General features: G+C 34.3%; 5 protein-coding genes across 8 annotated transcripts in view; 2 read left to right on the forward strand and 3 right to left on the reverse strand.

Moving 5' to 3' along the window:
* Nucleotides 1–1,338: 1,338 nt before the first annotated feature.
* Nucleotides 1,339–10,479, reverse strand: LOC134241096 (retinol dehydrogenase 7-like). 2 transcript variants are annotated; one of them, XR_009986590.1, is made up of 7 exons: nt 10,092–10,479; nt 5,838–5,964; nt 5,285–5,370; nt 4,763–4,945; nt 4,457–4,594; nt 2,711–4,072; nt 1,339–2,501 (listed from the first exon to the last, which is right to left on the reverse strand). XR_009986590.1 is itself a non-coding variant. In XM_062723185.1 (6 exons), exons 1-6 carry the CDS (start codon nt 10,456–10,458, stop codon nt 3,732–3,734), a joined length of 1,242 nt encoding a protein of 413 aa, XP_062579169.1. In that variant the 5' UTR covers nt 10,459–10,479; the 3' UTR covers nt 1,339–3,731. The 2 variants fall into 2 exon arrangements, 1 of the variants encoding a protein (XP_062579169.1); XM_062723185.1 differs by having other exon boundaries at nt 1,339–4,072.
* Nucleotides 10,480–10,536: 57 nt separating this feature from the next.
* LOC134241100 (ER membrane protein complex subunit 10-like) lies at nt 10,537–32,051 on the forward strand. Its single transcript, XM_062723188.1, has 7 exons — nt 10,537–10,684; nt 11,629–11,689; nt 11,984–12,099; nt 12,330–12,422; nt 13,804–13,979; nt 14,320–14,416; nt 31,130–32,051. Exons 1-7 carry the CDS (start codon nt 10,613–10,615, stop codon nt 31,226–31,228), a joined length of 714 nt encoding a protein of 237 aa, XP_062579172.1. The 5' UTR covers nt 10,537–10,612; the 3' UTR covers nt 31,229–32,051.
* LOC134241097 (probable G-protein coupled receptor B0563.6) lies at nt 23,231–24,738 on the reverse strand. The gene has a single exon (XM_062723186.1). It carries the CDS (start codon nt 24,685–24,687, stop codon nt 23,518–23,520), a length of 1,170 nt encoding a protein of 389 aa, XP_062579170.1. The 5' UTR covers nt 24,688–24,738; the 3' UTR covers nt 23,231–23,517.
* A 6,776-nt stretch (nt 32,052–38,827) lies between the features above and the next one.
* Nucleotides 38,828–48,951, reverse strand: LOC134241093 (zinc finger and BTB domain-containing protein 11-like). 3 transcript variants are annotated; one of them, XM_062723181.1, is made up of 5 exons: nt 48,816–48,949; nt 47,738–47,904; nt 46,384–47,393; nt 45,938–46,179; nt 38,828–39,265 (listed from the first exon to the last, which is right to left on the reverse strand). In XM_062723181.1, the coding sequence occupies exons 2-5, from the start codon at nt 47,864–47,866 to the stop codon at nt 38,949–38,951; spliced, it is 1,698 nt and encodes a 565-aa protein (XP_062579165.1). In that variant the 5' UTR covers nt 47,867–47,904; nt 48,816–48,949; the 3' UTR covers nt 38,828–38,948. The 3 variants fall into 3 exon arrangements, with proteins under 3 accessions (XP_062579165.1, XP_062579166.1, XP_062579164.1); XM_062723182.1 differs by lacking the exon at nt 38,828–39,265 and adding an exon at nt 42,505–43,038 and having other exon boundaries at nt 48,816–48,950; XM_062723180.1 differs by lacking the exon at nt 38,828–39,265 and adding an exon at nt 43,416–43,945 and having other exon boundaries at nt 48,816–48,951.
* Nucleotides 48,952–57,653: 8,702 nt separating this feature from the next.
* LOC134241094 (myotubularin-related protein 13-like) overlaps nt 57,654–72,089 on the forward strand; it is a 45,821-nt gene continuing 31,385 nt past the window's right edge. The window contains 2 exon segments of the mRNA XM_062723183.1: nt 57,654–57,807; nt 58,344–58,429. Of these exon segments, the coding sequence (XP_062579167.1) occupies nt 57,753–57,807; nt 58,344–58,429 (141 nt within the window). The 5' untranslated portion in view covers nt 57,654–57,752.

The following is a 72,089-nucleotide window of genomic DNA, read 5'->3' on the forward strand; positions in this document are numbered from 1 at the left end:
GACAATGGTTAGGTCACTTCTTACTACATGTATAGGGGATCATTGTTTCTTAAGAGAATAAAATGTTGGACATTTTCTTGTTGACAATTTCAACTGCTCTTTTTAAAAAGTTAATCTGGGATGCTTACTTTACTTGCTTCATAAGATTTGTCTTGAAGGTGAAGTAAAAATGACATTCAAAATATGTACAATTACATGTACTGATTCAAACAAATAACCAGAAGTCTCTGTTGAGACTGTAGCTCTACTGGTTTATACTTAAAACAAAGGCAGAGAAAAGTAGCAGTTGGGACTTGAGACTTTAAAATAGCAATAAATAGAAAAATGATCCTTGCCACTCATCAAAATAAAAACCGATGCACAGAATTTTGTATCTTAGTATAGTCTACTTGTGTGCCAAGTTATATTGAAATCGGACCAAAACTGTAGGAGACGTAGCATTTTGAAAGAATTCCACAGAAATTTCTATTTTTAGTAACCATGTCAACACCATTCATCGAAAGAAAAAACCGATGCACAGAATTATGTATCTTAGTGTAGTCTACTTGTGTGCCAAGTTATATTGAAATCGGACCAAAACTGTAGGAGGAGTAGCATTTTGAAAGAATTTCACAGAAATTTCTATTTTTAGTAACCATGTCAACACCGTTCATCGAAAGTAAACAGCCATGCACAGAATTATGTATCTTAGTGTAGTCTACTTGTGTGCCAAGTTATATTGAAATCGGACCAAAACTGTAGGAGGAGTAGCATTTTGAAAGAATTACACAGAAATTTCTATTTTTAGTAACCATGGCAACACCATTCATCGAAAGTAATCACCCATGCACAAAATTATGTATCTTAGTGTATTCTACTTGTTTGCCAAGTTATACTGAAATTGGACCAAAACTATAGGAGGAGTAGCATTTTGAAAGAATTTCACAGAAATTTCTATTTTTAGTTACCACGGAAACATCATTCATCGAAAGCAAAAACCGATGCACAAAATTATGTATCTTAGTGTAGTCTACTTGTTTGCCAAATTATACTGAAATCGGACCAAAACTGTAGGAGGAGTAGCATTTTGAATGTTTTTCATAGAAATTTCTATTTTTAGTAACCATGGCAACATCGTTCATCGAAATCAAAAACCTATGCACAGAATTATGTATCTTAGTGTAGTCTACTTGTGTGCTAAGTTATATTGAAATCGGACCAAAACTGTAGGAGGAGTAGCATTTTGAAAAATTGTTTACAGACAGACAGACAGACGGACGGACGCCGGACGCATTACTATTGCATAAGCTTTCCTGGTCTCTGACCAGTAGAGCTAAAAATTAAAACTTGAAATGCAGATTATTTTCATTCCTTTAATAGAAAGTAGTTGTTTCATGAAAGGAACCATAGCCATGAAAAATTCAACAACAAAGAGCACTTAGACATACACAATTCTATATGGTACATGTAACTTAAAAAAAATTAACTTGCATTGATATTAAAAGATAATTCAATGTATTAGTTAATTAAGTAATGTAACATTGCACTAAATATTTCTTAAACAAAACAATGCCAATTCAAAAATGTTAGACAGCTATAGCTAAGACTTGCATTGACACAGTAGTATTTATCATGATTATACACTGTCAATGTCTGGTACCTTGTTCATAGTCATAAAAAATAAAATGTTCAGAACACAGGCACTTGTTTCGGAAATAAAATTTTAACCCATAGTATAATAATAACACAAGTTATCATTTGAAAATAACTGAGTATTTACCAAAAGGCAATTTGAATAAATCTGTAAATGTCATTTGTGTTGGTTTATATATTAAATTATCATTATATTATGTTATTGTGTTATTATTATACTATGGATTAAAAATTTATTACCGAAACAAGTGCTCGTGGTTCAGAAATAAAATTTAATAATAATTAACATACAAAAAATATTTCAAACAACTGCTGCTATAAAATTATCAGTATTTACTACATTTTAAATTGGAAAGAATAATGATGTATATAAACAACAGAATAGAATGTGCTGTATCAATTAATGCTTGAAAAATACCATATGATGGAAAGTTGCAAAGCTTGGTTCTGAATATAACTTTCAGGACCATGCAGATAAGGAATCTGTATTTGAAACTATGTAAAGAGTTATAAAGATATATAAGCACAACAAATTTCACACGTTATCATAACAATTAAAAAGAACAAGAAAAAGAAGTTTTTGTTCAAAAGAATATTTGATCAAAATAGTTGTTCATAATAACATAAACATTAAGCATGTAGTGAAAAGCGAATAAAAGATTCAGATACAAGAAAGTTCTTTCAATTGAATAAGTCTATAATAAAGGTAATTAAAGATATGAAAGATAGCTAAATTTTGGTACTTGTTCAAGAATTTACAGACCATTTCAATATGCAATGCAAAGAAAAACATAAAAATGGGTTGCTTTATTACTAACAGTGAACTCTTTGTAGTGTTCTCTTAGTTTACATGTTTATTCAGATTATTACTTATTAAATCACTTTTTATTCGCGAGAACTTTATTTTCGCGTAATTACGCGAGACAGTGTGCTCGCGAAAAATAAGTTCTCGCATATAATTGTATTCCTTAAGATTATATAAAGCAATAACCACAATTTGTGAAAATTTTTGTCTCGCTTATCAAGAGTCAATGGCTTTCTCGCGAAAATAAGGTGTCGCGAAAATTTAGTGATCTACAGTATATGCAAGTAAATTTCGACAGATATAATCAATATTAACAATTGAAAAGTAGAGGAAAAACAATATCTAAGTCTTCTACATGGGTGATTATGCACATAAAATCCAAAGCATCTTAATGTTGCAACTCAGTCATGTCAATATTATCTAATTTTTTACAAAAATGAAATTTTCTGAAAAATTATACACGACAGACACAAATAATACTATTTTTTTGCATAAATAAATTCTGAGAATTTTAAGCAGCACATCTTTAAAAAAAATTCTTGTATTTACACATGCATGCTTGTAACCCATCATTTTTACCAGTCTTAACCATTAAATGTTGGCATACTTTTTTTGTTTTAAAAAAAAATCGCAGTTTGGGAAAAAAGTACTTACTGAATAGATGAAATAAAAAAAAATTATCCCACTACACAAAGTGAATTAATTTACAACAACAAAAAATCTACACCTGGGACTATATGTATATTTAATGGCATTATCTTCTATTAAAGTGCAGTTCTATACATACAAGAAGATGTAACACATGAAAAATTATATAATACTTTGTTTACATAAAAGTGTAGTTCAACAAAGAAGTAATTCTTAAGACTAAATTTTTGACAACTGTACAGGAAAATTTTGTATCCATTTTGATTGATCAGATGTTCCACTATATATGTAATGAAAATTCAATTATCCTCAACAGTGCCGTCATCCAGCAAAATTAACAACAGAATATTCCTGGTCAGTGAAAAATTAATGCTTTTTCACATTTTAGTCACAAAATAATACATTATTAGAAAAATGCTACATATGATTATGTAACTACTAATCAAGGCAAAAATAGAGTAATCTTCCTTTCAAGATTGCACAGTAACCTTTCATACAAGGAAAAGTATGATTCCTTAATAGGTAAATATTTCAATGTTGATGAAAGCTACTTCTGACACCAGTTGGTTGAAAATGGCCAATAAAATAAGAGTTAGTGACAGATTGGCATGAATGGCAGTGTTGACTCAGATAAAAGCTGGGATGGCTATTGTTCCAGGGCCACTGGGCGAATCGTCCTAGGCATCACACCAAGGGACGAGCACATGGAATCAGCCATCCACACAGGTAACAAAGGATACAGAGTCATCAGGAACTCGCCCCCAGTCCCACAGGGATACCTCGCCCTGGGCCGCTTAGATAACAGTGCACTCCTAACGGCTCTAGTTACAGGGGTCAGATCAGTTGGGAAACGATGGGAACTAAGTATGATACTGTTATAAATACTATCTAAGTACTGTCTACCATAGGTGTTTCGAATTTCATCATTTTCCAAGGTTTTCCATATTTCCTCCTTTTTACGAATAATGTTGTGCTCTTTCATGGAATCTGAAATATAAGTGAATTTGGAGGTGAGCAATGTCATTCAAGAAAGTATATTGTTTTGGTTTCTTAGTATGAACAAATATTCTTCTAAATGCCACTTAAAGCCCTGTGTCTAATGTAATTGGTACTGCATGAACAAACCAATATACACTGGAATAAATAATCAAACTGTTGTGACATATTTGCCAATCTGCAAATATTTCAATTTTTTATCAATCCAACCAATGGTGCATTTATGAATATATAAGTCCAAAGTAGTATCCAGTACATTGGACAAACCAAGACAGAGCAGTAATCATTTGTTGTAAAGATGAAGACAGCTGAACTCTATTCTCAACATTTTCCTCTAAAACTATGCTTTGTTCGATACAAGTTCTTCCACTGTACCTGTCATGAATCCTGTTGGCTCAATGATGGACACTTTGACTCCCCACTTCTTCATTTCCTGTCTTAATGTGTCAGAGAATGCCACTAAAGCATGTTTAGAAATGGCATAAGCTCCATTACCCTCCATGGTTATTCTTCCTAAACATGCAGTATTTTTTTTTAAATGAATTCATAAATTTAAAAATTTTAAGTTCATATACATCTGCATCTGATGGAATACCATACAAACATTTTTTTTAATTTTTTTTCAATAAAACAAAATGAAATTTGAAGTACATATACATTGTACATTGAATTTGTACATACCTAATAAACTTGATACATGAACTATTCTCCCCTTAGCCTGTCTTATTTGAGGAAGAAGTGACCTTGTCAGTGCAATGGCTCCAAGGACATTTGTCTCCAAGACTTTCCTGAGCAAGGTGTCTGATGTCATTTCTAACTCAGAAAAATACCACACACCAGCATTGTTGACCACACCCCAGAGTCCTAAGAAAAGGGTAAAGATTATGGTAAAATTCACTATTTGCATGGATGATGCTCGAAAGAAAACTATGCAAAGAAGGATAACTAAGAATTACATATTTGGCAAGTTATGGGAGGCCATCATATTCTTGTTTGATTTCAAAATTAAATCTATAGCTAAAACTATACTACGGTTTAAACAATATCATACTTCAGAAAAATTAAAATGAACGTGTGTGATATGTTCAGATTTATAATTACCAAAGGAATTTAGTTTTATTCCACCTATTATTAAGTCTCAATATATATGTATAATATACTAACTTTTTTTGTTTATAAATTAAAACACTATTATAGTAGTACCTTCTGAGCCCACTGTGTCATTTATAAAGCTAACAACACTTTCCATCTCTTTTTTGTTCGTGACATCAAGCTGGAGAATTTGAACACTGAAAAAGAAAAATGTTTAATATCAGTTTTAAGCAACAAATATCACTCGACATGATCAGACTGCATCACCAAGCAAACTGCTCATTAACTGTTTACTCTGTATCTTCATTTGCTTGATACAAACAATTCTTCCTCATTTATAGTCTCAAGTCTGTGTATTGTAAATTGGTAAAACATTTTCCCTGGCTATTTGTTATAAATATCATGAATGAGAAATCAGTCAGTGTTTTAAACAATTTCTGAGGGTTGTTTCGTTAATTAATTGCACAACTTAATATTCATCTTAAAGACATCTTTGGAATCACTGTATTTCATAAGAGTTAATTTTTTGTAAATTATGTGGCTTAATTTTCACCTATGACAAAATTCTAATTGAAGGATCCACAAAGTTGACCCCCCCCCCAGCCCATAAATAATAATTATTTCTCAGTTAGCTGAGAATTGAGTTTGCCACTCAGAAATTTACCTATCTGAACAGTTGTTTCTGAGTGAAATAGCACCAGGACCGTTGGCATCCAAACAAGCAGCATAAACCCTCATCCCAATACTGTCCAGTTTCCTAACCACAGCATGACCAAATCCAGAGTCACAACCTAAAAAATAAAAAAAAAAAAAAAAAATTAAAAAAAAAAAAAAAAAAATGTACTGCATGATCGAATCCAGAGTCACAATCTATAAAATAAAAAGACCCACAGGATCCAGTGTCACAACCTGATAAATAATTTTAAAAACCCCACAGGATGACCAAATCCAGAGTCACAACCTAAAAAATAAAAAAAAATTACAGGATAACCAAATCCAAAAATAACAAAAAAAACATGGGATGACCATATCCAGAGTCACAACCTAAAAAATAAAATTAAATGAAAAAAAAAAACACGGGATGACCAAATCCAGCATCACAATTAACCTAAAAAAAAAAAAAGAAAAAAAAAAAAAAGAACAGGATGACCAAATCCAGAGTCACAACCTATGAAAAACCCACACACACAGAATGACCAAATCCAGATTCACAACCTATATATGAAAAACCCACACACACAGAATGACCAAATCCAGATTCACAACATAAAAATTAAAAAATTAAAAGGTAAATCAATCACGGCAATCAAAATATACAAGAATCATTAATATGGTTGCCTGGATTATGGTAGACAGAATCATACTATACTGCTCAGGCAAAATATATTCTTTATATGAACCGTAAATGTGCAAATGTAGCCCATTCAACGTTCAAAGGGTCATTTGCATACACTAGTTGACATAATTATTTTGACTGAAAAACCCAGAAAAAGTCCTAATTTCAGTTCTAAAACCTTGGAAATACAAGGAAACATCAATGCTAATGTTTAACTGCATTGTTACATTTTATATCATAGTTTTTATCTAGAGAAAGACAATTTCAGGAAAGACAAAAGATACATGAGACTAGACAAACTCTGTCTCTGTCTGAATTTCATCATGCAATGATGTCATTGAGACTAATGACCATCATTCAATGTTTTAATGTTTTTCATTTACAGTTTGTGATACAACACAGGATGCAATATTTGTGAAAGTACAAGTATTTCCTTGCTACTACCAGAAGTATCTACTCAGATTTATAACATTGTATAAGATCTAGGAAGTACACACACGGAAATGAAATATGTGGTACAGATAATAAAATATGTTCAGTTTATCATGTTTATGTTAAACCTTCCTTTACCAACCCAACCTTGACATTAATAGGAAAACTATTGTATATGTACAATGATTCTCATCTGCTGAGCTCTAAAGAAACTGGTTTTATAGTACAGTGTACTGGCTTTATAAACCATGAAGTTGATATTAAAAATGAAGGCTATATCGAAAGTAGTCAACCCCACAAGCCTATCAACATGATCATCAAGACTTAAATTTTAGTACAAGCAAAGTTAAACAGTAAGATTGGCATTGAAAAATAATGGTCAGAATTCGCCATGATTTATAGTGAAAGGATATGGACTGCACGAGTGTTGGGTTAGAGAGTATTACAGGTATAAACCTATTATATCTAACTAATATGGATAAAACCACACTTTTATAATCATGATAAGGGTATGTCTTTTAACCACAATGAACCACAAGGAAGTGAAGGAACCACAATGAACCACAAGGAACCACAATGAACCACAAGGAACCACAATGAAACCACAAGGAACCACAAGGACATCTTAATTTAATTTTAATGAATCTATATATTGTTTATATGCATTTTTAGTCATCTGAGTCACACAGGTGACCTATTTCTATCTGTTATTGTCCGACGTTGTGCTTCCTGTCCGTCTGTTTCCTAATCAGCTCCTTTTCTTGAACAGCTTATGGATCCAGTTTCAACCAATATTGAGTATTTTCAATTATTTAACTGTTGATTCTATGAAGCTGAGGATCGGACTACCTTAATATTTAATAAGCATTTATGTATTCAGAAAATATAATCATATGTGGGGGGTCTGTCTATGATGTAAAAATTCAGATATGGCTAGATATAAATTTTTTAGGTGAAATTTGTCAAATTTTTCCTTGTCTCACCAAATATATTTACTATCGTTTATTTGTCAGAATATAGAATGATAGAATTAACAACGTTAGGTATTTTAGAACTGGCCTGAATCAATCACTCATGCACAAAATAGCTTGATCTGTGTGCATCCAGCATGGGAAATAAGGTATCTAACCTAAATAACAGTTACTACATCATAAGCGATCTTTGTTATTCAGAGTAAAAACCCATATACTCCAGGTACATCAAGTCTTTGAGCATTAAAAAATTATTCCTATTATGTTAGAAATTATTAATTGTATATTATAAATTTTTAATAATGCAGATAAAACAAAGGAAAAATATTCTGCACATATATGGCTAATTGGTCATTATCAACCAGATATACTCTAACATCTTCAACTAGCCATAATCACTTTTTAAATCATGCAATACTGGTTGCTTACTTTGAGTAGGTGTATGTTTGATAATTTTTTAATCATTTGCTAATTTTATCACACTTAGGATATCTTTGGGTGTCACTGGGTTCCTTGTGGGTGCTAATGTGTTTCTTTGTGGTATTGTGCAATGGGTAAGGGGTGTTAATGTAGATTGTTGAGTACATCTGGCTGTTAATCCCCTGTGGGTAAGAGATTTTGAAATCCAGAAGTTTTGCTCCCCTTTACCCTGCTAAAATTGGTTGAAATTGGATAAGCTGTTCAAGAAAAGGAGCTGAAATTGTTCTAAAGATTAGGAAACAGACGGACAAGAAGCACAACGTCGGACAATAACAGATAGAAATAGGTCACCTGTGTGACTCAGATAACTAAAAAATGCATATACCGTATAATCCCTATTAACCGCCCCTACCCCTATAAGCGTTTTAAGGTCTTTTTTTATTGTTTGTATATTTTAAATGCCCCCCTGTATGTGATTAAAATAAACTAGAATCCTTTCAAAAAAAATGAGGAAAGTGGAAATGAAATTTGTGTATCATCCAATTTCTTGGTGGAAAATGAACAATTTAGCATAATTTTGGTGGAGTATCTTCACTTAAAGTAAAGTTAAACTTTATCTTATTTGTTTCTTGTATTTATTTTTATTTTGAAACGATTAAAAATATGAAATTAAATATCATAAAGAGAACACCAAAATAACCGCCCCCTTTTTGCAATTTTCTAAGCGCCCGGGGCGGTAAATAGGGATTATACGGTAAACCATATATAGATTCATTAAAATTAAGATGTCCTTGTGGTTTCATTGTGGTTCCTTGTGGTTTCATTGTGGTTCCTTGTGGTTTCATTGTGGTTCCTTGTGGTTCATTGTGGTTCACTGTGGTTAAAAGACATACCCATCATGATAATATTATATTCAAACACTGAAATGCATGATAAAGAAATATTCTTATCTCTATTTTTGCACTACCTTCACTCTCATAAAAGGAAAGCGATGCAAAATGTGAAGAAAATTATCTCAGATAAACAAATTAAAGTATGGTTTTAAAGTTGGTAGCACAACTTTTAATTTCCAAAAGATAAATTGTTAGAATAAACTGACATGTGTGTTTCAGGATAAGCCCTCTGACATAACCATAGATAGAATGTTCTATCATTAAAATGATATTGTCCTAAGGACCTGGTTTAACGATAGAATTCATTCTATTTATTAGCGATAAGCTAAAGAATCACGGATGACAACTCGTACTCAGTCCATTTACTACGAACAATCCAGAGAGTTCCAAATGTAAACAAGGCTAGTTAATTTGTAGCGAGAAAAAATATTGATAAGATTAGTTGAATTTTTTCTTTAAATGAATTATTTTTGGGATAAAAGGCATATGCAATCTCTAAAAGGTTTGTTTTGATTGATTTGGTAGTTATTTTAGTGTTTTTTAGTGGAACCGCTTTTGTATTCTTCAAATTCATTTTGGAGCGGATATACTCCGATTTGCTACATTGCAAGTATAAGGGACAAATTCTAACTGTGATGAGGGCTTGTACCAAGACACAGATTATTCTAACTATCATGATCACAGTTAGATTATGTCCCATATATTTAGAACATCTGGTCCCCTTAGAAATTGGAAAGAATACAAATATACTGAGATACACTTTATATAACTCCTTAATTATTAATTAATCATATCAATCTTTCTAATGCATTTCAGGCCTATTTCCGATGTGTTTAGAGGACATGACTGGAGACACAGTGTATTACCTGTCACTAGCACTGCCTTGTTTCCCACTGGGAGGTGGCTCGCTGGCAGAACTGAATAAATCAACAAACAGCAACCAGCAAAAGTTATCACTCCTCCCGGTCCCTTAATCAAAAACTGACACAAAGGTTCTCCTAGGAATAATACAAGAAGACTCAACACTGATCTGAATCCCATCCTAAACTCATTTGTCAAAAATTTAGACAGCACTGCCATCGCGAAAATCACAGTTACAACTGAATATAACACAGAATAGAATATGACGTCATCGTCGTCGAGGTTTTCATAATGCTGTGGTTGACTTTTGAAAGACATAGCAGCTGACATTAGGGATAACATCGTCAAGAAGATAATAAATAAGAGAGTCATGCTGTTTATCCGCTCACTCTATGAACACTTGCTGCCATTTTTATACACAAGCCTACGATATTTCGTATCATGATCTGTGATTAGCTAAAAATATTGGCCACATTTCTTACACGCATTTCGATTGGTTCTAAATAAGGTCAAATTGAAAGTAAAGATGTCTGCGCCCATGGTACAGGCAAGAACTTCGGTTCTGCTGTTAGTTTTAATCGGATTATGCTGTGTGGGGGTAAGTATTTTGCTGACAAAGATGCAGATGCTGTTAAGAATAAAATCTGCTTCACTTTGCTCAAATTTAATAACCCAAGACACTATCATATTATAGAAATGGGCTTGTTCGTGTCTCCTTGAACAGTTTTATTTTGTTTGCATCTGTATTTCAGCATTGGTACAGGCTTGTATTTGGGTTTTAGAACCAAAAATCATTTCAATTTAGGTTGAAAATTATATACTTACAATATATACTAGTCATATTGTCCCTGTGCCTATGGCTACAAAACCATCCTTGATCTGCTCAATCTTCTTCTTCTTCTATCAACATGATTAATGTGCCTGGCACCAATGTTGGGCATTATCACACAATCAACTGGAGAAAGAGCTTTTTTTCATAATAATTAACATGAGACAAGATTTACTTGTCAGTATAATGGCTCTGTTACCAAAATAAAAAATGTGATGGACCAGACCAGGATTTGAATCAAAGCCCCGTTGGCTCAGACTGAAATGGTGGTTTACCAACTGAGCAGCTTTATCTGCCATTTCTTCACTTGACAGAATCAGATGGAGACTGCCGCATCGCTAGAAATGCTAACTTGATGGCGAGGCAGTAAAATTTCATTATATACTGTCTGCTACTTTCTTACTACATTCCATTTAGGCATTATGAAATGACTAGTGTTGTATGTATTGTTCATCATGTCACCTGATAGAGATGAATGATGGCAGAGAAATTTTTTTCCAACAAAGTCTATCTCATCGACAGAAAAATCTAAACTTTCAATGTACTGGTATATGTTACCCATTGTTATCATTGATCATCTTAAAATGTAAAACATATGTTATGTCTGTTTTGATGTATGTTCAGCAAAAATGGAGAAATATCAGAATCTGCAGTATTCATGGTATTATGATTAATTGTAAAAAAAAAATAAAATAAATTATTCTATTTTGTAGGCAGATGATGAGTTTGAAGGTGGATCAAGAACATTAATCCTTGAACATAGTTTTGATTTGGGTAGGGATTTAATTTTTACAATGTCTTGAACTCCATAAACATGATAAATATAAGTAAATAAAAATCCAAAAAAACATTTTCTTTATGTATTTCAACCTTGATATCTCAAGTACATGAATATCTTGAAGTTTTTTCCAGCTCCACCCAGTGTGAGATAATGAGGTTTGACTATATTAATTTGATTGATTAAAAAAAAAAAACACTACAAATGTAGTTACTTGTACCAAAGGTTTAATTTATGCAGAAGAACATGTGTAAGTACTTTCAGACATCTAATACATGTATACATTTCAGGTTTAAATCCTACATTTTCCAAGAAAGGAACTGTAATTTTGAAATCAGTGAAGGGAAACAAAGCCTTTTTCTCTCAGAATGCTCCATTAACTGGTAGTGAACTAGACAAGCTGAAGGTATTTCTGATCTATACATGTATCAGTAAATTTACGATTATAGTAACAGTATAAATGGCATCTGTAAAGCATTTTTTGTCCAAATATATGGAGGAGTTAGAATTTGTAATAAGACAGTCCTTGTTTTCTTTTCTAAAAGATAAAGCTATAGATGCAAGCAGTTTAGCACCTTAATTCTTCATTCTATAGGTCCTGGAATCTTTATAACATTACTAAATATTTTTTTTTAGAAATTAGCCAGGAACAATGACATTTACAGAGTGAGGCTGCAGACAGGATCAGGGTCATCTGGTGAAGAGTATGTCACTTCCTACGCACCAGCGGTTAGTTATACACTTATTCTATGTCATCATTCCATTTCTAGAGAATGCTTTAAATACACACAAATACATCTCTTGTCATGTTTTAGCTATTTTTCAAACTGATATTAGGATTTTCACCATGAAGGTCAAGTTCAAAAATACTATTTTGAATTCAAATTTTTGATGAGAGAGGATCAGCAAATTTTCAACATGCAGTGTTTTTTTTTTTCTCAAATTTGAGCTATGTTTAGGTTTTTTTTTTTTAACTCACCTGAGCTTTTTTGATCACATTTTGTCCATGTTCTGTTTGTCTGCTCCCTGTCTCTGTCTAGCAGGTCTAGCTGTGGATCCATTTGTAAACTTTCACATTTTCAACTTTTCCAGACCCACCCAGAAATTTCAACCAAAATTGGGAAAAAAGCATCCTTGGGTAAAGGGGAATTTAAATTGTTAAAATGAGAGGTTTAAATTTTTAAAATGAAAGGCCAAGCCCCCTTACAAGGGGAGATAATCAAGAAAAGACAAAAATAGGGTGGGGTCATTAAAAAATCTTCTAAAGAACCACTTGGCCAGAAAAACTTAAACTTATGTTGAAGCATCCTGGAGCATTGTTAATTCTAAATTGTTCAAATCATGACCCACAAGGGTTGGGTGGGACCACAATAGGGAATCAAAGTTAATTAAGTAAATTAATTTTGAAATATAAAGGAAGAATCTTCTTCTCCAGAACCACTGTACCAGAAAAGGTGAAACTTATGTGGAAGCATCCTGGGGTAATGTAGATTCAGAATTGCTTAAATCGTGACCGTGGATGGGTGGGATGGGGTCACTGTTAGGAATTCAATTTTTAACTTGAAATATAGGGAAAAAAATTCAAAATCTTCTTCTCCAGAACCACTGGGCCAGAAAAGGTGAAAATTATCTGGAAATATCTTGGGATAAGTAAAGCCAAAGCTATTCAGATGAGCGTTGTGGTCCAAGGGCCTCTTATTGAGAATTGTACTGGTAATATCCAAGTTGAAAATGAGTCATTTAGGTATTTCTCTTTAAAGTCATTTTTAAATACATCCGAAAAAATGATTTTTGAAAACTTTAAAAGGAATGTTAATTAGTAATTTTCTAAATTAGTATATCACGTCCTGAAAACAAAGCTTTTTAACAAACTGGGAAAAAAGTTTATTCCCAGCCATCTGTAAATGTAAATGAATTTTCTTGTACTACATGTAGATAATTAAGGCATTCAGCACATTAAAACATATTTGAATACATACATGAAAAATAATTACATATATGTCATGGATCAAATTTTTAAAGGCATTACAGTTTCTACATTCCATCAGGAAATCTTATGCATTTATATTTTGTCAACTTTACACTCTTTCACACTTTTGTCTGTGTACAGTGTGGAATCTTGGCCTCCAATTTGTCTGATCACATCTGGATTCACTTTGACCAATCCGGTGAGGTGATGGGTATCTCTGTGGAAACGCCCTTGACGCTGTGTAGTGGTGTTGACAGCTTCTCACTACAGGAGTGGAACACCAGTGTAGAGGTGTCTCACACACTGCTGGGGCCCACGTAAGTCAACCATTGTAGATTGTGTGCTTGGTAATAGCTCTCAGGTTATAAAGTATTAGCTCATTAAATATTGAAATATATTCAGAACCTATGCTATGTGCATTGATGATGTTTTCTGTCCAATTTTTTTCTTTAATACATCAGTCAAAGAAAAAAAATATATCATTCATTTCTTAAATATTATAAATTTTTTTCACTCATAATAAGCAAGGGCAGTGTGATCCAGGTGAGCTTTTAGGTCCATTGGCCTTTTGTCAAGGTTGCCAAATTGGTAGTCATACATGTTTTTGAAACATTTTTGTTAATACATTTTGATGACGGTATTAAATGTTTTTTACAGGCCTGATACGCAAAGTTACATAGAAAAATTAAAGCGAGAAGAACAAGAGAGAGCCAAAGGTCAACACGAAGACAAAAGGTCATTTTTAGCCAAATATGTAAGTAAATGATTCAGTGAATTTTTAATGTCTTTTTTATTTTTGCGTGAATCTGTTTAAATTGTGTTTTATTGTACAATTGTTGATTTACTTTATTTTGTTATTCTGGGTAGATATTGTACATAAATTGATATATTTAAGGAATAACTACCTTATTTTTTGATTTCATGATGTGATCAATCTATTGGCTTGCATGATAATTTGCATAAAAGCCAAAGGGGTTTATGCATAAAATTATCACAAAAGCCAATTTGATTGATCATCGTCATGAAATTGAGAAACCTGACAGTTATTCGTTATATTTACTTGCTTTTGATTCCGCCAATCCAGGTTCTCCAAGCCCTACTTCTGTCTAGCTATTTGTCCCGCCCTGCACGTGATTTTTTTAACCGCACCTATTGATGAACCAATACATTGATGGGGAAATAAAGTACATTAACTATTTGTAATTTTATCTCGGATAAAGTCATTGGAAATGTAAATATAAATATATAGATAGTTTTCCTATATGACATATTTTCCCAATCTCTCACCAGAGGGTGCACGCCGCAGGCTTCACTTACACCTCTGTTGTCCTCTAAAAAGTAGTTTGGGTTGTTACAACATTAAATGGCAAACAAAAATGTTTAAACATTGATTGTTTTGTATGTTATATATGCCAAAGATGTTACATGTTTAAAGCTCTTTGGTAGTAAATACATGTATCTTCTAACTTTGTCTCCTTGATTTCAAAATGAAAGTAGTGTTAAAAATCAAACAAGATAGTTCTGCATTTATTGAAGTTATTTTAATATATATCCAGCTTTAGAAAAAAACAAATTAAGTTTTACCGATTGATATTTTCCAATTGCTTTGTAAAAAATCACTAAGTTGGTGAAAATATATAATTTACTTTTGTTTTACAAGATTCTTGTAATTTAGACAATAACAGGTGTTGGAGCGGAGCATAGAATGCTCTCTGGTGAGAGATTAATATTTTCTCTGTGAGTTATTACCCATGGCTGCCATCTTGGAGGTCCAACTAGCAAATTTTCCTCTTTGAACAACAAATTTAAGGAAATGTACATAAAAAAATCTTTACAACATAAAAGTTATAAATGAAGGAGGCTCTAACAAAAAAAAAATTATTATGGTTGAATAATGCAAAAAGCATTTTTGTTTGAGTGACAACAATCTATACATTTTTGCACAAATGTTTTGTGGATTCACTCTTGAAAAAAAATGCTACTTGCATGTTTATATATGTTGTTTTTATACCCCCCGCAAACGAAGTTTGGGGGGGTATATAGGAATCACCTTGTCCGTCTGTCCGTCTGTCTGTTCCGTCCGTCCGATGTCTGTGCAATCGTGTCCGGTCCATATCTTTCTTACAGAGGGACATTATGAATCTACTACTCCACACTAAGATTGCTCATGACCTAAGGGTGTGTCATGATTGACCCAAGGTCATTTGGGGAAGTTCAAGGTCACTGGAAGAAAAATTTCATAATTCGTGTCCGGTCCATATCTTTCTTATTGATAAACTTGGTAGGTTCTCATTTCACACAAAGATTGCCCATGACCCAAGGGTATGTCATGACCTTGACCCAAGGTCATTTGGGAAAGTTCAAGGTCACTGGAAGAAAATTTTCGAAAATCATGTTTTATACATCTTTTATGGATAAACTTGGTAGGTTCTCATTTCACACAAAGATTGCCCATGACCCAAGGATGTGTCATGACCTTGACCCAAGGTCATTTTGGAAAGTTCAAGGTCACTGGAAGAAAATTTTCAAAATTCCTGTCCGGTATATATCTTTACATGGATAAACTTGGTAGGTTCTCAATTCACACAAAGATTCCATGACCCAAGGGTGTGTATGACCTTGACCCAAGGTCATTTGGGGAAGTTCAAGGTCACTTAATATATATATCAGCTTCGTAGAAAAAAACGGTCCATATCTTTACTTATGGATAAACTTTTAGATTCTCATTTCACACAAAGATTGCCCATGACCAAGGGTGTGTCATGACCTTGACCCAAGGTCATTTGGGGAAGTTCAAGGTCACTGGAAGAAAAATTTCATAATTCAAGTGAGAGATCCATATCTTTCTATGGATAAACTTGGTAGGTTCTCATTTCACTGAAAGATTGCCCATGACCAAAGGGTGTGTCATGACCTTGACCCAAGGTCATTTAGGGAAGTTCAAGGTCACTGGAATAAAAATTTCATAATTTGTGTTTGATACATATCTTTATTATGGAAAAACTTACTTCTGAAAAATCCAGCGGGGGGTATTTTGTCCCGTTTGGACAGTTCTAGTTATATATTGTTGTTTGACCAATGATTTTTGTTCAAAACATACACAAAACACTTGATAATTATTATTATAAGATATTATATCTTAAGTTTGAATCAGAATGATAAACTTTGATAAATGGCATTATATTTTCACTGCAAAATTTGAAACGGTTTAATTTTAACAAATATTTTACATAGTCTTATAGTGGAATTTCATGCCTTTAACCCCTTCCATGGCGAAGATTTTAAGCATTTTTAGACAAATTGATATTAAGATTTCAATGCATTTTTTCAGGTATTTCTTGTAATTTTTGTATATACCAATGTATATATATTCTAAAAGCAGGTATAGTGTAGTTTCTGAAAATGATTATAAGAATATAATTTCAGTTGCCATGGCAACGAAATACACAGTAATCATGCTGGAATTGTCATTTATTCAAGAATGCAGAGTTTCATTTGTTTTTTTTTTCTTAGGTAAATATATTTAAAAATATTTTATTGTTTTGTTGAAAATTATTAGCATGTTGTACATTTTTATAAAATCCAATTAAAAGTATTTTAGAGAAATGGGGTAGGGATGGGAGGTATTCGCCAGAATTTAGCATTTTTACATATTGCGTGTTACGACCGCATTGATTTCGATAATGGCAAAATCGCCCAAAAAGTGCACAAAGTTTAACTCAAGCCATCAAAATACTGGTATAACCAATAAAAAAATTTATGTATAGTATTTTATCATAATTATTTTCTCTTTCTAACGGTGCAAGAATTTTTCTGATATTTGCAGTATTAACGACGTTATGAATGTTTGTTCACACTATACTCGTTTTTCAAGTCAGATGCGTAGAAATGCGTATGTGCCATGGAAGGGGTTAATAATATAAATAGTAACAAAAACTACCCTCAGATATCTCCTTGATTGAATCTTTGGAATTGTGATTTTATCTATTAACTGAATGTTACGAAACATAATGCTCAAAATACCTTATTGGTATTTCTAAACCCTGGTCCCTGTTGAGCGATAATCCACAATTACCTTCTTGACCAACTGATTGAGATTGAACAATCTCATAATGGTATGATTTCACAGAGAAGCTATTCATAGACTGTAATTGAATAATATTCAAATTGTGATCTTGTTTCCTGATATCTATCTAGAGTTTGGAAAAAAATATTTTCAGATGAAAGAGGAAAACACAATAAATTATAAAGGATAGTTATCGTAGAATCTCGGAAATTAGGAGGCTGTAAATCTAACATGACAGGTTATAGTTGTTTTAGGGGGGCTATATTTCTACTGGTATGGGTCAAAATATTTTATTACACTTCATTGATTTTACTTTTAATTGTGTTATTTGTTCATCATAAGTTATTTGACAGAAATTGATATTAAACAATAGGCTTTTTTTGCAAGATAACTTTGGTTTGATTGAAACTCAAAGATGTCAGTGCATTGATCATTTATGACTATTTTAGGTCACCTAAAAGTATGTCCATATATCTTTCATATTTTATCTCAGAATCTGAGAGTACTTTAGTTTGAATTGTTAGCCTCTTGCAACAAGGTTAAACAGGCTTGTATAGGTGGGTTAGTTTGTCCTTGTGTGCATAATGGAAATGATGTAATTCGCACTGAATTTGATGTTGAATGCTGCATTGATTTAAAGATATGCTATTTTGTGAGGGGATGCTTTGCTTTGCAGTGCCCTTGTAATATTGGCACCTTGAGTGGTTTATATAGTGGTTATCATTTTATCATTTTGTCACATGTAAATCAAAAGGAGATCTAATGAAAGGAATACTTCCCTTTCCTCTCAAAGTCAATAAGTGTCCACTAATAAGTCCATTAATTTTTATTAAAATGAATATCTGTGTTCCATTTTCCATAGTTTATGCAGATTCTTCTACAGCAACTCTAGTGAACATGAAATAATGTCAACTAAGTCTACTGAATAATACGGCTGCTTTGAAAACCCAGCGGGTGGCATACAGTTTTTGGTCTGTCCATCTGTCTCTGTGCAAAAACTTTATCCTGTGTCTTGTGACAAGACTGTCTTTGATTACTAACATTTTTTATCTCCTGGCTTGACCTTGGAGTTTGATGTACTTTTGAAAAGCACATTACTGTTTCACAAACTCATTTAAAATTGTTCAGTGTTGTTAATGACATCTCACTGTATGTCAAAATTAAAAAAAAGGATTGTACAGATAACAACAAAGAAAATTGTAAATTAACAACATGCTCTAATGATAGATTTTACAGGTATGTGCAAATTGCAACAATTAAGCTCAACCCTACTAGTGTCCTTAAAATTTCCATTACGCAATAGTAACCTCTGATGCTTTGTTAACAGGCATTTTGCTATCTTAGGAACCATTTACTTCATGTAATTTATTCTCAATTATCTGCCATTACCCCCATGATTTCATTTACTTTAATGTTTTTTTTTTCTTTTTTATTTGTATTGAATGTTTCTGTCACTTGATGTTCTCAGTTTGTATTGAGAATTTTAAGATATAGATCTAGTCCATACTGATGACTGGGAAGGCATCAATGGAGTCATTATGAGACATGTGGGATGAGATGCTCAGCCTAATAAAAAAGTACAGTTTTACAATGTAATTTAAAGTTTTTTAAACAAGAAAATCAGAAAATGATGCCTGTCTGACTAAAGCCAATTTAAGCCCATGCAGGAGCTACATTGTAGCTACTATTTCACTTCATTGTTTTTTGTTGTTTTTTTTTTTTTGTTTTTTTTGTAAATAATTTTGACTGTAATAGCTAAATACACTTAAATTACTCTCATGGCTTTATGTTTGGAAATTTAAGTTTCAGTCATTAAATTTACCAATTATTTTTAGTTGCATGTAAGTATCAAATATTCTTGACAAAAATATTTAATAATCATAATCAAAATTTTAAAAATTATCACATTATTTTTTTAAACAAATTTGAGCATAAACATGTGATGTTCAGAACAGGCCATATGTACTCTTTTCAATCACTGTATTTATACTTTGAAACTTTTCCAATGCATCTAAAATTCTTGGTATACTCATTTACAGTGAAATTGGTAAATAAAATTTATTGAAGAGGATAAATTGTTCAAGGATTTCTGGTAATTGCAATGAAGTACATGTAAAGACTAAAAATAATTCCTTTTAAGGGGGAAAACGTGAAAGAAATTTAATTATGTCATATTTATGCTGAGTCCCACTGTAATGAAGCAAGGTTTTTGTCAATGAACAAAAGAAATGATCTATCTCTGTCTAGTTCTAGGAATGATGGATTAATAATGACTATATATAGAGCTTAAGTCTGCATCAGGGACTGCATCACAGGAAATTAATCCATTAAAGTCATCCCTCTGGTGGATTCAAACTGATTGTCCCTGCTAATTGTGGTTGTAATTTGAAGGGCTGAAAATTTTACTGTGATGTGACTGTGCATTCAAAGAGTTGGTTTAATGTCATTGACAGTAAATACACAGATAATGAGAATTTAAGATATTATTATAATGAGGTATTGACAAGGATTATACTGTAAATCACAATTTATACAAGAGAACTTTATGCGTAATTTCTGAAGTTTTTTTTTCTACACAGAGAAATTCAATACCAGCTAGCATACAAGGGAATAAATGCAATTGAATATATGAGATTTATAAATCAGTATTTTGCTAAGACTGTTTGTCACTTGATGCAGATTAAGTACTTTTATGGCTTACCTTGTGCATGCTGTTTTTCAAAGGTCCTTGGTCTTGATGTGAGCTTTTTGATTTTAATAAAATGATCAATTATCTAATGGAGTAAGGCTCAGACAGCATATAATGCTGGCACTCTAGAGGAATCACACTGTCCATCAACAATAATTCAAACAGTTTTCACCAGTACATTTTGATATTGGGTAACAGAGTTAAATGTACTAAAATATAAGAGAAAGACACCTATGAATTTTAGATCATATTACTTTTTCTATCTGTATCTTTGTCGGTATGTATCCATTGTGATATGATTATATCAAGCTATGTTTATCATAACTTTTTCAAATTTTATATTGACAAGGAAGAAACAACTTTCAATTTTATTGGGGAATCATGATATCTACCTAAGAGTTTAAATCTCTGTTCAAAGATTTTAATGACAGGTTGACGATGACAAGTGTAATATTTACTTAAAGATGATATTAGTTAAGGATTCATAATGTCTAGTTGAAGATCAAGGAATCACCATATTTTGTCTGGGATGCATATGGTCAATAATTGTCACGTCTGTTATGAGATTCATAATGTTGAGAATGTTTAATGCCTAGTCAAGGATTTTATACTGACGTATAAAGGATTCTTGAAATCTAGTCAAGTAATCATAGTGTATCATAAGGAATCAAAATAACCTTTCAGGGATTCATTATGTCTCGTAGAAGAATCGGAACACCTATTCAAGGAAACAAAGTGTTTAATAAATGACATATCTAGTCAAAAGTTCATTATATCTAGAAAAAGAACCATAATATTTAGTCAGGCATTCATTATGTCTAGTCAAGGAATCTTTATGTCCAGTAAAGGAATCATAAGATCTTGTAAAGGTATCATATGTAGTCAATGATTCATTATGTCTAGTCAAGGAATCAGAACACCTACTCCAGAAATCAAAAGGTTGTAAAAAGGATTCATAGTATTTAGTCAAACTAGGTTTCATAATGTATAGATAAGGAATCATCATATCTAGTCAATGATTCATTGTGTCTAGTCAAGAAATTGGAACATCTACTCAAGGAATTATATATTGTCTTAAAAAGTATCTTAGAAAGTATCTAGTCAAAGTTTCATTATGTATATCATCATGAATCATCATATCTAGTCATAGATTCACAATGTGTATTAAAAGCTTATGTCATGTCATATGTCTAATTTGTCATGCCAGCAATTCCTAATTTTTATTCAAGGATCACTTAATATGTCTAGTGCAGGATAAATAATGTCTATTCAGAGATTCGTTATATCTAGTAAAGGATTCATAATTCAAGGATTTAATTGTAATATCTACTCAAGAATTCAGGATCCTTAGTGTAATGACTAGGATTTGTAATCTCCAAACAAGGATTAATAATGTTTAGCTAAGGCAGATTTATAATGTCTATTATAGTATTTGTAATGCTTAATGGTGGACATAAACTTTTCTTTTCATGTAAACCTTTGTATATCACTGAATGAACAACTTTGTTTGCAAAATTGCACTATTATTCCATGTAAACTACAGTAAAACTTGTCTAATCCTATGTTATGTATACTGAAATCTTGTTGATTCTAATCAAAACTTTCTGCTCCTTTTAGTTAAATAAATCAGTCCTGTTAATTGTTGTCTGATCTGGACTTGTGTGTAATCCATTTCTTTTAAACTAGTGGTGTCTGGATTTGACAAGGTTTACTTTGTTCTTAGTTTGGTATAAAATGGTGGGGTTGTAAAATCAAATGCAAAGCTTAAACTTAGCTACAGAACTGTAGCTCTCTGCTTGAGAAAATTCGAACAGATAAAGCAGAGAGCTACAGGTCCATGCATTGTAAAATTCTTCGATTTACGCCACCGATTGTTTGTCGCTCACTTCAGGTATTATTTCTCATATTCTATATTTTTCCCAGCTTTATAAATGATATCCGATAATTAACCATACATTTAACTCCTATTCCTAAATGTTTATTTACCTTTCAATGGTTCAAGAAGGGCCATTTGAGGAAGTGGATGCAAAAATGGGAATCTTTTAAACTGATATTTCTAATCCTCAGAGGACTGTTTCGGACCGTTGAAAGGTAAATAAAGTATCAGTTATTAAAGTAAAATATATGATTAATGATTGGATACCACTCTAAGAGCGTAAAAAAAGCATAAACTACACGAAATAATTGCTGAAGAGAGACGAAAAAAATTGGATGTGTAAATCAAAGGTTTTACAATGAATGCATGGATCTGTAGCTCTCTGCTTTATCTGTCCAAATTTTCCAAGCAGAGAGCTACAGTTCTGCAGCTAGCTTAGATTTCAAATTCAATGATGAATGAATGCATTCTGGAATGAGATTCTTTTATTTCATCTTTGAAAAAACTGCAACTGGTTCAGAAACCATAAACTAGACATTCTTTAGGCCTATTTTAATATAATTATGTTTTTTATTAAAACTTTATTGAAAGAGCAGTATGATCAATGTCAACAGTTTGACTGCCATTGAGCAAGTGTCTCCTGCATAGTGAACAAGATTATGACAAAGCAGAGAGAGATCAGACAGAGATCAGAAAGAGATCAGACAAAGATCAGTTGACTGACTGTACTTGGTTTAAATATGATCAATGGAGAAACTCTGTAAATAATGCCATCAATTGACTAATAAATATAAAATTGTTTATAAAGTATAATTATGTAGATACATTGGGTTAAATGCTCTTCTCATTCAATAATACTGAAAAACAACAGACATAAACAAGGGATCTAAAAAATAATACCAATATAAACTTTATTCATCATTCAATAAATCAGCGGTGTACAATGTATATAATGTTATTTCCATTGTCAGATTGCAAGTGATTGAGATTGCTCTTGAGTTCAATATTCTTATAATACAGCATGTGGGAGGCAGTCATAAAAATAAAATTCTCATAAAATGAACAATCAATTTCTACCAAACGATAATAAAAATTAACTTAGTGTTATTTTTTCCCAAACGGCATAAACTATGCAGGAATCAACGATTTGCGGCTCTTTGTAACTTTGAAATCAGACTAAATGCAATTTCCTTGTAAATGACCAGCACATTTGAAATTTATATTTCAAGTTGATCCTTTCATGCTACTATGGAGAAGCCTACTTTCGCTTCTTTGTATACCACGTATAGATTCCTTAGAATTACATGGCACTTGGTAATGCATCTCTTTTTGCAGACAACAAAACATTTCTTTATATGTCTTGTGGAATTTTTTACTCATTACCATGTATATAAAAAAGTTAACTGAACAATTAACGGTCTCAAGAAAATATGCAACATAGCTGAAACATTGAAAGGCATACCGATATTTTCCGGTCATAGTATACCCGTCTGCATAATGGGACAAAATACTTTGCATTGCCCCTGGCAGCGTACATAGCACAAATAAAAGCGATATCGTCACCAGCATCAAGGTAATCCGAGTTTGTTCATTAGAATAAATTTTCGCGTCGAGAGTTCCCATGAGTTTACGAGTTGAACAGGTTTTTCGTGTGATTATGATAATCCTAGTGTTTAGAACTAATACTAGTATTATTGGAACAAATCTGTACACAATATTTAAAATAATTCCATACACTTCGAAGAAAACTTTATTTTTCCCGAGTTTTGAAAGCGTAAGATACATTCCTGTCAGAGTGGTTTGGGTTGTATTCTTGTGATCGTGAATGATTTTATATTTAAATGCATAGGGAAGAAAAACTATAGACGTCACCAAACAAATTGCAATCAGGCTCGCTAGTGTGCAGCGTGTGTTACAAATCAGTTTAGCACGTATTGGGAAACAAACGGCGATGAATCTTTCTATGGTTAAAAGAAGGATCAGACACGAGGAAATTCTGGCTGCCACTAAGCTGGCGTAAGCTCCAAACCATGGATACAACATCTGACTTCTTTCTTCACCGAGGGCTGGGTCTAGCTCACGCTGAATGTTGGTCCCAACGAAAAGTAGACTCTGGGCAAGAAATCCAAGATCAGCAAGAGCTAAAGCCGACAGACAAAAGTTGGTCGGGTTTCTCATTCGATTGTGATACAGTACTATAAGACTAAAGATGTTTCCTACAAATCCAAAAATTGAAAAAATAGGGATCAATCCAAACACAAAAATCCGCCAAACTATATCCAGTGCCTCATTCGTTATCACGTGCAAATCACTTCTGTTTTGAACAGTTTCGCATAAGGAGTCATCTGCAGAGAGAATTCCAAAAGCAATGTGAAGCCCCGAGGAATCATGCATCCTTTTAAATTTCCAACAAGTCAAATTTTGGGAATAAAGCAAATTTAATTCCTTGAAATCTTAAAAAAATAATAATACTTTAAATATATTTTATGATGATAGTCTTTGCAAGCAATTGTTACAAAACCTCTTCGGAGAATTCAGCAGCCACTGTATGCATAAAAATTGTGATTGTCTGCGTTGATTGATCATAAAAAGTCTACAAGACTAGGTAAGACTCCTACCTTTACTGCAAGATTAGCCATTATGTTGTGTTAGTCTTGCTTGTACCTCCACGGTTAATGATATTTACAGGAGAAGAAAGTCATAGGTCTGTCAAACCTATTGATTTTACGAAATAGATGTCTTCCTGCTGATTCTGGAACGTTTCCCTTGTTGTGGTATAATCGATTCAATGAGGGTACATCTAATATCGAATTCATGAAGAAGAAAAAAACTCTTAATACTGTTAAAAGTTTAATTATGCCCTTTTGATTAACCAACTTTACACATTATATTTTAAAAGCCTTGAATACAGAACGATGATAGCACTGAAATGAAGTAAATAAGAACAAAATAGTATTCTGTTTTAGAATTTAACATTTGAATTTTTTTTATTTTGAAGTAAATAAAATAAATACATCGAGTATTTTGTTGCAACTATAACTTGTTTTTCCGGAGATACGTGAAAGAAATAAGAATGTCGGGGAATTCTCGTCTCAATCCGAGTCAGCTGGTAGAATGCGTGAGCTGTTGTGTCCTTGAATAAATATGTCCCTGACGCTGACTGTGTACAGTTCTAATCGGATTCAAACATCGTCTTTCTTATATTAGTAGATACACCACATGAGTAGGTTACAGATATGCATGATATGCATATACATTTTATTTTACAGTTTGAGAAAGATTGTTGAGCGATCATAATTGCCCATACATCATCTTTTCAAATTAAGCATAAACCTTTAGGGAAGTGAATTAGGTGAGGATTTTTTATGCCCCAGGAATCGAAGATTCGTTGACTTATAGTTTTTTTTTCTAACTATCCGTTTGTTTTTCCGCAATTTTTTTTAACCCTGCCCAAAACTTTGATTCTTTAGAGATATAGCTTTCATAATTCACATGTGTATTTCTCTTGAAAATACTCAGTACTATGGATACCAACATATTTGTCCTTTTGACCTTGATTTTTAACCTTTTGCAAAATTTTATCACATTTAACGTTGGTCATAACGTTTGAACGATGGATGCTAGGGCTTTCAAACTTCAAACTTGCATTTCTTGTGCTTAAGCCTTCCCTTGAATTAAAGTATTTTTTATCCTTTGACTTTAAATTTGATATGTATGCCGTGTTAAACAGTATTTCTGCACAGCTGAAACCAAACAAAAATTTCTGAAGTATGATAAGTTTGTTAATCTGAGCATGGGAATTCTTAATTAGTATCTATTCTTCGTATTTTTCTCAAACACGTTTCAAAAAATTGAAAATTGGCTTTCCAGCAGTCATTTGAAATCGCATCCTAAACTTCCCTAACCCACGTGTTTGTAGTAAAAATAAACATGTAGTAGACCATCATGCTTTTCGGCTCATTCACGAGATTGGACCATTGTTTGCTTTGAGGATGAATATTTCAATAAGAGGCGGTTTAACATCCGACTCGGAGAGAAAATAATTTTTACCAAATAATATTTCATAACTTTTTGAAGTGATGGAGTGGGATTGTCTTATTTGCAGAAAGTATATAACTTATATAACTTGATGAGATACCACGTATATTTATTACTTTAAAAATAAAACACTAATACGGCATATATATCTTTGAGTTTGACCTATAAAAAATTAAAAATAATTTTGTCATAAAGTTTGAATGGTTGGTGCTAGGGCTTTCATATGTCACAGGCATATTCCATGCGACAATCCCTTTCCTTGTATTTTTTTTCGATCCAGATATGAAGAGAGATGTCTAGTTCCAACACATTGTCTTAGATAAAGGCCTTACGTTGCATCGTAATACAATATCGCAAGTTGCGCCTTGGTCTCAGGTCCTAAAATCTTCTAGATTGAAGAAATAGAGACCACTTCTAGTTGTTACGTATCGATAACTTCTATTTTCAATGAACATGTTGGCAATGCATTTATTTTTTTTTTCTATTCTAGCAAGAATTATATAATTTTATGTACATGTATTAGCAAGACTACCCTACCCCACACTCTTAATCAGATCAATTTCTTCAACTTCGTTTTAGGTCTTGTACGGGTGTACCTGAAATCAGTTTGTTAATTAGATCTATATGGGGTCATTCTTTTACCTGTTCGGCCACCACAGCTGTTGGTCAGGGTACGATATTATTATGGATTTATCACCCCTCTAGATGATTTCCTTCGAAAAGTGTTTTTTGTTAAATTACACAGGATGAACCTCCACCATTCAGTCAACTGAATAATGACTTAGAAAAGTTACATGCCATTCAGACAATTTTCAGTAGACTTTCAGTCACCTGCAGTTTCATCCTGTATTACGTAATTTGTAACTCTTAAATCCTCAAGTTTGTAATACTAGTAATAAAAAATACTTGCCATCGCCTAGGCTTTTCCAATTTATATTTCTTAATCAATCCTTCAACAGTTCTTGTAAGAAACACAATATGGCATGATAAACATGCATATAAAGTAATTTCCATCTGAAACGTGTATTTAAATATATTCTTCCATGCCTCAATAATAATCAACTGGAAATCTGCACTTTAATTAAGAAATAAATATATTTTACCATGTCAGCTTCCGTTTACATTGGGTATAATTACGACAAGAATACGATAACACTCGAAACGCAGAAAAAAATTGAACTAAGATTAATATGTTTTTGAGTGTTTGTTGGTTATTGTCAGTAAGTATCACGTGTTATGTCATCTAATTGTAGATGTAAGGAGGGTTTAGTCCTTTATTTTTCAACGTTATTTCTGTTTTGCTAGCAAACATTAATATCTTATTCTTAATTAATGGTTCTGATAACCTTCATTAAAATTTTACAGCGTAGAGCTAGTCGTAACTTTTTTTCTTTAAAGGGTCTTGGACACAGATTTGAGGTGAATGTTTTTTAAATTTTCGGTTAAATATCATGACTTATATGATTAAATTGCACTTAAAGCTGAAATATAATATTTAAAAAACTTATTTTTCTGGAGATTATTGAAACTACGAATTTCGGGACGCGTTTGATTGATACATCCATGCAATTTTACAAAGCAAACTTTATCCTTATTACTCAAGAAAAGAAGAAATTTTGTTGTGCATATTAATGAAATATATTTTAACTATGATCCGGAAAACTCAGAGTAGAAATGTGAAAAATCAACTCACCAGTGTTGTCAGTCCGTTGAACATAAACACAGTTTACTTTCATGGGTGTGTTCAATTTGCTGAACTCTGCACACTTCACCGAGCACAGACTGACAATACTGGGGAGCTGGTTTTGCTTTCTCACATTTCTACTCTACTAGTATATTTTCTGGATTATAGTCAAATATTTTTCATTAATACACAACTGAATTTCTACTTCTCTCAAGTATTAAGAATAAAGTTAACTTTGTGAAAGTGCAAAGATGTGTCAATCAAAGGCGTCCCGAAATTCTTGGTTTCAATAATTTCCAGATAAAATAAGTTTTTTAATGATATTTCCATGTGAAATGCTTTATAAACATATGTCATGATATGATACCAAAAGTTTAAAAAAAAAAATACTTCAAATCTGTGTCCAAGCACCTTTAATACTGATTAATCAGATTTATAAGTGATTTATAATCATTTCGACTTTAAATTTGAATCAGAATATGTTTAGTTTACATGTAACGTGTATCAATGGAGTCCATTTATGAAAAAAACAAACGTACAAAAACCCCATAAAAAATCTTGTTGTGTAATATCCTGTCTGTTTATTAATGAAAATATTTTATATCTAATTCCCTGGGTTGTAATATCCTGTCAACAATTCAAGGAAAAACTGCGTATATGCATATGCGACAAGGCTAGAAGACACCACAATACAGTCTTCTAGTACTATAAACATTTTGAAAATTGCATATACATTGCTAGTATTACGCATTTAAGAGGGCCAGACCTTGCTATCAAAAGTCAGATACTTTTTGTCAAGAATATATATTAAATATCTACAGACAAAGCTTAATTAATTACTCGTATCACTACAAAAAAATGGAATCAACATATACTCTTCTTTTGGCATTACGGTGAACGACCTTCGACATCCGACCTTTTTAGCTCACCTGAGCCGAAGGCTCAAGTGAGCTTTTCTGATCACATTTTGTCCAGCGTCCGTCTGTCCGTCTGTCTGTCTGTAAACTTTTCACATTTTCGACTTCTTCTCAAGAACCGCTGGGCCAATTTCAACCAAACTTGCCACAAAGTATCCTTTGGTGAAGGGGATTCAAGTTTGTTCAAATGAAGGGCCACGCCCTCATTCAAGGGGAGATCATTGGGAATTAATGAAAATTAGGTGGCATATTTTAAAAATCTTCTTCTCAAGAACCACTGTGCCAGGAAAGATGAAACTTATGGGGAAACATCCTCAGGTAGTGTAGATTCAAATTTGTTCAAATCATGACCCCCGGGGGTAGGACGGGGCCAAAATGGCCGACCAAAGTTTTACATAGAAATATATAGGAAAATTCTTTAAAAATCTTCTTCTCAAGAATGACAAAGCCATAATTCATAATACATGTATTTATATGGGAGCATGCTCAGGTAGTGTAGATTCAAGTTTGTTCAAATCACGACCCCCGGGGGTAGGGCGGGGCCAAAATGGCCGACCAAAGTTTTACATAGAAATATATAGGAAAATTCTTTAAAAATCTTCTTCTCAAGAATGACAAAGCCATAATTCATCATATTTATATGGGAGCATGTTCAGGTAGTGTAGATTCAAGTTTGTTCAAATCATGTCCCCCCGGGGTAGGGCGGGGCCAAAATGGCCGACCAAAGTTTTACATAGAAATATATAGGAAAATTCTTTAAACATCTTCTCAAGAATGACAAAGCCATAATTTATCATATTTATATGGAAGCATGCTCAGGTAGTGTAGATTCAAGTTTGTTCAAATCATGACCCTCGGGGGTAATGCGGGGCCAAAATGGCCGACCAAATTTTTACATAGAAATATATAGGAAAATTCTTTAAAAATCTTCTTCTCATGAATGACAAAGCCATAATTCATCATATATATATGGAAGCATGCTCAGGTAGTGTAGTTTCAAGTTTGTTCAAATCATGACCCCCCGGGGTAGGGCGGGGCCAAAATGGCCGACCAAAGTTTTACATAGGAATATATAGGAAAATTCTTTAAAAATCTTCCTCTCAAGAATGAGAAAGCCATAATTCATTATATTTATATGGAAGCATGCTCAGGTAGTGTAGATTAAAGTTTGTTCAAATCATGACCCCCGGGGGTAGAGCGGACCAAAATGGCCGACCAAAGTTTTACATAGAAATATATAGAAAAATTCTTTAAACATCTTTTTCTCAAGAATGACAAAGCCATAATTCATCATATTTATATGGAAGCATGCTCAAGTATTGTAGATTCAAATTTGTTCAAATCATGACCCCCAGGGGTAGGGCGGGGCCAAAATGGCCAACCAAAGTTTTTAAAGATATATTTAGGAAAATTCTTAAAAAATCATTTTCTAAAAAATAGCAAATCCATGATTGGTCATGGGACTACTTTTGGATTTAAACTTTACAATAAAAAGCCATTTTCTACTTTTTCCTACCCTTAGTGCTCAGGTGAGCGATGTGGCCCATGGGCCTCTTGTTTACAGTGTATACCGGTAATTGCATTTTAAACATAAAACACTTTTTCTAAGTATTTCCTCTGGACATTAAAATATTTCTTTGACAACAGTTTGTGTTTAAGATAATTGGATCGTCTTGCAGCCTTCAATGTCTTATTTATTTGAATGCGGACTGTATAATAAAACGATTAATGACTCTTTTGGTGGTCAGTATTGTTTGATATTCACCTGAAAAATATTATCCTATACCTTGCTTCGGTCAATATTAATATTTTTATGGTGAATATGAAACCATATTCACAACAGAGAGTCCGTAAACGTAAACAGTTAAGAATAGCATTGAACATACTAACCCAAAAATAAAACACTGTCAGTTTCGGCACAGTCAACCAAGGCTGACAATGATTTCCATAGGCTCAAAATTTTCAATGTTACCCTTAACTATATGCAATTACTGTAAATAGGCAAAATTTCGTCCCCGTTTTAAATTTCGCCTGTTTCGCAAATGGTCGAATTTAAAAAGGGGCGAATCCAAAGACAAAGGCATTATCACTTTCCGATTAAGGGGTCAGTTATGCGTTCAGTGTTGAAGCGTTCAGACGCCTAAATTCTGTTTGGAAGTCATGACTACATGTATTAATCATGTGTTTTACATTTCAGTGGATGTACATTGTCCCGATCGTCCTGGTGATGATGTTGTCAGGAGGTGGAGAACAAGGTCAGGGTGGGGGCGGCGGAGGAGGAGGGGGAGGAAGTTAGTGATCATGTGACACATACATCACGTGACGGTTAACCTTTTAACACCAATGTGAAAATTACCAACATGTTACTGGAATTTTGTTTGCAGTATTAGGGAACTGAAATATGGCAATTGTTAATTGAGGTCGAGTTAAATTATGACCAGTAGGTGATCGTTTTTACATTAGAGTTGTACTCTCTTTATAAGGGAAAAGAAAATCTATCCATTTGTTTCTTAATGATATTCAATGCCCCTTTATGATAAATATGAAATTTAAAAAAAATGTACATCTCATGATGGCTATGAACTTTCATAATGGCTGTAAACAAAAGCTTTATTTGATAAACAAATTAAACACTGATTATAATCAAGAATTAGATAAATATTGCATGTAAAGAACAATACAATGTATAATATTTGTAACATTAAACAGTATGTGCGTGTGTGTATGATGTACTTGTACATGTGGAGTAGGTGGCTTTGGTGATATCACACAAACTGAATGTAAATGAGAATAATAGATTTTGTGTTTAAAAGTGTTTTTTTCTGAAATGGAATCGAAATACTGACCACTGTGTCATCAAATACATGTAGTGCATTCTTTAAAAGAAAAACTGTTCAGTATTCCGATTTCATTTCATTTTGTTATAATGTGTATAACATGTTGTATTACAACATTTATTCACTTACGTATCCCTTTCCTGCAAAGTATTCAGAAATTTTTCACAAGATAAAAATTTAAAGTTTTTCGAAATTCATACGACCATTTTTAATTTTTTTTTACCAGGAAAATATTGTATCATTTTGTAATGGTGTTGTAAAGGAATAAACGTGTCTTTATTTTCTCCTGTTTGCCTTTTTATTAGATCAAGTGAGCCGAAGGTTTAACAGAGATTTTTCTAATCAAAATTTGTCCGTTGTCTGTCTTCATTGCTGTCACCTTCCTCGTAAACTTTTTACAATTTCGTCTTCTCCAAAACAACTGCGTCATTTCAACCGACCTTGCCAATTTTCGTAATTTTTGAATCACTTGCCTTGGTATATACGAAGTAAATAAAGATATTAAGCCTGTTTTTGGAAAATCTAAAGAATTTCACTTTCAGAAATCAATATTTGCAGCATATATTTTTCTGATAGACCCGAAAAAATGGATGGAGGTGTGAAAACGAAAAATATATTACACGAGATATATTTGTGAAACATCGATGCCCCTGTATTTATGCTTATGACGAAGGTAACAGTTCTCTTAAATGCAAGTCAAACTTCAAAGTCAAGAGATCAAAAATATCGGTGCCCAAAGGTAGTCTTGTCACAATGAAAACCCCTGTGAAAAAAGAAAAGGTTTCCTTCCTAAAAATCATGCTTATATTGTTCCAAAACAATCTTGAATAACTGTACAGTGACACATTTGACCAAAATATGTAATGTACATGTACAGTACTTGGCCATAAGTGAGTCATAATTTTATTTTTCCACTATATATTTTATTGAAAAACGCATTTTTCTAAAATATTATAGCAGTGTCATTTGTTGTTTCTTTTTAATGTCTAAAACACCATAAAATGCAGAATTTGATGTAGTTTCTTCACATTTTTTCAAAATAGTTTTATCTTTATGCATTAGTGTGAAATCACAGGTCAAGTGCAAACAAAAATTTTAAGACTTCGATTTGTTAAGAAATCATAGTAATTTGAGGTTAGAAAATTTTGTCTTGACAATATTTTATAATTTATTTTCAATGGTTTAAGTTTCATTTTGTTTATCATTTAAGATAAGAAAATTTGAATAATTCTGCATGTTTCAGTGGAAAAAATCATGAAAATTGAGCTAAAATTGACTTCACAACCAGTTTTTATAAAAATAGGGTTTTCAGTGAAATATATAGCATAAAAATGCAATTATGACTCACTTATGGCCAGGTACTGTATATCTTTTCTTACGCCCTATCTGGATAATGACTCTCAAACAAAGCAATAACAAATTATAACGATGTGTTTTATGCCCCGTCCTTCCGTTGGTCTGTCTGTTTATCTTTTTGTCCCCCGCTTTCGCGAAAGCGAGGGGACATTAAATCTCATTCGTCTGTCCGTCGGTCCGTCTGTCTGTCCGTCGGTCCGTCAGTCTGTCCGTCCGTCACAAAAACTTTAACCTTGCCCATAACTTTTGATTTAGTGGAGCTATGATTTTCATATTTCATATGTGTATTCCTTGTGATAAGACCTTTCTTTGGATACCACCAAATTTGACCTCTTGACCTTGACCTTGGAGTTTCAACTACTTTTACTAAAAAATTCCAAACTTTTACTTTGGCCATAACTTTTGAATGGTAGGTACTAGGACTTTCATATTTCACATATTTATTTTTTGTGACAAGACCTTTCAAGGAATACCAACAACTTTGACCTTTTGATCTTGACCTTGGAAATTTACGTACTTATGAAAAAACTATATCCTTGACCATAATTTTTGAACGGTAAGGGCTACGGCTTTTATACTTCACATATGTTATTCTTGTAAGATAACCTTTCATTGGATACCAAGAACTTTGACCTTTTGACCTTGACCTTGGAGTTTTAACTACTTTTTAAAAATAATAACCTTGGTCACAACTTTTGAACGGTAAATACAAGGACTTTTATATTTCACACAATTATTCTTTGAGGAAACACCTTTCATTGGATACCAAAAACGTTGACCTTTGGACCTTGACCTTGGAGATTTACGTACTTCTGAAAAAAAACTTTAACCTTGACCATAACTTTTAAACGGTAAGGGATAGGGCTTTCGTACTTCACGTATGTAATCCTTGTGAGATGACCTTTCATTGCATGCCAAGAACTTTGACCCTTTGACCTTGACCTTGGAGTTTTAAGTTCTTTGTAAAAATGTTAACCTTGGTCACAACTTTTGAACGGTAGAAACTAGGACTTTCATATTTTAAATATATGTATTCTTTTTGGCAAGACCTTTCATGGGATACCAAAAAATTTGACCTATTGACCTTGACCCTAAAAATGATATCTTGCCCACAAAGATACCGAAAGCGGGGGACCACAATTCTTTGAATTTGCTTGTTGTCCTTAATTATCGCCTATAGCTGTCAATTGGTTGAACCGATCATCGATGGTTCTCATCTTTAAGTTTATTCTTTGTGACAAGCATTTCTTTGGGTACTAGCATATTTGACTTTTTCACCAGAATTTACCCAAGTTTAACTTTGGTCGTAACTGTTGAACGATTGACCTTGACGTTTTACCCACCTTTAAACTTAAAACCACCTGTACTGTATTGAACAAACCTTTTGAACAGCTAGTACTAAGGCCTTCATATTTCAGAGATGTATTCTAGGTGACAAAGCTATCCTTTGATTACCATTATTTTACCCTTTGACATTGACCTTGTTTGACCAAATTTACAAAAAAAAAAAAAAAAAAAAAAAAACAGTCCTTTTCCATAGCTATTTAATGCTAAGTGCTTGGGCTTTCATACTTCGCAGGTATATTTGTTGAGATCAAGTCCTTTCTTCGGGGAACAAATTTTTCATCCCTTCACTTTTGAGTTTGCCTCTTGCATTTGAGAAACTTCAGCCTCCGCCAAAAGCTGTCATATACAGAGGCATTGGTGTTTCACAAACAAATCTTGTTTAAATACTAATGGCCCCGTATGTATGACAGCCTATGGCAAAAATCAAAGGTTCTCACATGCATGTTAGACTCCAAGATCGAGATCAAATTGTTGGTACACAAAGAAAGATCTTGTCACATAGAATATACATGTGAAATATGAAAGCCCTAGCATCGATAGATATCAATATATATGGCCAAGATAAAGGATTTTCAAAAGTAGGCCAAACTCCAAGATTTAGACCAAGGGGTCAAAATTAATGGCACCCAAAGGAAGATCTTGTCAAAGCTCATAAGGATTGTACAAGTCAAATGTAAAGTCTAAGCCCAAACCATTTAACATTTTTGAGACAGGAATTAATTTTTTTTTTTCAAACGTTTGAAAAAACTATATTGTCAGGGTCAAAATTGTTGGTACCATAGGAAAGCTCTTTTACCAATGAATAAACTTGTGAAATTTCTTAGCTATGTGCAAGTCCTAGCTATTTTCTTTCAAAAGTTGTAGCAAAGGTTTAAGTTCTTCAGATGTATGATGTCAGATTCATAAGGTCAATGTCAAAATTGATGGTACCAAGCAGAGGGCCGTGCCTCAAGGATTGTACATGTCAAGTATGAAATCCATGTGCCTTGCATTAGTTATAATACACTGTTTTCTAACGAGATAAAACTTGGTAAAATTTTCTAAATGTGGATTAAATTCCTAGCTTAAATTCGAGAGGAAAAAATTTTAATACCCCAGGAAATGTTTTGTCAAAAGGAATTCACATGAAAATGAAGAAAGTAAAAACCATTAAAGTTTCTGTGGACAAACATACAAAAAGACAAATCAGAGCAGAGCATTGACTAAATGTCCACGAATTTTCGATTATATCAAAAGATACTAACCTAACTACTTTATTCTTGAAGCTGCAGACTAAGTGGTTCTTGAAAACTAATATTCTGTAACATTGTTTCATTAGAATACCTTGAGGTCACAGAGACACAAGCTAAAACTACCAAAACACTACATACCTAGTCACCAAGACTCTGTTTTACTTTTGGTTACGGACACAAGATAATGTTACGGAGACACTATGTATGCCTTGTCACAAAGACAATAGGGAACTAGGTCCCTAACAAACGTTTCTGTTGTTTCCCGGACACAGTCCAAGTTTCTTCACCCCAACAATGAATACCGCATACCATCCCTCATAAATCCGTATATACTCACCGTCAACAGAAACGCAACACCCTAATTTTAGGGTGAAAATTATATACAGCTTATAATTATGTACCAAAAAAGTTAGGACATCTTTTACTTTGCCAAATCAGTTATTTAACCATTAACGGTTGAATGAATTTCTTTCCATTACCGGAAGTTGCTTTTTAGCCCTCTTAACAGAATTCAAAATTTTCCATTTTTAATAAAATTTTAACAATATTTTGGGTTTCCAAGGGTTTGAAACTGTTAATCCTAAGTATTGTTCTAAAAGGCCTGGAAAAAATCCTTATTTCTTTACCGGATGTGACCGGATGTCACAAATGATACACATGTGAAATAAAAAAACTTTAACCTTTAGGACCAGTTCAAGAGTTTTAGCAAATGTTAAAGCATATTAGAAGTTGGTCAAACTTCAACATCTATGGATCAAAATGGTTACCAGACGCTCTGGTCAAAAAGAATTTTCACGTAAAAATTGAAAGCCCTAGCACAAAGTGTTAGCAGTTATGGCCAAGGTCATTTTTTTCAAAGGAAGGTCGACGTCACATTCCAAAGTCACGACTGAAGGGTCAAAACAGCTGGTTCTATGAGGAAAGATCTTGTCAAAGCTAAAGGAATATACACCTGTATATTTAAAAGCACTGGCTCAAATCTTTCAAAAGTAATGGCCGAGAAAAAAAATTCAATTGGGTAAAATTCTACGGACAAAATTTCAAAGTTCAGAACAGTAGGAATGATCTTGTCACAAGTAACACGCCTATATTATATAAAAACTTATGACCAAGGTCATCTTTAAAAGATTGTTTGGTTGCCCTCTCCTGACCGACTCACTAAGACTGGCTCGCCTCAAAACTTATTTTACATTCTAGTACACGATATTTTTCTTATTCTATCACCAAATGTCGAAACTTTCTGTAAAAAAATATTGTCCCACCTACCTACTGACCCAATAATTTTACACAGAGTCGTGAGAGGGCAAGCAAATATTATTTTAAAGATGGGCCAAGGTTAAAGTTCATGAAAAGTAGGTCAAATCCAAGGTCAATGTAAAATAATATTTGTACCCAAGGAAAGGTCTTATCGCAAGGCAAAGCTGTTGGTTCCCAAGGAAAAGACTTATCACAAGGAATGAATATGTTATTATATGACCTCTGACATTTTAGAGGTAAATGTTTGTTCTGCTCCAACTTACAAGTCATTTAAGAATTTTTTAAAGATTATGCCCAAAAGTTTAAAGTTTGTTGAAATTTTGTAAAAGTGGGTCAAACTTCAAGATCAAGGTCATTTGTTCTTACCCAAATTCTTGTCACAAATTAAATCATGTGCAAGATGTAAGCCATAGTTTTCTAACCAATTAAAAATTGGCAAGGTTGAAGTTTTTTTTTGCAACAAGTAAGGTAAAAGATATAAGTACATGTAGACGCCCCCAAATCTTCTATAAATACCAGTGACATAAAAATCTCCCCCAGGAAAAAAATCCATTTACAGTAATTACGTGTGTGGTTTAAAGGTCACTTAAAAGATGACCTCGTTAACTTTCATATTTTGAAATCTATAGACTTAGGATACAGAGGCGTAGTCACAAACTTAAAAGTGGGGGGGCTCAACTCCAGAAATTCTTTGACAAGCAAAAAAAAAAAAAAAAAAAAAAAAAAGAAATTGTTGAAGGTTCCCCAAACTTAAAAGTGGGGGGGCTCAACTCCAGAAAATCTTTGACAAGCAAAAAAAAAAAAAAAAAAGAGAGAAATTGAAAGTTCTCCAAAGTCGAAAATCCTATTTCGTGGGGGGGGGGGGGGGGGGGGGTAATGAGCAACTTTTTCAAAGACAACTTACTTTCAATTCCAATTTTCTCCCACAATTCTTCGATATAACTATACTTTCCTATAGTAAAGTATAGAAAAATAGCTGTGATTTTGTTCTTCATTAAAAAGTGGGGGGGCACAGACATACTCTTGCCCCCCCAGATCTAAAAGTGGGGGGGCTAGTGCCCCCGCTGCCCCCCCTGTGACTACGCCTATGGGATATATAAAATCCTGTCAATTCATGGGTCTTAGAAGCTCAAGATATGTACTAACACTTAAAAGTAAGCCACTATGAGTCACTTTTGAATTTTGTAGTAATCTGTTTAAGATGTACAGCTTTGTTATAGTGTAACGTAGAATCATCAAACCTTTTTGGTTGACGCATCTTGGACATTTGGGTCCACAATGAAAAAAGTATAAAGTATGTGACTTTGACCTAATCTCTGAATTTTATGAATAAGCTTAAAAGTTAAAACCATAAGCTTTGTTGATTCAACTTTGGATCTAAGGATGTGTTGATGAAAAAAGGTCACCATGACCAACTTTCTGAATTGAATCAAGAATTATATGACTTGTGCTGTCTACAAAGTTAACATGAAAAGTTGACACATCTACTTTTTGAGTTATCTACTTTTTTGAATTTATTCATTATTTATGTTTTTCACGAGGCCAAAGATTATCCAACCTCATCAGTTGATGATTCATAGCACCTCAGGCAATGTTGACAATGACCTACTTTTTGAATTTTTCAGCTATTTATGTTCATATTGTTTTTACCTGCATACTCTTGAAACTGTGAATTCTAAATCAAATGTCAGCAAAACTCAATGCATCTTGAAAGCTCATAGACCAAGTTAATTTATCCCACTTTCTAAATTTGACAGCTCTTCATAATCAAAACAATTTAGATGAATGGCATATAATCATGAAACCTAATCAGTTCAAGCATATTGGTACATTAGTCTAGAGATGAATTTCAAAAAGACGATAAACTCCATGAAAAAAACAAAGTTTTATTTTAATCTCGTTTCTTTATAATTTGTCAGAAATTAAATTTTCTGTGTAAAGTTTAAACACACAAACTTTTTTCTGCTTTGTAAAACTTCGCATCAAGTCATGATGACTTTGTCTCTACAGTGCTGGATAAAGTTTTGTGGTATTTGAAAAAACAGTCACGCACGTGTGTTCTACAAAAAGGAATTTCACAGACTGAGCACTTGTAGTACGATTTCCTGTACTCGCCTGAGGCAAACTTCTTATTTTCTTGTTTACAGCAAACACACACATGACATTTGCCACGGTTGGAAATGAGTCTGTGTTCAGTACCTTCTGAGTCAGTATAGGCTGCAATGCATCTAGGGCTGTAAGTTCTAGTGATGCTCAAGTTACTTCCCTGGTCAGATGGCAAGTCTGAACCACTGTTTGCATTCTCTGAAAATAACAAATGGTTGTCTTCAATAAAATTTAACATACAACAAAATATCTTTGAATTCATATTAAGGGATACTTTTTGCTAAGGATAAATAACACAAAATTTTTCAGAAATCAGCAATATTTTTCTCATAGATTTATTTTGGATTGGCAATACATGTTTGCCAATTTGCAAGATTTTGTCAAAAGGTTAAAAAGTTGTTCAACTTTCCTCTCAAGAATATCTCACTCATATGGAGAACCACCATTTGCTGGTGGAGAGCTGCAAATTTTGTCCTAGCTACAGCCATTGAGCAGTAAGGGATCTTTTTCTAGCCAGCTCCTACTGCAACATGGGACCTCAATTTATAATTACATCTCATCCTGGTCTCCATGCCATACAGTGGGATTTGAATCCATAATGTAATGATAAAGTCCTTACTTTGCGACTCTAAAGCAGATGCTCTAACCACTGCACCACATTGGTGACAAATGAAAACTAGATAATGTTTAATTAAGCAGGTAAATAGCTCTCACCAATACATCTTGAAGTAAAAACAAGAGGCCCAGGGGCCACATCGCTCACCTGAGCAAATCAGCTAGGAAAAAGCACAAATAAGATCAGAACTGAAAAGTTCACTGAAGAGGGGAGGGTGGCTTGAACTTTAATACTACTCGAGATTGCCTTCATATTAATACAGCATATGACTTTGCTGTTCTTGATAAAAGATTTTTTAAAAACATTTTCTTCCTATATATAACTTCATAATAATTTGAATTTGATACCCCATTTTCCCTCCCTACCCTAAAGGGCCATGATTTAAATAAATTTAAATCTTCAATACATAAGGGTGCTTAAATTCAATATGACTTAACATAGCTTTTCTGTTCTTAAGATTTTTTCCTTTATTTTTCTATGTAAAACTTTGATCCACCATTGTGGCCCCATCCTACCCTTGGGGGTTATGATTTGAACAAATTTTTAAAATATTCTACACTACCCGAAAATGCTTCCATATAAATACTAGTATCACTAATCATGGCTTTGTTATTCTTGAGAAGATTTTTTTTTTTATATCCTTTAATGTAAAACTTGGATCCCCCATTGTGGACCACCCTATCCCTGGGGATTATGAGTTGAACAAACTAGAATCTTCACTACCTGAGGATGATTCCACATAAATATCACCTATCATGGCTTTGAAGTACTTGAGAAGACGAATTTAAAAGATTTCCCTATCTAGTCCTATGTAGATCTTTGATCAACCATTTTGCCCCCCCCCCCAGGGGTCATGATTTGAATAAACTTGAATCTACACTATATGAGGATGATTTCACATAAGTTTCATCTTTCCTGGCCCAGTGGTTCTTGAGAAGATTTTTAAAGATATTTTCTATATACTCCTATGTAAAACTTTGATCGGCCATTGTGGCCCCACCCTACCCCCGGGGGTCATGATTTGAATAAATTTGAATCTACACTACATGAGGATGATTTCACATGAGTTTCATTTTTCCTGGCCCAGTGGTTCTTGAGTAGATGATTTTCAAAGATTTTTCCTATATACTCCTATGTAAAACTTTGAACTGCCATTTTTGCCCAACCCTACCCCCAGGGGTCATGTTTTGAATAAATTTGAATCTACACTACCTGAGGATGCTTCCACATGAGTTTCATCTTTCCTGGCCCAGTGGTTCTTGGTAAGATTTTTAAAGATTTTTCCTATATACTCCTATGTAAAACTTTGATTTGCCATTCTGGCTCCAACCTACCCCCAGGGGTCATAATTTGAAGAAACCTAAATCTACACTACCTGAGGATGCTTCCACATGAGTTTCATCTTTCCTGGCCCAGTGGTTCTTGAGAAGAAGATTTTTAAAGATTCTCCCTACATACTCCTATGTAAAATTTTGATCAGCCATTGTGAACCCACCCTACCCCCGTGGGTCATGATTTGTACAAACTTGAATCTACACTACCTGAAGATGCTTCCACATGAGTTTTATCTTTTCTGGCCCAGTGGTTTTTGAGAAGAAGATTTTTTTAAAATGCCATTAATTTTTCACTAATTCATTATTATCTCCCCTTCGAAAAGGGCTTGGCCCCTCATTTGAACAAACTTGAATCCCCTTCACCCAAGGATACTTTGTGGCAAGTTTGGTTGGAATTGGCCCAGTGGTTCTTGAGAAGAAGATGAAAATGTGGAAAGTTGACAACAACGCCGACGCCAATGACAGACAACGGACAAATTTTGATCAGAAAAGCTCACTTGAGCCTTCGACTCAGGTGAGCTAAAAAAACATTCAAAGTTTCTTTGAAACTAAACTATATATGCAAATTGTGATTGAAAAATGGAAAGATGGGATACAGTTCTAACACTCCTGAGCTTCAGCCATAGTCATGGTGACTGTCATTGGTCAACTCTTACGAAACATCATAGAGCAGATATAACTGTCTTTTTGACTGTAACATCTAATTTGATATACAGTTGTATTATTATATTTATTACATTTCAAATGTCTTTGTTCAAGATAAAATTACAAATAGTTAATGTATTTTATTTCTAAATTAATGTACTGGATCAATAGGCACGGTTAAAAAACCATGTGCAGGGTGCCGCGGGACGAATAGAGACAAGAAGTGGGGCTTGTAGCATGTGGATTGGTGGAATCAATAGCATGTAAATATAAGGAATAACTGTCAGATTTTTCGATTTCATGACGATGATCAATCGATTGGCTTGCATGATAATTTTATGCATAAGCGCCATCGGCATTTATGCAAATTATCACTCAAGCCAATCGATTGATCACATCATGAAATCGAAAACTTAGACAGTTATTCCTTAAATCAACAAAATATTGATCCAATCTTTCCTTTTATCAATAAAAGCTCTTTATCTCTTACTCCAGACTGTTACTTAACTAATATACCATAGTATCCATTTTGAATAATCAAAATAACTGTTTTTCTTGCAAAACATTTATAGATACATGTATATACAAAAAACTTGACAAATTAAAACAGACAGTGGTCATTGCTATATCAGCATGAAATCAATTCCACTAAATAATTTTATTGTTTATCCAGATATCAGACAAGCTGTGCTCATTTGAAATGCTTAGCTTGTCCACTTACCGGCAATACACTGTACTTTAGTACAAATAATTCTTTACAAATTCATGTAATTCGTCTCAACCATAATCAAACATTTAATTCATTAACTGTAATTCTGAAAACAAGACTAGAAGACAAAATATTTCTCATGTAAAGCAAAAATGTACTATTGCACAATTTACTGATCAATACCAAAAACAAATCAGTGTGTTTCCATTATATTGCACAACTATTTGAAAGTACCTTGTCCCTGCAACCAATGCACTGGAGGAGTATACACCATGTATCATACCATGCAGATTGCATTAATACTGTAATATTGTATACAAAACAAATCAAAAGTACATGCAAAAAACATTACACACTTGGATTCTTCATCAGTAACTGGGACACTATGGTACATATTTCTGGTGGAATTTAAAGAAACAGTCCAACACTTGTGTTCTACACAACGGAACATCACAAAGGGAACACTTGTAATAAGACCTCCTAATTTCTCCAGAAGCAAACTTGTTATTCTCGGTTTTACAATGGGCACACTGCAGACACTTTGGGGCATGGGAGATAAGTCTGTGATTAACTCCCCTTTTGTCGGTGTATGTAGCTATGAACTTCTGAGTGGAGATTTCTGGGTTCTTCCCTCCAGGGTACAACATCCTAGGACTGGTCATCATCTCTGAAAAGGACACCCACAGTTACTTTTGAATGTTCACCTTCACAATTGCTTTAACATTTATTGAACGACTAAACCAACTTCAGAGTCCTAACAATATTTTAGCATTCATGTCATCACACATTACACATTACTTATTTTAATTACTAAGATTTGTTAAAGTGTGTATATGGAGCAGCATTTCCACCCTGAAGAAAAGCAAGGTTTTAAATGTGAATATCATCTTCATAGAAACATATAAGAATCTCGTACAAGATTGTATACATGTACATGCAATACTGTAGTTGGTTTACAAGCATAAATTTCCAGTCAATAAATATCATTCTAACACAAATTATCATAAAAATAATAATTCATGATATACCAGAACTCATTGCTAAGAATTCTACAATTCCTCCTTAAGGTTTTTATTTTTATCATTTTAGATTACAGACTTCCATATGCTTCTTCAGGACACTTTTATAACCGAAGGAACTGCCACATAGCTCACACTTAAATGCCCTCTGTCCTGTGTGCTTGATTTCATGAATTTTGAGAGCATACTTGCTGGCCATCTGTTTCCCACAGATCTTACACTTGGGGAATTCCTTTGACTTGCTTTTCTTGGGGTCAGGATGAAATCTTTCCATGTGGAGCTTTTGTCCATATCTCGTACTAAAATCTTTGTGGCATATTGGACATTTGATAAACTGAGTTCCCATGTCTTTCATTTGCATTGCCACTTGATCTGCAAACATGGATAAATGCAAAGCCATATCTCCTTGGCCAAAACCAGCTAGAGGAGGAGGGCTGTATAAACTCTCATTTGAGACAACGGGGTGCATTTTTTCACTCCTTGGATCGTGGGGGGATATTTCTCCACTGTGGCCACCCTCTGAAATCATGTCAGAATCCCTCCTACGCCTTTCATCTGAAGAAAACCAAACAGATGCCTCAGTTTTGGGGAGGTCTAAGCATGCCTTATTGGTCCTTGTTTCTTAGTTGATGCTCAAATAGTGAATTATTTCTCAAATGCAGCTGTATGCTAAAAACTATTTCATAAATTAATTCTTGCCTTTACAGAGAAAAGATATAATAAGTATACAACGAATATAATATAGAATGTATTCACAGAAAATGTCTTTATTGCAAATTCACACTACTGGTAATCATGCCAATTAAAAAGGTAATAAACTAATGCAGGGACAAGTATGTTACGTGAATTAAACACTAATTAAAACATGTTACCAATCAAATTTAATACTGAATTTGTCATAAACATGCATGTACAAGAAGTGTTTAAAATAGTGTCATGTACTTGAAAAATCAAGTGAACATTCACTCAGGATGATCTTATTAAGGGGAGATACAATTCACACCTATAAAAACTAGAACTGTCCAAACGGGACAAAATACCCCCCGCTGGGTTTTTTCAGAAGTAAGTTTTTCCATAATAAAGATATGTATTACACATGAATTATGAACTTTTTCTTCCAGTGACCTTGAACTTCCCCGAATGACCTTGGGTCAAGGTCATGACACATCCTTGGGTCATGGGCAATCTTTGTGTGAAATGAGAACCTACCAAATTTATCCATAAGAAAGATATGGACCGGACATGAATTATGAACTTTTTCTTCCAGTGACCTTGAACTTCCCCGAATGACCTTGGGTCAAGGTCATGACACACCCTTGGGTCATGGGCAATCTTTGTGTGAATTGAGAACCTACCAAGTTTATCCATAAGAAAGATACGGATCGGACACGAATTATGAACTTTTTCTTCCAGTGACCTTGAACTTCCCCAAATGACCTTGGGTCAAGGTCACGACACACCCTTAGGTCATGGGCAATCTTTGTGTGGAGTAGTAGATTCTAATGTCCCTCCATAAGAAAGATATGGACCGGACACGTTTGCACAGACAGACAGACAGACAGACGGACATACGGACAGACTGACAAGGTGATTCCTATATACTCCCCCAAACTTCGTTTGCGGGGGGTATAAACAGATAGTATAAAAATGTAACAGGAGAGCAGTGTTTTCCCTTTATTTCAAAGTAAAGGGTAAGAGATCAGTTGTAACAGGCTAGGGCATGAGGTTTATGAACAGAATCTCTGTGGACCTTGCAACAAATTTTTATTTCAAAGTGGCATTTTTGTAAATTGAAGTGGTCAATATGGCCGGTTGCTGGTTCTTAGGGAAAACACTGGGAAAGGAGAAAATGTAAAGCTGGACAGAGAATCATAATCAGGACTCTTGCTTCACTGGTCAGGTGCTCTATAAACTGGGCTATCCAGGGCCCAAACCATTACATTCCTCCCTCCTTATATTGTGTTTGACCTCAAAGACACAACCCAACAAATTTGCCCCTAGGTAGTCCGGGGTGATCAATAGCATACAAAGGGAGAAATTTATAAACAAAAGAGATGTCAACATTACACAAGTTTCCACACTTTCCATGCATGAACTGTCAGTCTTTGGCAATTATTTCATTCTTTTTAATAGTACGTCTTACATATAAGGCCACACCAATTTAATTTTTGCTCTTTGTACCCTTGCATTTGTATTTAAACAAAACAAAAATAACTTTAATTCAATTTTCTCGTACCATGGAAATTCTGTGCTAATTTTTTTTATATTTCTGCTCTATGTTGCATATTTAAATCTGCTTTCTCTACAAATCAATAAATAGATAAAAATGAATTGTTCACTATAATTTTCACTTGTTCTGCATAAAATTTTGCCTACAAACAATTAATAACATTATCATTTAATGGCTCCCCCGCTCATACTTTTTTCATCAGATGTCCAACAAAAAAGAAATTAAATTGGTGTGTTCTTTATGAAAAATTACATAGCAAACCAGTGCTGGACTTTGGTCACCAACTTGGAAGAGAATTTGAATTCTTTGAGACCTACCTGCTCTGTTTATCTGTCTTGGAGACATTTCTTCTAGAGGGGGGTTTTCATCTGTTGAGAAGTTACTTATGGACCAATCTACTGGAGTTATCTGCCCTTTATTCTGCTGAGAAGACTCTGGATTTCGGAGCTCGGTGTAGTGCTCTGGATAAAATGAATCTTCAGGTTCTGTTTTCACAATAGTGAAATCTTCTCCAGCACTTAGGTCAACCATTGTTCCACTAAAATCTGGGCATCGCTCACTATAAATACAGACTTAGTTTTAATAATAATTCAAATCTAGTCATGAATATGGACATTAAGATTTTCAAAATAAAATCTTCCAAAAAAAGGTTACCCATGTATAGGTAATTAATCGCTGTTATATATCTTTTAAAAACTGAGAAAAAGATCAGTTTTTGCAAATATTATCAACAATTCTCTTGCGATTATTACAAGTAGAATACCTTCTTTCTTTTTCTCCAAGTTTTCTCTGGGACTTTGTTTGGTTTTGTGTTCCAATCTTTTGTATTGGTGAAGCTAAATCTTGATTTGGTTGCTTGTCTTTCCCCACACCCCCAGTTATTAAAATGCAAGAATCAGAAGATCCCTGTGAGATAGAGTCACTAAACTGTAGTACTTCTGCATGTGTAACAGGGAAAGGATCACTTTGTAATCGTTCTTCTGGATTAGAATCAACAGTCTGTAAGGATCTTACTTCAGATATACAAGGGGTGGAGAATGGAGACACTTTAGACAGATCAACAAGACCTGTATCATTCAAGGTATCAGAGGTAGGATTGTTCACTGAGGTAGATATTTCTGTCTGGGACTTGGTAAAATCGATTGTTCCTTTATCTGTTGAAGTGCTGGACTGTGTTGTAAGAGACAGAGAAACAGTTTGTGGAGGAACTGTTTTTGACACTGTGTCCCTTGATGGGGGAACTTGGAATAACTCAATCCCCTCTTGTCTAGTACCATTTTGAAAATGAACACGTCCTTGCCAAGAGTCTTGTTGCTCTGTACAACTTTCATTACTGGTATTATCAAACGATTCATTTATTCTGGAGGTTGACTGATGGAATCTCTTGGATTGAAGCCTGCCTGAATTTTCAAATGTCTGTGAACGCTTTTGAGAACAATCCTGCACTTTCATCAACTTAGTGATTCGGACATGTTTAAATTCAGCCTGATCTGAAGGGCTATAGATAAAGGGACTGGAGGAGGACAAACACTTATTGAAGTCAGCACAGCAGTTGATGATGTTGTCCATGTGGAACATCCGAGCTAACTTCTCCACCTGCCGGCAGTTTTCCTCAGTTAACATCAGAAAGCCCTCGTAGAGATACTGTAGAAATGTGATGATGGACTCCCTACAGATGTCAGAGGTTACACGGATTTCTAAATGGGAACCTGAGGTGGAATTCTCCATAGATTGTAACATAGGACAAGAGGCCACTAAAACTACTCTGTGTGCCTGAAAGACAAGGATACCATAAAACTTTTATTATCACAAAAATAAAATATATTTTAAGAGTCTACAATTCATGAAAGTAAATTACTTTAAACTCAGAACATTATTATATAATGTGACTTCAATACTTTAACCAGCCTTGGAGATGGCTAGAATTTTGTCAACACAATCAACAGAGTAATCTGACATATCTGATGTTTTCTACATGTTCTAGCCTTACTAAAAATATCTGTATGTCTATTTGATCTAGTCAGTAGAAGATTTGCCATTTATTTGTACTTTGATAAGTTTCAATGCTGAAACTAACACAGAAAATGCATTAATAAGTAACACCCTTAGTGCCTTACCCTGACTAAGGTAGTGTCTGATTTAATGACAGCATCACAGAGAGTCTGTTTTTTCCACATGGCACACAGCTGTGATTGGAGGTTACTGGACTGTACATGGTTCATATAGATCTTGTGGTATGTGGTCATTGTTAATGTTCAGTACCACCAAAATTTAATATACCAATCTGAAAAAAAGAATGTCAACACATATTAACATGGTTCAACTCACTTGGAGTATAATCTTCCTTATAGTCCTAAAACAGTTTCATGAGCATAACTGTATCGGATGATTGGTAAGGTAATGGCAGCCTGAGGGCCATAAATTGGCCCAGGTAGCTCAGTCGGTAGAGCACCTGTCAAGGGATACAGGGGTCCTGGGTTCAATTCCCTGTTCATATATACATTTTTTCCTTTCCTCTTACATACCAACATGGAAGCTAGTTTCATGCCTTGTTATGTTTATAGTATAGTAGGTGTATCTTTTCTTAACAATTAACTTAAGATGGGGATTGTCAATGGTTATTTGCAAATAAGTAATTCCTGACAAGGTCCATGAACTGTGTCTTTGGCTCTTATCCATGCATGCATCACTGCATATATACAAGATGATGTACAGTTACTCAAGCATAGTAATACACGTTTGTTCAAAAGCAGTTTAAATCTTTGCTCTGGCTAATCCGAGATTCCTCTGACTCTTACCCTGCTTTTATATTTTGACTTGTGCAGGGAAGAAGTCATAATACAAAAGCAAGGGTTAGAGTCAAAGGAATCTCGGATTATGCTCTGGCCAGTCTGGGTTGCTTTTTTTAAACTCCCTGGTAGGCTGGTATGAATATAACTATAAGTAGTCACATACTTGCGATTTTTTGGGAGGGAGTTGCTATTCTACATAAAAACCAAGATTATGAATACTTCCAAACTACTACAAGTAGGCCTAGCCTCAAATTTTTGTATTTCTGACAAAAATCTAAAGCATTCATCAGCTGTACATAATCATAACAATAACATTTTTCTCTGCTATGAGCTTTACAAACCCAAAAATCATTTGATGTTTCAGCATATTCTTATAAATAGCAGACCAACCTTTAAGACTTACATTTTGTTAATAAGTAGGCAGGCTAGTTTTTCCAAACTAAGTTGGTTAGTTGGTAAGTTGATAAATATTTCCGAATTTCGGTTTTGATTAGCGCCATGAAAGTGTACGCGGTAAAACTGGTACTACTAAACAGAGAACTCTAGAGAACCGCAGAGAACCCTAAAGATTTTTAGTTATTCATTGTCTGAAATGTTTATATTTTGAATAACTGTTATATCATGCTAAAACAAAATTAAATTAAATATATATATATATATTGACAATTTTTTTTGCTTATTTTAACAGCTAACAGATTACTATAATCTCTAGTAAGAAATTAATTAATATGTTTTAGATCAGATTACATGGTTAAGAAGCATACATATCATTAAAATTTAATAAAAGTAATTGAAAAACATTGAAAAATTATTGTAAAATTTCGATAAAAATTATTATTTCGATAAACAATGTTTCTGAAATTCAATCTGGATCGGGCTAATTGTATTCGGCGCGTCGGCGCGCCAGCGCGTCCATCTCATCCCAATAGCACACAAGTATTTTCTCCTTGCATTAAAACACTCAAATGACAGCGATTTTATTTATAATTTAAGCATTATCGGTTATATTCAGGTCGACACCCCGAGCCCGATTGTATTTTTTTGGTTAGGTGGATCCAGAAAATTTTCTTTAGGAGGTGGTGGCTCAAATCGGAAGGGAAAAGGATTTGAGACATAGCTTTAGTAATTTTACTATGTCAATTTAAAAAAAATAGAATTTTCCAGGGATCCGGATCCCCTTTGATCCATGCATGTCTAACCACGATTTGTGCAAGTGTAATCCGAAATTTAGTGCATTTTTTTTTTAGTTGACCTATTCTCTATTTTCTCTCTCTCTACATACATATTATATATTAATAGTTATATCTCCAAACTTTAACTATAGCATTAAAAAACATTTAGTGCTTTTGTTGTTATAAATCAACTTTATGCATAACACATAGGCACCGGAATCGGGGGGTGGGGGGGGGGCTTATATAAATGGACATCATATATGTATTAAACATTGGGGTGTAGGTTCATTTAGTCCCCCTCCCCCAACTCTTATCAGGCAAGGCAGTGTAGTCCTAAAAGAAGGGTGAGTGGTAGTGTAAGTGGTAATTTTCATTGGCGTAGGAAGAAAGTTGAAATTGGGGGGGGGGGGGGGCAAGTGTAAAAAAAAAAATTTAAACATTCAACAAAAACCTGACAAGCAGAAAAAAAAAAGGAAATGTCAATTTCCCAAACACAAAAATCCTATTTCGTGAGGGGGGGGGGAGGGGGGTTACCACCTTTTCCTCATTTCTTACCGATACTGCAACGTGTCTGTGGAAAGTGGGGGGGGGGGGGGGCTAAACCTACGAAGTAATGTTCAATGTCTATACTGAGTATATCTTTGGGAAAAAGGGGGGCTAAGTCTATACTAAGTATATATTTGGGAAAAAAGTGCCCCCCCTCCCAGTTCCGACGCTTATGATGTTTGAAAGAAAAAAAAGGTACTGAGAGATGTTCGCCCCCCCCCCCCCCCCCCCCCCCTCACGAAATAGTATTTTCTTGTTTGGACAATACACACACATTTTACGTTGTTTTTTTTTTGGGGGGGGTGCTTGCTAAGATTTTTCAGGTTCGAAATTTATTTTTTTTCTTTCACTTAACCCCCCTTCAATTTGCTTCCGACGCCAATGTAACAAATTAAAATTACCAGTATTACATTATGACTCTATATTCCAGAGTTTAACCTCCTTTTTAAAGATTTGATTTTCATGGCAATAAGCTACCATACATTGGTATAAGTGCTTAAACAAGATGCCTTGTTACTATTAAAAATAATACTACTTAAGATTAACTTGTCCTGATTAGAGGATGGGGAGTAACTTTAGTTACAGAAATGATTTTGCTATTAATAGCCCTTTTAAACAAATTTTAGTTCAGAAAAATACTTTAAAATTTATTGAAAATAATAGAACAGAGGAAAAGTCTTACTTTTTTGGCATTTCATTCTAAGGTTATGGCGATCAAAACAACCTTACCTTTTTTACTCTGTAGAATCTTTTTTCATTTAATTCTCACATCTTTTTTACAAAGCATAAATGAACATAATTTGAAAAAATTGTGAACAAAGTATCAAACCTTAAATTTTAATGAAAATCGTCAAAATCAACTCCTATCGGTACTTTCAGTACTTTGATTAGTATAGGAATTTCGAGTGAAATATCGAGCCCGATGCTGACAAATATTGTATAAGCGATAAATTTTATATACAAAATCTGTTGCGCGAGCGCGCCGACGCGCCGAATACAATTAGCCCGGGATCGGGATGTCATAAAATATTTCACCATCTATATTGTTACGTCTTTCTGGTGAAAACTTCCATAAAATAACTTTTTAATTGAATTTATGTATATGATATGATTTATTTAGTATAAATTAACCAAAGTATGCATTAAATTTATCAAAATTCACCATGTAAATCTTAAGTTCTCATGGGTTCTCTAGAGTTCTTTAGGGTACTCTGTTTAGTAGGACCGCGGTAAAACTGGCACCGTGAACTCCCGATTCTCTCCGTTCAGGGAATATACTAAAGTCAACCTGATATAATGACCTGATAAAAAATGTCGTATAAAATTATCAATTTAACAATAAATTTAATATTTCATGGGAAATTTATTGATTTTAAAATCGCTAAAATTACTTATCACTAAAATTAAATACCCATTTTTAAGGACAAATCGCTAAATTTTTCGTCTTGCTAAGATTTCCACTAATACGATATTTATGTTAAATTTTGCAAAAGAGGGACCTTTCAGCTTATTTGCATAAAACAGTACATCTAATTCCGGACACGACACTGTCCAGACTTTTTACTACCATTTCTAATTGTGGTACCCAATATCTTTATCACATGGTGGAATTTCTAAGCAGTATCCCAGGTAGCTGCAGATCTGTAGCGTTATGGATTTACATATATGTCATTGACAGGAACGTAGCAACGGGGGGGGGGGGGGCCCCCCCCCCTTTTTTCCCCAACCTTACTTATACTAAACTTACTTATACTAAATAAATGTTCTGTGAAAGGCCCCCCCCCCCCCCCCCCCCCACACACACACACTATTAGTGATGTACGGAAAATGTAGTATAATAAATGGTTCTGAAAGAAGTTGGCATTGAAAAAAGTTGGACTTTACCACCACCACCACCACCACCACCACCACACCCCTACGAAATAGGATTTTGGGCAAGTTTCCTTTTTTTTTTCTTTTTTCTTTTTTTTTTTTTTTGCTTGTCAACTTGTTTCAGGAAAGTAAAACAAAAATTTTCTCTGGCTCCCCACCCCCACTTTCAAAAACGATGCTACGTGGCTGATTAACCATAACGCTACAGATCCCGTAATGCAAAAAGGTGCAATTTACGGCGCAATATTTTTGCGCACTTTTGGGGAGAATTTCTTCAATTTCCAGCATGCATCGGTCAATTAACTACCTTTCGCTCCCTAATTCTAGGCACATTATTTAACTAATATATATATTTTATCCATCTCCCAACCCTTTATAATCGTCTCTACGAGTGATAAACTCGCTTGATTAAAATTATTTGTTAGATTGCTGAAAATTCACTTCATTCGATATAAAGACAACTATAAATGGTTTGGAGGTGGATAAAATATACATATTGGCTACATAATGTGTCTTGAATTAGGGAGTGAAAGGTAGTTGATTGACCAATGCTGGAAAGTGGAGAAATTCTCCCTAAAAGTGCGAAAAAATATTGCGCCGTAAATTGCACCTTTTTTTGCATTACGGGAGCTGAAGCGTTATGGTCAAATACCAATAAATAAAACCATAACGCTGCAGATCTGCTGCTATATCCCAGGGTCTCATGTTGAACCGGCAAACATCCCCTCTTCTATAAAGATATGAATTCTTAATTCTCAGAATCCCATGGGAGAATGGTGGGATGTTCAGTCCCACTAACTATCCCACCATTATCCCATGGGAGGAAAAATATGTCAGATGGGATATTTTCTCCCAGGATTTTTTTTCAAATGGGATAAATCCCACGGATATTGACATTGACAATCAGACATTTTCTCCTATACATGGAACACTTATAAAATTGATCAAGTTTGAATGCTCCTAAATATTCTGTACAGCTGACAACAGATAAATACTCCTGTTTTTTTCGATACAGTTTAAAGCTGTTGAATACAACTCTTAGATTACAGTTGGGGGGGGGGGGGGCATCCAGAGAAAAAAAAAGGAAATTGCCCCAAATCGCCTGGAAATCCTATTTCGGGGAGGGGCGGTGGTGGTGGTGGGTGGTTGTGTTAGGTTCAACTTTCAGTACCAAATTTTTCTTCCTAATATACTACATTACCCTTATTTGACCCTTTCTCTAACAAAAAATGGGGGGGGGGGCAACCGGCCTTTCAATGAACATTTTCAATAGTAATAAGTTATGTTTGGAAAAAAAGTGTAAAGGGACAGGTCTCCCTCCCAAACTCCATACAGTGTCAATTCTCCTGGACTACTGTCGTTCCCTACCTGCCCCACCCTTTCCTGTTGCTTCATGCCTGGATCACCGTTGAATGCTACTTTATTTTCTGTGCAGTTGATCACTGCTGAACGCTCTATTTTCTGTGCAGTTGCATGACCACTGTTGAACACTCCTCTTTTTTTCTTTGCAGTCGATCACTGTTCAATACTCCTAGTTTCAAGTTTCAACTTTTTTAATTAAGACAAAGACCCCAATTTGGATATATGATGAATGTAACAACATATAAGAATGCATGAATGAGTGGCACTTATGTTAATAGTACTATATATGCATATATAGTTCAGAACATCAAATATTTAAGTAAAGAAGGTCCCTATACTTGTAACAAGTTGTGTATTTAAAACACTGATGTTCTCGTATGACAGCTTTGGCGAGGGCTGAAGTTTCTCAAATGCAACTCCAAGGTCAACGTCAAAGGGTCAAATTAAAGGTACTCAGGAGAAGGTCCCGTCAAAAGTAATATCGTGTGAAATATCAAAGCCCTAACCTCAACTATTAAAAAAGTATATGGCCAAGGTCAATTTTAGGTCAAACTCCAAGGTCAAAAGGTAAAAAAATGCTAGTATTCGAAGGATAACCTTGACACAAGGAATATTCATGTGAAATATGAAGGCCCTATAGTACTAATGTTCAAAATTTATACCCAAAGTTAAATTTTTTTTAAGTGCATCAAACTCATGGGTCAAGACAAGAGGGTAAAAATATTTACATCCGTAGAAAGGTTTTGTCACAATAAACATTACATGTATATACTTTGAAGTATGAGGGTCCTAGCACCAACCGACCGTTGAAAGGTGTCAAAGCCAATTTCAAAAGTTTGGTAAATTCTTGCAAATTTGGGTCAAACTACACGATCAAGAGGTATAATGTATTGGCGGTACCCAAAAATGACCATGTAACAAAGTATGAAATATGAGAGCCATAGTTTCAACCAATCAAATGTATGAATTTTAAAGTTTTTGCGGACAAACAGACAGTTGGATGGACGAACATGCCAAAAACTATATACACCCGAATTTTCGATTACGGAGGCATAAAAAAATTAATCTATATGTAATAGAAAATAATGTTACATTAATTTATTTCTGACAATAATATTTTGCGTATATTTTCTTAGTAGTTAATCACTTTCCCCCTGCCCAAGAAAGCTACAATCAAGTAAATACATGTATTAAAAACTCATTTTATATGGCTCTAGTAAACCCATTTTCCAATAAATGTGCGTCACTGTCAACTTTGAAACAAGATGTGTTTGTGAAACACTATGCGCCCGGCGGCAACAAAATTAAAAAACATATTTTTAGCATATAGGTCACAGTCAAGGTCACAAGGTCATTGATCTTGGTGTCATTTAAAAGAACTTAATTAGTGGAGTATGCATACCAAATATGAAGTCTCTATCTTGAATTGTTCAAAAGTTATGGTGAATGTTCAATAAAGATATTTTTAGCATATAGGACACAGTCAAGGTCACAAGGTCATTGACCTTGGTGTCATTTGGAAGAGCTTAATTAGTGGAGTATGTAAACCAAATATGAAGTCTCTATCTTTTATGGTTCAAAAGTTATAGCGAAGGTTAAAGTTTGCAGAAAAAAAAATATTTTTAGCATATAGGTCACAGTCAAGGTCACAAGGTCATTGGCCTAGGTGTCATTTGAAAGAGCTTACTTAGTGGAGTATGCATACCAAATATGAAGTCTCAATCATTCATGGTTCAAAAGTTATAGCGAAGGTTAAAGTTTGCAGACAAACAGACAGACAGATAGACAGACAGGACAAAAACAATATACGCCTCGGATCTTTCGATTCGGGCGCATAAAAAGATTGTCAAATAATAAATTGTTCATAAGAATAGAATAATAATATGGTTTGAAGATAACATTATACTGAGAACATGATTTTTAGTAAAAAAAATATGCTGTGTATATATTCTCCGAAAATTACATATAATAATGTTTGTTTTGATTATAACCCTGAAATCTTTTTAAAAAATGGACTGCAGGGCACTTTGGTAGCGTAGTGGTGGGACATCGGTTAATTTTCACAATCGATCATCGGTTGGAATCGATTACTGCTTCCGATGCGATTTTACCGATTATAATCGGATGTCATAGTTTGGTATAAAAAGCAGACTGTTGCATTTATTTCATATCATTTCTTTAACATGAATATATAAAATATTTAATTTATTGTTTTCTTTGTTATTTTGCTTATTTCACACTTTCTACATACATGCATGGTTTATACTTAACTAAAATTTCCACTAGCCACGTGGACTCCTAAAGTTTTAAATTTAGGAGCCTACAGCTAAATCTGTTAAGCCACAATCTCTGTGATTTTTTAACCCTTTGAATACATCACTGGGTCAATTAAAGTAGATATAATTAAATATAAAATACACTTGTGCATTTGTTTAAAATGAAAATTGAAGTTCAAATTACTTTGTAAAATAAATCTCGCATAAATATTTCAAAGGAAATGAAATTGAAATATTTCCATTTCTAATTTGTTTTCTCTGTGATAACTCTTGGAAAGTTATGGTAGTTTATTTCTTTATAATTCTGCCAGAATGTAAATTAGGCAGGTCGATAGGTCAGGAGCAGCTAAGGAGGCCTAATATGCATACAAATCTAGTGCGCATCTATCTCTGTGTCTGACGCTAAGGAGGCCAAATATGCATGTAAATCTCATGCGGCCTTTGTGTTTGGCGTCAGTGGGCGAGGACTATTGAAAATGTCATGGGAGTCCTCGTGTATGGCACGCCAAATTCACGAAAATGAGATAAACCTAGTTTCACAATTGAAAAACTAGGTTTATCGATGTAAACTATAGTTTACAAACCGTAAACTATAGTTAACGATTTGTTAAGTATAGTTTTCATCTGTAAAACTATATTTAACGGTTGTTAACTATAGTTTACGAATGCTAATCTAAGTTTATCTGTCTGTAATAAGCGTTAACAATAGATTTTGTTGATAAACATAGATTCACGTTTGTAAACTATAGTTTACAATCGTAAACTATAGTTAAGAGTTGTTAATCATAGTTTCACAAATCGTGAAACTATATTTATCAGATCGTTAACTAAAGTTAACGGTTTGTAAACTATAGTTTACAAATCGTGAAACTGTATTTATCAGATAATCTATGTTTTGCAATCGCAAATGATTGTTTTCGGTGTTAAGTATAGTTTACGGTTGTGAAACATAGATTATCGCGTTAACTATGGTTTACAGATGTAAAATATAGATTAACGTTGTTAACTATAGTTTACAGTCCGTAAACTGTAGCTTATAACCGATAAACCTAGTTTATCGACTGTGAAACTATGTTTAACTCATTTTTGTGAATTTGGCGTGCCATACTCGTGTAATTTAAATCGATTAGTCTACATTTTTAAAGTCTTAATCTACAATTTTATTTTACAATGAAATGGAAATATAAGGAATCGCTTTCTAGTTAGTATAGTATGCCAGGGACATCAACGATAGTGGGAAACATGGGATAATTTGCATAACGGGCTTCAATTTATGCATAACGGGCTTCGCCCGTTATGCAAATTATCCCATGTTTCCCACTATCGTTGATGCCCTGGCATACTACACTAATTAGACAGTGATTCCTTAATTTAATTAACAATTTTACAATCCTTTTTTGCAAGGTTATATACTTGTGATTGTGATTGTGATTTCATTTGATTGTCCAATTTTTTTTCACTGAATTCTTAGATATTTTGTAGCAAGTATAATGTGTGCCAAAAGTGAAGATAATTTTACTTTTACACTTTCCTTGATTATCCAGAAATTTGGTAAATGTATTGTGGTACATAATCTGTCATAAAATGTTAATTGTCATTCTAGTGATTTAAAAAAAAAAATGTCGCTTTTCATTTTTCAATAAAATATTTGGAGAGAAAAAAAATTTATCTGCACTTTTGGCACACATCTGTAAACGTCCCAAACAGAGCTCTGGTGAGAATAAGTAGGCCTATCTGACAGTTGTAGCCATTTATGGTACCTCGTAAGTTGTTAGAACTTTTGTTCAAACCATAGAAACCTATCTATATTTACTATAAAATATCTGAGGAGTTGGGAAATATTTTGAAGCCTTTTCAAAATCTCTAAAGCAATTAAGAAATTTTCTTTGATTTTTTAAAAATTAATTTGAACAACAAAAAAGTAGATGTTTCTTTTTTAAAATCAACATTATCCACTTTCACCTTATTTTCGACGTCTTGCGACCTTATTTGATTGAGCATTGGTATAGTTGCTTCCCTTTGACCGGATGTAGTTTACAAGTCAAAAAGATTCAAAATGGCCGACTTGAAATGAGAGAGGCTCGATTAAGAAATTTCCCGGTTCCTTAGGCGATGTCCCGCTTGGCCGACTACTTTGTCGTGATTGGATATGATCACGATAAAGACAGTAAGTATTTTCAATATTTTGTTTTGCTATAAGAATAGGACAGTATACGCATTCTTGTCAAATGAAAGTCAGTCCGAAATGCCTCGTTTATGACATTTGCATAGTTCAAAACAAAATAGAAACCACTTTCATTTGCACTTCTGTTTACTGCCACTGTTCATTGTTTAAGACCTGTACCGGTCTGTGAAAGGTTTTGCTTCATTTGGCACTTTTTTGGATTGTATTTTAAACTATGAACTTGTAAAATGTTTATACCAATTTGGTATCACTCTACTATCACCATAACATTTTCTGAATCTTTCATGCAGAGATAATGCTTACAGAAAACGACATGTTTGAAGAAATACAACAAAAAGTGGAAGTTTAAAAGTATCAAACACACATTTTAAAATATAAATTGTTTATGCACACTATTATATGGTCGATACTTATTTCATTTAATTTTGAGTCAAGTTAATAAATAAATAAATAAATAAAAACATGGTGATTAAAGGCAATAAATAAACCTGGCCTAATCATCAGTGTATTTCTTGCAGGGAATGGGTCAAGTGAGGGACGGATCCTCCAGCGTTTTCCAGAGAATGACTGGGAGGCTTGCCCGTTTACCCAGAGTATTGAGTTGGTAAGTCTGTCAGTCTGGACACTCACAGTATGATCTGTAATGTGGTACAGATAAAAATAGTGATATTTAGAAAACTCTGAAAGGTGTGCAAATTCAGAGGTGTCATTAATTTAAGTTTTTTTGAGGATATATGAAGGGTGTTTTAAATGTTCTTGGAATTTTTTTTAAGCAATCCACTGTATAATCTATGTGTCGGGTCATTTTTTGTAGAATCTGCCTCTTGTTTAGGTCAGGGTAGTCTTTGAGACACTAGATAATTAGTTCCCTTTAAATAACTGGACTACTCTTTGATCTTCTAACAAATATTTATGCTAGGTTTACCTAGTACATAGTTTCAAGTCTAGCATAGGTATGGTAAGAGTTGGTTGTCTGCAATGATCTTGAAAAAATTATATTCTGACATGCATGATATGCTTGTGATCGAATCTTCCTGATATATTTGTCAAGTTGTCTTATGAATTTGAAATCCATAGAGATAGTCAGCTAGAAAGTACAACTGCAGGATTCAAGATTCTTTTTTTGTTTTATGAAAAGACTAACATGGAAATTTTATCAAAAGGGTTGACAATATTTATAAAAATGTGTTTATGAAACACTGATGCCCCAGTATACATGGTATAGCAGTTTATGGTGAGGGTTGAAATGCTAGCCAGACTCCAACTTTCTCCAAGGTTAAGATCAAAGGGTCAAAATTGCTGGTATCCAAAGGAAGGTCTTGTCACGAGGAATACATAGGTCTATGAAATATGAGATCCCTGTGCTTACTATTCAAATGTTATGGTCATGCAAGGTGAAAGTTTTAAAAAAGTGGGTAAAACTCAAAGATCAAAGTAAAAAGGTCAAACTTTTTGGTATCCTTTTAAGGAAGGTTTTGTCACAAGGAATACACATGTAGAATATGAAAGTCCTAGTGCTAAATGTTCAAAAGTAATGGCCAATTGGTAATATTTTGACAAAGTAGTTCTAACTTCAAGAGGTAAATTTGGTGGTACCCAAAGAAAGGACTTGTCACAAGGAATACACCTGTGAAATATTAAAGCCATAGCCCCATCCACTCTAAAGTTATGGGCAATGTTAAAGCTTTTGTGGACAGTCAGACGGAAGGATGGACAGGCCAAAAACTATATACCCCTAAATCCTCAAATACAGGTACATAAAAATTACAAACTATATAAAATAATTCACTGTTCTTCCATGAAAGATATTATGATTCCATAAATTCATAGCATTTGGCACTTGTGTGTATAGTTGTTGCATATAAACTTGAAGCCCCTATTGACCGGTTGATCATTGTTTAAGCTAAAAATTAAGTTGTAAAACTCTCATTGGTGTACTGCAAATTCAGTTTCTCAATGCACATGCACACCAATAAATTGTCTTTTTTTCCAAAATGAAAAGGAACAAAATAAGAAAGCACTCTGTAACAGGGTGTAAACACATCCAGTTTTAGGCTGCAGGAGCATTTCAAATTACTTCCCATAGTTGAACATTTCCTAAAGTTTGTAAATTAACATAATTTATGATACTTCAGAAAAGAGATCATAAGATTAGGATAATTGGTTATTATTCTTTGCTGCAAGTTGCTTATATATATTTAATGCCCACTGCAGGAGTGTTAAGCAACCAGATAAAAAGGCGGGGATAAATAATACTTCTAGATGAAGAAATAAATTAAGAAAATACATGAATTCAAGCAATTTTCTTTATTCAGCATTGCGAATGTTGATTTGGGAGAAAATATTTAATGCTGAAAAATTTATCCTATTAAATCAATGAATAAATAGTATGAAGGAAAATTCAGCATGTTAGGAAGACTAAATTAATAAGGAAGGCTTTTTAAGAGATCTCAAAAGACAGAGGAAATAAATTCTGTCATGTACAGGTGTAGTACTGTTTGATTTACCGGATCAAAGCTATCATAAAGAACGTATAAAACTCTGAAGACAGCAATGAACAAAAGACTATGAATAAAAATTCAAAGGTTATGTTTCTTACCCTAGAGGGTCATGGAATTCATTAAAATCACTTTTATATCTGTTTGTAAAATAACTAAAGTTTTATTTTTAGAGCCTAAGGCTATTAAGTAAATTTGAGATAAATCAATACAAAGATACATCATACCAAGTTAATGGAAACCCTTGAGTAATTATAGTTTCTGTTGTACAATAGCTTGAGTTCTCCAGGGCAGAGGGGAAAAAGTCAAAGCCCTCTCTACACATGATTGAATTTTCCAATCTGTTGAGTGCACACAGAGAATTTCCTTGTGCTACTATCAACTGTGTATACTAGTAAAACCCTATTGTTATAGTTTACCTGAGTTTATTAAGGCATACAATAGTAAATAAAGTATGTTCACCATGTCTGTCAAACCTTTATCTCTATCATAAAGGTTTGATGGTTTACCTAGCCAAGAACTAGTAATGTGGCCATAAAACTAATGATGCTATTTAGCAGCCAGGTGTTAATGGCATGAAATCTTCCATTTGCACCTCAGAAATAAGACATTTCACCATCTCTATCCATGTCGGGTTGGACAGGATTTGAGGCTTAACTAAATCGGCCGCGTAACTGGCTTCCTGGTATTACAAACAACAATTGAGACAAACGGGAAGTGGGACCAAACGATCAATGATTTCAAACTGCAATCATTAATTACTGTTTATTTGTCACTTAGTGATGATAAACTTGTACATTGCAGGCATATATGTCATGTGTATGTGTACATGATTATTTGTGTCAGTCACTTAGGTAAATTGAGGATCATAATACGAGTAAATTGTGTAAGTGTAATGTCACATCCCATTGTCCAATTTCTGAACAAGAAAGAAACAAAGGACTGAGAAATAATTTTTTAATGCATTTCCAGCATGCAGTCTTTTAAACATAGAAGATATAAGCTTAATGATTTTGAGCTTTATTTAGCTGGTTTGCGGTGATTGGGAGAGAGAACTACTTGGTACCGTTTATTATAACTTGTACACTGTTATACCAGCTTGTTCACACATAACTTTGTTATACGAACAGTTTTCTCTTTGTCAAGTTCTCTTTTGCTAGTAAGGAATGGAGAAAACACCTATAACAGGTGGGATTCATTTGTACACAGAGGCCAGCACTGTGGGAACAGTTTACGGAATTCACGGAATGCATTGAGACCTTGGCTATTATACTTGTGTATTGTCTGACTGCTGAGGTTACTGAATTTCTATTTTGACATTTTGCAGTAATTACAATGATTATTGAATTTTCAAAGATGAACACTTATTATTGTTGGATATAAATTCCAGAAAACAAGTCAAGATATACCACAATATGAATACATGTTCATGTTTATGGACAATTCCCTAGAATATAGTTGAAATTTATGTAAGAGTGTCAACTCAAAGAAAATATAAAGCTTTTCTAGACATATTATTAGATCACACAATCAGGCTCTTGTATTTTTGTATTTCAAGTGTATTATCTACTGATTACTTCATTTGATGAATGACACAGTGTGTGTATCATCACTTTAACATATCAACAGCTTTCCAAGAAAGTCCTGCTCCCTTTTATACCAGGGCATAATGAACTACGAATCAGATCCAAGCTGGAATTTTCTAATTTTTGAGCACTTATTAATAAATTGGAAGGCAGGGAAGTTGTATACAAACACTGCCTAGAAAACTTGAACTCTGGAGCCATAATGGCATTAAACAAGCACAATCTAAAATATAACAGCAATACTTATTGGTCAATGATTTAGTCTCAGCCTGCACCTTAAGCTTTGTATGTATACAGGGAGAGCTCTGGACTAGGCTTAATATGTATACAGAGGTGGAGAGCTGTAGACCCTAGGCCTAGTATGTATACACAGTGGAGAGCTATGAACCTATAGGCTTCGTATGTATACACAGGGGGAGAAATGTGGACCTATAGGCTTAGTATGTATACATGGTGGAGAGCTATGGACCTATAGGCTTAGTATGTATACACGGTGGAGAGCTATGGACCTATAGGCTTAGTATGTATACACGGTGGAGAGCTATGGACCTATAGGCTTAGTATGTATACACGGTGGAGAGCTATGGACCTTGTCAAGATTGTAGCACTCATAGAAAACACATCTGAACCGTATAGTGGTTTATTTGAAACTTCACAAGTATATAACATAACGTTATAGTAACGTCTATGACGTCATCGTACTATGACGTCATAGTTCGGTAAATGTCATTAATATAATTGCATTAAATGGTAAATAGAAAAGCATTACTGTCTATAATTCATAACATTCTCCGGCCCACAAAAGTATAAAATAGAGTCTTTGGACTGAAAATATCAGACGCGGTTTTTTAGCTAAAAAATGCATTGATTTCTTTTTAAAAAGTTATTTACAATGTCATATCAAAAATTAGATTATTTCACTTAGAATGACTGGAAATCTGTTTAATAGCTTTCAGTTTTGCCTCACGATCCTTTGTAGGTATTGAAGGTTTGTCATCGTCCCCAGAATTTAATTCTAATGGATACAGTTTTGTAATTGGTCTAGAAGTTATACCATTTCTGGTCTTTAATAAAACAGATCTTATAAGTCCATCTTGGCCGGAAATAAGCTCCTCAATCTTTGCCAGTTTCCACAAATTTCTTGGGTTGAATTCATCAAAAATTTGAACGATGTCTCCGGTCTTGATATTTTGTTTGCTTTCTCCATGGCTGCGATGATATTCTCTTAAGGATGTTAAGTATTCCTTTCTCCAACGTTGCCAAAAGTGTTGAATGACTTTTTGTTGAATGTTGTAATTTTCGTTCGCAGATACATGGTTCAAATCAGTTGTTACATTTTCTTCACTGGAACTCCCAGGATAAGGTAATGACTTGATTTTCCTTCCATATAGTAGATGAGAGGGTGTTAGGGGATCTTCGTCCAATGGGTCGGCTGATGCATAGGTCAGAGGACGGTCATTCAAAATGCATTCAATTTCTACGATGATTGTGTTCAGGACATCTAAATTTACAAAGGATCGTCCCAGTACTTTCCTTAAGCAGTTCTTTGTAAGTCCTATTAGTCGTTCCCAGAAGCCTCCGTACCAGGGTGCTCTCTTAGGTATGAATTTCCATCTTGTACCATGGGTGTTTAAGGTTTCTTGAAGACTGTGTGAAGATGTTAACTTTTTGATTTCCTTAGAAGAAGCAACATATATGGTTGCGTTGTCAGATATCATAATTTTTGGAAGTGATTTCCTGCTGGAAAATCTCCGAAAGGCTAAAATAAATTGTTCTTCAGTGAGGTCTGTTACCAGTTCCAGATGGACAGCTCTTGTACTAGCACAAGTGAAAAGACATATGAATACTTTGCCTTCATGTCCATTCTTTTTTCGTACCTTCAGGGCACCAGTGAAATCCACACCAGTTACAGTAAAAGGAGGTTCTTCTCTCAATCTGTCTTTAGGTAACGGTGGTGCTTCTGGAATGGGATAAGGTTTTCCCATGATTTTTCTACATGTAATGCATTTTCGCAATACAGATTTTACACTCTGGCGAATTCTTTGTATCCAGTAATTCTGTCTCAACAATGTGACTGTACTATTGACTCCTGAGTGCAAATTTCTTCTATGTGCATCTAAAACAATCAAAGTGGTCAGTGGATCTTTGGTTGCTAGGAGTATTGGATGCTTTGCTGTTTTGCTGATTGGTGCATTGTGTATTCTCCCTCCACATCGGATCAAATCCTCATTGTCTAAGTATAATTTCAGCTGTTTTGATAGACAATGTTTAGATTTTCCATCTTTTTGTAGTTCTGCAAAAATATCTGGATAGTTTTCTTGTTGAGCATTTTTAATCCACATCAGTGAGCTGTGTTCAATCTCTGAGACAGTCAGTGGACCTGTAACTTTCTGTCCTTTGGAACAATTTTGTACGAATCTTAGGCAGTTCTTTGTAAGTCCTATTAGTCGTTCCCAGAAGCCTCCGTACCAGGGTGCTCTCTTAGGTATGAATTTCCATCTTGTACCATGGGTGTTTAAGGTTTCTTGAAGACTGTGTGAAGATGTTAACTTTTTGATTTCCTTAGAAGAAGCAACATATGTGGTTGCGTTGTCAGATATCATAATTTTTGGAAGTGATTTCCTGCTGGAAAATCTCCGAAAGGCTAAAATAAATTGTTCTTCAGTGAGGTCTGTTACCAGTTCCAGAATGGACATGAAGGCAAAGTATTCATATGTCTTTTCACTTGTGCTAGTACAAGAGCTGTCCATCTGGAACTGGTAACAGACCTCACTGAAGAACAATTTATTTTAGCCTTTCGGAGATTTTCCAGCAGGAAATCACTTCCAAAAATTATGATATCTGACAACGCAACCACATATGTTGCTTCTTCTAAGGAAATCAAAAAGTTAACATCTTCACACAGTCTTCAAGAAACCTTAAACACCCATGGTACAAGATGGAAATTCATACCTAAGAGAGCACCCTGGTACGGAGGCTTCTGGGAACGACTAATAGGACTTACAAAGAACTGCCTAAGGAAAGTACTGGGACGATCCTTTGTAAATTTAGATGTCCTGAACACAATCATCGTAGAAATTAATTCATTTTCTGTTGGAAAACTGGAAATAATGTTGTCAACATAAAGATTTTCTGTTAACTTCTGTGTCCATGTAGATGCGTTCTCCTTTAAATGCTTCATCAGAACAGCATTCAAAATGAATGGGGAACAAGTAGCTCCAAATAAAACAGATTTAAATCTGTAGTTCACTAACGTTCCGTTAGGATTTGTAGGTTCATCAAACCAGAAGAATCTCGTAACATCTCGGTCTTCCTCTTCTAATCCTACATTTAAAAATGCTTTTTCTATGTCTGTTGTCACTGCATATCCATTGAGACGAAATCGCAGTAATATTGAAGCAATATCATTCAGTTGTGGTGGGATGTTCATCAAACAATCATTCAGAGATGCAGCAGTAGGTGTTTCATGACAGCTACAATCGTATACTATCCTTACAGGAGTTGTAGCTGAATCCTTCTTTACTGGAAAATGCGGTATGAAGTGAACTTTACGATTTGTTGGAAGTTCGCTGTCTATCTTTTCTATGAATCCGCGTTTTTCCTGTTCAGCAATTATTTCCCCATATTTGATCAACATTTCCGGTTCCATTTTGAGGCGATTTATAACACCAACTGTTCTACGGTAAGCTTTATTTTTGTTTAAGGGCAATGCAGGATGGTCCTCTTTCCATGGAAGCTTTACATGGTACCGATTGTCTTGAAATCGTATGGAATCCTTCTGATATGATAGCTGAAAGTTCTGATTACTTGATTCCTCATACTCTTTCTCAGTTCCAATTGCCTCAATCTGCCAAAACTTCTCAATATTGTGCTCCTCCATTTTGTGTGACACCATAACGTTCATCATTGATGTGTTGTATTCAAGTGCATGGGATTGTGATCCATATAATGGTCCAGACAGTAAATATCCCAGTTTAGATTTGATGGCGGTTGGACCCTTTCCTCTAATTATCGTATCCTCCACCAAATTCCAGTACTGATCTGCTCCAATAAGTAATTCAATTTGGAATGCCTCCTCTTGTGCAACAGGATGTGCCAATCTCAAATTCCTCAAATACGATAATTTTGCTGCATTTTCTACATGCGTTTTAATTGGAGCTGCTATCTCTGGGACCACTAAGACTTTGACAGGTATTTCTTCTCTCTGTATAGTTTGGACCTTGACTACAGCTGTCTGCAACTTTTGAACTCCTTTCTCTTTTCCTGATTCTCCAAATCCAAGAATGTTGATATTCTCATGTCCTGTTGGTGTTAATTCTATCTTGTCAGCCAAACTCCTGGAGATAAATGATCTTTGAGCTCCTTCATCAAACAGAATATTAGCATCAGTTGTCAGTTTTCCAGATGTGACAGGTGCAACTGCAGTTTGTAACAAAACGTTTGGTTGATCTCTATGTGAAGATGAATGCATCACTGACGTTTCTGCTCTTTCTGTATTTTTTGCTTGAAGTGAAGGGGTACTCTCCTTGTTGCTTTTGACTACCTCGCGATTTGAACACAAACTTGTGTGATGACGTTTTTTGCAGATTTTGCAATTTGATTTGGATTGGCAGTCTGTAACACGATGTCGGCCCAAACAGTTAAAGCATAACTTGTCTCGTTTGACAATTCTCATGCGGTCAGTGCAGTTTTTGTACTTTGTACAATCATTTGAATAATGCGGCTCCTTACAATATGCACAGCATACCTGAGGTTTCCTTGGACTGAAGTTGTGTTGAACTTGCTTATGACTGGACTTTGAATGGGTATATAAGGTTGATGTTGCGCTTGGTTCTGTTGCATCAATACCTGCTCCAGCTTCTAATATTTCGAGTTCCCTGTAAAGACTGTTTCTCAAATCACCTAATAACCAATCAGTAGAGCCATGTTCACGTGCCAAATTCTTGCGTATTTCAGTAGGTAATTTGTTCAGAATCACAGGTACTAGAAGAGAACCGTATGTATCTTGAGCTTGTCCGTAGGATTCTAAACCTCTGACGTATGTCTCCACTTGGTCATGAAAATGACGCAGGCTTGTGAGATTATTCTTGGGAGTGGGTAGGTCCAAGAGCGCTTGCATGTAAGACTGAGTTATCTTGTGTTTTTGTCCAAACCTTTCATGTAGAAGCTCAATCGCTCTGTTGTAGTTTGCATGTGTGAGTGCAAATCCTGAAATGGTGTTCGATGCCTCTTCTGCTACTAAAGACTTTAAGTAATTAAACTTTTGAACTTCTGTCAACATGTTGTTGCTATGAATAGCCGAATTGAATGAATCCCAGAATGACTGCCACTCCAACACATTTCCCTCAAAAATGGGTAAGTTTAATTTCGGAAGTTTGTGGAAGTTACCACTGTTTGGATTTGAATGAAAGCTTGTAAGGGACTGAGGAGTTCTTGAATTTTCACTGAAATTGTGTCTTGATTGACTATTCTCTTCAATTTGTGAATTTTCATTCTGGTTTGAATAAATGTTGGCTGATGGATTCAAATTTGAACGATGAACTATCAGATGTTTCTTATATTTTCTCATTTTAGAATTAAGATTGAAATTGTACTCATCTGTCTCCAGTATTTCTCTCTCAATATCCTCCTCTGCTGTTTCTGTTAGAATTTTTTCATCCAGATCTCTAAGAATTTCCTGTTTGTCCGTTAATGTCTCCAAAATTGCTTCAATTTCCTCTGCATCTTCATTTTCTTCATCCAGTCTTTTTAGAAGTCTGGTTACAGCACTTCTCTGTCCTGCTCTTACTGCCTTCAGTTTAGAAGTCATCTCTCCTCTTTCGTCACGGCACCAATGTCAAGATTGTAGCACTCATAGAAAACACATCTGAACCATATAGTGGTTTATTTGAAACTTCACAAGTATATAACATAACGTTATAGTAACGTCTATGACGTCATCGTACTATGACGTCATAGTCCGGTAAATGTCATTAATATAATTGCATTAAATGGTAAATAGAAAAGTATTACTGTCTATAATTCATAACAGACCTATAGGCTTAGTATGTATACACGGTGGAGAGCTATGGACCTATAGGCTTAGTATGTATACACGGTGGAGAGCTATGGACCTATAGGCTTAGTATGTATACACGGTGAAGAGCTATGGACCTATAGGCTTAGTATGTATACACGGTGGAGAGCTATGGACCTATAGGCTTAGTATGTATACACGGTGGAGAGCTATGGACTTATAGGCTTAGTATGTATACACGGTGGAGAGCTATGGACCTATAGGCCTAGTATGTATACACGGTGGAGAGCTATGGACCTATAGGCTTAGTATCATGTATACACAGGGGGAGAGCTGTGGACCTATAGGCTTAGTATGTATACACAGGGGGAGAGCTGTGGACCTATAGGCTTAGTATGTATACACAGGGGGAGAGCTATGGACCTATAGGCTTAGTATGTATACACAGGGGGAGAGCTATGGACCTATAGGCTTAGTATGTATACACAGGGGGAGAGCTATGGACCTATAGGCTTAGTATCATGTATACACAGGGGGAGAAATGTGGACCTATAGGCTTAGTATGTATACACAGGGGGAGAGCTATGGACCTATAGGCTTAGTATGTATACACAGGGGGAGAGCTATGGACCTGTAGGCTTAGTATGTATATGTGTGGACTGTCTCTCTCATACTAGTAGTCCTCAAAACGGGAAAAGGGGGGGGGGCTTTGGTAGTAATATATTTCATTACAGGACTTATCATTTTAACACTTGAATTGAAATGTACATTTTTGTACATACATAATGCTATTTAGAATTGAACAGAGAACTTAGTTCCATAGAGGTGGACTTCCTTGTAATATTATTAACCTCCTACTTATCACGACAGGGGGGTACAAGTCACACTCTAACTCCCCAGTGTTAGCAGTGCTCTGCTGTAATGACCAGGAGCAGCAGATGGCAGATAGATAATGGAGAGGCTGAGTCGAGAAATAATTCTATTACTGGCTTCATCTCAGTGTAGCCAGACGTGTTGTATATGTACAAATGGTAATCAATTTAGATAATGGAAAGCTGGGCTAGAGCTCTGAATGGTTTGGATTCTTAAAGCCACTCTTGACCTTGGGAATATATCCTTGAATACTGAATTTGTGTTCCTCGTTTTATAGTAAATGAGCTATCAATTTATAAGTTGTGTTTAAGCTTACTCCTAGAACTTCCTGATTAAAATGCAGTTGATTTTTTTTTTATGAAAATTGAATGTACTTTATGAAGGAGACTTGAATAGATCTTTGTAATGGCATGTAACTGTAATAATGTCACCAAGGGTTATACAGAATCAATGGAATTTAAGCCTTGTTCTATTATTTGGAATCATTTTTTTCTGCATATGCAAAATATAGTCTGAATAAAATTAATTTGTGGAGCCATCTACATCTAATACAGTTGCTGAAAAGTGGCTAGATCTGACTGAAAGGGCAGAATTTCATAGAAATTAAGTTAATTAACTAAGGTTAGAAAATTAATTGATGTTGATGATGCTGATAATGTTGTGTTGAAAGATAAAATGTTCAAAATTCCCACTTTTTGTGAGTTTAATTTGTGTACTCTTACACCATTCCAAGACTAATGAGAATTGATGTCCCAATTAAGATAGCAATAATGTCAAAGTCATTTCTCTTATGCATCTATCTTCATGAAGGAAACATTACTGCAAAATTCATGCAATGTCAATGAGAATAAGAATGAAATGAAGCCCAAACCCAAGGAAACAGGGCTGTATTAGCAATGAGTTTCAGAAAAAAAGTTTTTAAATTAGGAAAAGATGAAGCTTGTAAATGAAAGTTATTTTGGAAGTTTGTTGGTTGAAAACCTAAACATTGCAGAATCTGGGATCCATCAAGCTCTTACGTAACAGCCTGCATCCATCTTTTTTTCCCTATGGTCAGAGGTAACAGCAATTTGAGCTAGTGTATATTTCTCTAAAAAGCTTTAACCTTTCGTGGAGAGATCTGAGAACTAAATCAGCTGTGTGGAATTGTAATAATATATTATTCATTTATCAGAAAGCTAGGAAGCAAATTTTTGAACTTTGAAGTACACTGACATTTCAAAGGATGAAGCTGATAACAACCAGAAACTGAATAAAAGATAATCCTAGGAATTCCATACATCGATACATGACCACTGCTTATCAGGGGCTGTAAACACCTGAAGCTGGAATTCGTGGAAATCACTCAAACACCTTGTGTGATTATCAGAAGCAGACGAAGCCAGATTATTGAGAACTCCTCATTCCTGAAATTAGTTTAATTCTTATTGGATAGACTCTAGAGATATTGTCTAAGATCATTTGAGGCCCTTAGACAGGGATTAGGCCATTTTATCAATTTGTATATGATTTTAATCATTTCATTGAAAACATTTTGACTTTGAATTAATTTTTAGTTTAATTTTGGAGGAGGACAAGTCTGAGAAAATCAAATCAGAAATATTTTATATGCATTGCTAAAGAAACAAGGGCACCCTTTCCTTACGATTCAGCCTGCACTTCAAAAAAAAATGTAAGGACAAGGTAAAAAATTTCCTGCATTCTTTTAAACCTGGGGATCGTTAAATTTTAGTGTGGGAGACATGTGCATTGTGTTGTATTTGTTTTTAGTTGTATGTACTCAATGTCTGTAGTAAAAATAATGCTTTCTGTCAAACCAGACATATTTCAAAATGCAGCCATAGGGAATTTAATCATCTGTCAAAAAATCAATTGCTTAACTTCATTGCTTGATGTAATGGCTGTGTTTAAAACAGCTCTGACATTAATAGAGATGAGTGCAAGCACACCAGGTTTTTGGATGATCCCTATAGTTTAAGTGCAGATTTTGGTTCATTCAGGTATCTTATCATGGTATGTTTTGAGTCAATACACAAAATGTAAGATGGTAGTATGACCTGGTGTATCAACATGACACCAGATTATCTGTTTTCACCCCCTATCATTATCTACAATCAGAAGAAACTGTGATACTCCAGAACCATCAGTAAATTGCAGTAGCAGGAATAATTGTCATTGTTTAATAAATTATTTTATTGAATGACAGTGCTTAAAAGTTAAGAGATAAAAAAAAAAGCAAAATTTAATCCTTTGAAAACAAGATGTACGTTTTTGAAACACTGATGCTACTGTAGGACAGCATGTGGTGAGGTTGAACTTTCTCAAATGCAAGTCAAACTCCAAGTTCAAGGTCAAAATTGTTGGTATCCAAAGGAAGGTCTTGTCATAAGGGATACACCTGCGAAATGTGGAAGCCCTAGTGCTAACTGTTCCAAAGTTATGGCCAAGATAAGAGTTTTTTAAAAGTAGGACAAACTCTGAAGTCAAGGTCAAAAGGTCAAAAATATTTATATCCATTGAAAGGTCTTGTCACAATGAATACACCTGTCAAGTATGAAATCCCTAGCACCAACTTTTCAAAAGTTATGCCCAAGGTTAAAAGTTTGGTAATTTTGGATAAATATGGGTCAAACTCCAAGGTCAAGATGTCAAATTAGTTGGTTTCCAAAGAAAGATCTTCTCACAAGGAATACCCAGTGAAATATAAAAGCCATAGACCCACTCACTCAAAAGTTATGGCAAGGTTAAATTTTTTGCAGACAAAAAGATTAACAGACAAACAGACAGACAGATGAATGGACAGGGCAAAAATTATATACCCCTAAATCTACAATTACAAGGGCATAAAAATAGATATAAAAACTGTAAAAGAGTGATACAGTGTTATCTGTGTTCTGATCAGACACTGGATAATTCCCAACCAGCAGCAGTCAGCCATATGTTACATTTGGAGGGGGTCTAATTATGTAAGAACCAATTAGCTTCTGGACAGATACAGACAGAGGGGGGTATAGACATTACCAGACACCTCACCACATACATACAACTGACACTGGGGCTCAGGTCACATTCCATAGGTTTCTTTGAAAATATCTCAACTCACACTTTTGAGTCTTTTAGCAGTGATTATATCTAGTGGATCAAAACCTCTGACTTACTGGTAGCCTGTGAAAACTTTAACAACTTCATACTAATACACTTAAAGTATTAGCAAGAGCATTCTTTAACCCAAAGCATCCAGTTCAACTATCTCTGATTTAGGCTTTTCTTATATTATGATAGCTCTTCTTC

This window comes from Saccostrea cucullata, unplaced genomic scaffold (assembly GCF_032062105.1).
Source record: "Saccostrea cucullata isolate Sc308-1 unplaced genomic scaffold, CSIRO_AGI_Scuc_v1 ctg854, whole genome shotgun sequence".
NCBI classification, from domain to species: domain Eukaryota; kingdom Metazoa; phylum Mollusca; class Bivalvia; order Ostreida; family Ostreidae; genus Saccostrea; species Saccostrea cuccullata.

Bases quoted from the DNA above. Each gene is read 5' to 3' on its own strand.
- LOC134241096 (XM_062723185.1), bottom strand. From the start codon at position 10,458: ATGACTCTCTTATTTATTATCTTCTTGACGATGTTATCCCTAATGTCA. The intron at 5,371-5,837 runs GTAAATTTCTGA...TTTCTTTTTCAG, and splicing joins AGAAACAACTGTTCAGATAG to TGTTCAAATTCTCCAGCTTG. The intron at 4,595-4,762 runs GTATGTACAAAT...CTGCATGTTTAG, and splicing joins TCATGTATCAAGTTTATTAG to GAAGAATAACCATGGAGGGT.
- LOC134241100 (XM_062723188.1), top strand. From the start codon at position 10,613: ATGTCTGCGCCCATGGTACAGGCAAGAACTTCGGTTCTGCTGTTAGTT. The intron at 10,685-11,628 runs GTAAGTATTTTG...TCTATTTTGTAG, and splicing joins TCGGATTATGCTGTGTGGGG to GCAGATGATGAGTTTGAAGG. The intron at 11,690-11,983 runs GTAGGGATTTAA...TATACATTTCAG, and splicing joins TGAACATAGTTTTGATTTGG to GTTTAAATCCTACATTTTCC.
- LOC134241097 (XM_062723186.1), bottom strand. From the start codon at position 24,687: ATGCATGATTCCTCGGGGCTTCACATTGCTTTTGGAATTCTCTCTGCA.
- LOC134241093 (XM_062723180.1), bottom strand. From the start codon at position 47,866: ATGACCACATACCACAAGATCTATATGAACCATGTACAGTCCAGTAAC. The intron at 47,394-47,737 runs GTAAGGCACTAA...CTTGTCTTTCAG, and splicing joins CAGACACTACCTTAGTCAGG to GCACACAGAGTAGTTTTAGT. The intron at 46,180-46,383 runs GTATTCTACTTG...CTGTATTTATAG, and splicing joins CTTGGAGAAAAAGAAAGAAG to TGAGCGATGCCCAGATTTTA.